Raw genomic sequence first — 72,089 nt, 5'->3', positions numbered from 1 at the left:
TTCAAATTCCAGCTGCCACTTTAGGGCTGTCGGGTAGGACAGGTAATAGGATGGCTGAGCAATGTGGGGATCTCCCTAGAATCCGGTGTGCACCCTCTTTCTTTTTGTATGGCCTTTTCCCTTGAAGAGTTATTCTGCTCTTACTACTATGTGGTAAATCTCTATTTTCAGAACTGAATTCATTCCAGATCACATCCAGGTTCTAACCACCTTCCTGACTCTTCCATTGAACTTTACTAAAGTGACTACAGCCAAACTCAAGATTAATCTCCAGAACCCAAGTCTCACCCTATAATTCCCCATTTATCAATGGCACCATCTTCAGAAGCCTCAAAACCCCTAAATGATGTTCCCTTTCTACATCCAGTTACTCACCATTGCTCTAACAGTCCTTCCTCTGTACACACTGAAAATATGTGCACAATGAACAAAGCAAAGAAAGATGCCACGGACAGGTGTGGGCACGCCGTCCTGTCTCTGCCTGCATCTTGAGGACACCTGGAGCTCATGGAGATGAGGAGGAACTCTAAAGTCTGAGGCTGCTGATCACAGGCATCTCAGAGCCTGAGCCTCCAGATGAGTGTCACTCTTAAGATAGTCAGTACCCACTTCATTCAATAGACTAAACTCCAAATAACTTTTAATTATTTACAAAAACTAAACTCAATTTCCAATACAAAGACTTTCTATTCTTTAGAAGAAACAGAAGATGTACTCAGAGTCCTAAAAGCAGTTTCAAAAAATAGCTCCAAAATATTTTGACTAATTTTTTAGAGTAAGTGTACTGATCCCCAATAGGACAATTGTCAATAGCTTATATTCTTCCTTAGTGGTTTATGATTTAAGATTTGGTGCATTTGTAGCTCCTGTCAAAGGTCAGTGTTTTCTCCAAACCAAAATATAATGTGAATGATATTACAAAGCATTAGACTGACCTAGAGATAGAAAATGTTACTCAGGAAACCGCTAGTATCCAAGACTAACTGACTTCTATGCATATTTTTGAATTCTATTGTTATACCTCTGAATGGTTTAATCTCAACTATGCTTTTTTAAGTGCGTGATTGGATATATTTGGGTAATTGAATACAGCTGTATAACCACCACCACAGTCAAGATCTAGAACAGTCCCATTGTTCCAAATGTTTCCTGTTTCCTTTTGTGGCTGATTCCCTCCCCCAACCCCTGCCCCAGACCAACAATGACCTGCTTCCTGTCACTGTCACTTTGCTGTTCATGGAGTTTCGTATGAACGAAACAATACAGTCTGTAGTGTTTTCCGTTTGATTTTTCATCCATGTTGTGGTGTGTATTACTATATTGCTCCTTTCTGTGGCCAAACAGTATTCTGTGGTAGGATGGATATTACAGTGTGCTTATCCATTCATCAGCCCAAGGGTATTTGGGTTGCTTCCAGTATGTGGCTATTAGGAGTAACGCTTTATGTAGACATGTGTTCCATTTCTCGTGGGGAGAGACCTAGGAGTGAGATTGCTGGGTCATAAGTAAGTAAGTGCATATTTATCTTTACAATATTCTGCCTCACTTCTTTCCAAATAGCCGCACCATTTTGCATTTCCACCATCAATGAGTGGGTGTTACATTTATTCCACATCTTCACCGGCACTTGGATTTGCCATTCTTTTCATGTTTAGCCGTTTCAGTGGGCACAACAGCATCTCCTTAGGGGTTTCATTTGCATTTCTCTGATAACCAGTGATGCCAAGCATCTTCCATGTGTTTGTTAGCCATTCATAGATCTTCTGTTGTGAAATGTCTACAGTCTTTTGACCATTTTGATCTAGGTCTTTTTTTCTTATTGCTAAGAAATTACTAATTATATTTATATATTATTTTTAATTTATTATATTTATTATTAATTGATTATATTTGTATGTATACTTAATTTTTATTTGCAAGTTTATATTCTTATTTTAAAGAAGAACCTTTCAAATGATCTATTCAAGCTCTCCAAAGAATGGAGGGGCAAGTTGACTTGTTATTTGTATGATTTAGGAGCTCATTTGCAAAGAAAACCTCCTCTGAATTATGAGAGTGAGTATGTGTATAGGGTGGGTGCATGTGTGTATGTGTAAGGGTGTGTGTGTGAGTGTGTAAGGGTGTGTGTGGGTGTGTCAGCATGGAGAATGGTGAAGAGGCAGGATAACCACAGGTTCGTAGACTGTCTCAGGAAATATCCTATAACTTATTCATCTGTTTTCTCTGCTTCATTTAAAAGAACATCAAGCAAAAACTGTGTTGTTTTTGTAACCCAGACTTCCGGGAACAGAAAGTCAGCCCCAAGGTCTGAAAGGAGGAAAGGCAAGGCCTCGTTTCTCAGATCAGCAGGGCCTGGTTGCAGACACAGTCCTTGCTCGGGTGTCAGGTCCAGCAGCGGGCGGCTCCCACCTTCTCACTGGAAACTGACATGTACAGTCTGTTAATGCCTGAGTGAGCACAGAGAGCCTGGGAGAGGGAGCCACTGTCAGTATCCTGGCAGCAATAGAGAGCTGGAGGGAAAATGCAGTATTAGAAACAGATAAATGCAGTAGGAATGAGCCAAAAACATATGGCTGAGCAAAAGCAGAGGCTCCGTTTACAGACAGCTGAATTCACTATAACATGACACTTAACTGACCTGAGCAGGCTATTTTTCTTTAACCCCCGTCACCTATGGCATGTACCAAAGAATTAATTCATAAGGAGTTTGGAGAGAAACCTAACATATCCCGGGAGCAGGCGTGTTATCTCTCATCTTTCTCAATACCTGTGCCAAACCTTATTTTGGTCCAAGCCTATTTAAATAACACTGCCCAAATGGTGGTCATTACCTACCCGCAGGTAGGTACTATGTCTACTCAAAGCATTCAACCACTGAAATGTGATTGAATGCAGCAGCAGATCCTTCACTTTCTAAGGGATATCTTGACATGCCCCCACGCCGCTGGGCCTCTAGAAATTTTACTGAAATACAAGGCTGCTGGATTTTTGTTGGATTTATTTCCCATCCTCTGACATGCAAATGTCTTACCAAAAAGTCTAGACCATTTGCCACTTCTCACTAACTAGGTCCAGTTGCTCCTGGCCAAAAAAAAGCGAAGAATTAGATTATGTAACTTCCAAATCAGTGTGAATTAAACAGGAAAATGAAGAATATTTCATCAATCCATAAAAAGGCAGAAAAGCAGAAAAAAAGAAAATCGCCATGAATAGATCATTGTAAATGATAGGTAGGCAACCTCAAATAGATGTTAGATATGAAGAGAACCGTATAGTTATAATAGATGTATCACATTCATTCTCAGGGTACATTAAAAAAATCTGCCTATGTACGTGTTTTGTTGGGGACCTCCTAAAAGCATGTGGTGAGACAGGGTTAGCCACAAAGAGATTCATCAGGGGCCACGACTATGAAGGGGAAGGAGGAAGGAGCTGGGCGGGGGCGGGGGGGGGCGCTGGCAGAGCTGCTCTGGGGGCAGGTCTGAGGGCAGGTGAGGGAAGCAGGAGGGAGGTTGGGGGAATGCATCTTAGACCGCAGCTCTGGGGGAGTCTGGTTGTGGGCGTTCCTCCGTCCCAACCACCCCCCAGCACCCAGCATGGACCTGCCCTGGTGCACCTGCCCCGCAGGGAGCAGGGAGTAGCAGATGGGTCTCAGAGCCACCGCTCAGAGACCAGAGTAGAGCATGCTCCTAGAGGCAGCCCGCAGCCCTGCCGTCCACCAGGCACATACCGCAGGCGTGACACAAAAGGTTATACAGTAAGAGGGTTGAAAGAATATGCTGAGAAAGCAAACATTTTAAGAGCTTTACTGAAATGTAATTCACATACCATTCAGCTTACCGGTTGAAAGTGCACAATGTTTTTAAACTTATATTCACAGGGTTGAGCAACCATCACTACAATCTAAATTTAGAATATTTTTATTTCTCCCAAAAGAAAGCCTGTTCCTATGAGCAGTCACTCCCCATTCCACCTCCTGCAGCCCTAGGTTACTACTTACCTTCCTGCTGTCTCTATAAATTTGCCTGTCCTGGACATTTCACATACATGGGATTACATAACAACACATGATCTTTTGTGTCTGGCTCTTTACACATAGCATGTGTTCAGAGTTCATTTGTGTTGTAGTGTGTATCAGTACTTCATTCCTTTTTTTTTTTTTCATTTATTTATCTTTGGGTGCGTTGGGTCTTCATTGCTGCACGTGGGCTTTCTCTAGTTGCGGCGAGTGGAGGCTACTCTTCCTTGTCGTGCGCGGGCTTCCCATTGCGGTGGCTTCTCTTGGTGCAAAGCATGGGCTCTAGGCTCACGGGCTACAGTAGTTGTGGCTCACGGGCTCTGTTGCTCAGCAGCATATGGGATCTTCCCGGGCCAGGAATCGAACCCGTGTTCCCTGCATTGGCAGGCAGATTCTTAACCACTGCGCCACCAGGGAAGCCCTCATTCCTTTTTATTGACAAATTACATTCCACTATATGGATATACCATATTTTATTTACCCATTCATAGATTGATGGGCATTTGTATTGTTTCCACTTTGGGGACCATTACAAGTAATTCTGCTAAAGCATTTGTCTACAAGTTTTTCTGTGGACGTATGTTCTTATTTCTCTTGGGTAAACACCTAGGAGCATGACTGCTGACTCATAGCATAACTCTTAACATTTTGGGGAAATGAAAACTTCTCCAAAGCACCTCCACCATTTTATATTCCACCGAAAACGTATGAGTGCTTTAATTTTCTGTACCCTTAAACCTTCTCCATGCACACTTGACTTAATAATATCTAACCTTAATCAGTTTACCTACATTTTTATAAGACAATGCAAGAGTCTTAAAATAGACGGACTTCAGAAGATTACCTCCTCCTTTCTTACATGTTATGATTGGGTCATATTTTGCTTCCACCTTGATTTCAGAGCTCCCCGAAACAGAACTTACTGTTTTTACAAGAGTCAAAGTATATTTATTTCAATTCTAGTCACATATTTGCAGTATCTTTGATCACCATTTTTTTTTTTCCTTTCATTCCTATTCTTTCTCCTGGAATCAATTGCTTTCCCTTTGGTAGTTCTTTCAGCAAAGGTCTATGAGTTGTAGAACATCTTCTGTCTGTCTTTCCTTCTTTCCTGCCTTGTCTTTCTTTTCTTTTCTCTTTTTTGGTCTAAAAATGTCTTTACTCATTTGAAACAATATATAGGGAAACACAGAATTGTGAGATCAGAGCTGAGTTACCCTCAGACTGTCTGCAGGATCCTTTGGGCACGAGGAGCCCAGTCACTTACCCAGGCAGCAGCCAGTCACACGGGTCCCTCCCAATCCTTGTCACCTGTGGCTCCCCTGTCTCTCCCGGCTTTTCCCATCTGTTAACAGCTGGTGCTCACTGGATTCTCAAACCTGCTCTCAGGGGCTTCCCTGGTGGTGCAGTGGTTGAGAATCTGCCTGCCAATGCAGGGCACACAGGTTCGAGGCCTGGTCTGGGAGGATCCCATGTCACAGAGCAACTAGGCCCGTGAGCCACAATTACTGAGCCTGCGTATCTGGAGCCTATGCTCCGCAACAAGAGAGGCCGCGATAGTGAGAGGCCCGTGCACCGCAATGAAGAGTGGCCCCCGCTTGCCACAACTAGAGAAAGCCCTCACACAGAAACGAAGACCCAACACAACCATAAATAAATAAAGCAAACTGTCAACAAGTAAAAATAAATAAACACTAAAAAAACAAACAAACAAAAAAACCTGCTCTCAGTCTTCCCATCTCACTGTCCAGGTGGCCCAGGGCTATTTCTCTCCAGGGTCCTTCTGTGTGGTCAGGTCAGGTCTCGCCAGGGGATGGGCTCGGATATTCATTCCCACAGGGCAGTCCAGCACTTCTGGGGTTTTATGAACTTTCCTAACAGAATTCTGTATATTCTCTGGCATGTATCTCCCAGCAAAACTTTAGGTCTTTTCCCTGGGAGAGTACTAGTTATCAGGCTCACCAACAAGACTGCATAATTTTTGAGAAAAAAGACACATTTACCATAATCTTTTCTAAGCTTAAAATTAGCACCCTAGTCAGTGCTTTATTTAAACAATGATATCAAGGTTCTGAGGACGAGGAGTTGGAGAATGGCAATGCCTAAAATATTCTCTAAAAACACTTTCTCATAGAAAATGATGCTTCTGTTTGGCACCCGTAACCATAACTCAATCTGTTAGGCAAACATAATTTAAAGGTTTGAGGTTTTTTTTCTTTTTCTAAGAGAATTTAAACTTAAAAAGAACTATTTTAGAGCCAAGTGATTAAACTGAAAAGCAGACTCCCACCCAAAAAAACTGTGGTTACTTAAATCTTAATAATTAACAAGTCATTGAAGGTCCCATTTCTTGATGCTTATCCTCAAATTCTGTTTAAAAAAAAATACAGTCAAGTTTATCTATTTTCCCAGATGTTTCTATTAAAAAAGAAAAAAGAAAACTGGTATGCTTTATGGTCATTTGAAAAATATTAATAGAAGACTCAGGCATCTGCTTTGTTAGAGATTTGGGTTTGCTCTCACAGGGAGACCCCTCTTGAGGGGGAGGATGTGGGAAGGGTGCAGGCCATGGCTTGCTTTCAGAAGGCTGTGAGGTTGCCCTCCAGCTGAGAACAGGCCCCAGCATCCCCCATCTCTCTCTTCTGTCCCTGCTGGACCGTCACCCGGATGCCAGCACGTCCCTGCTTCCCTGCTTCTGTCTCAGAGGCAGCTTCTTCTGGCGACAAGCAGGAGCTTTGGAACCACTGTCTTCTGTGCTCACCTCCCGGGAGCCCTGCCCAGGGTCAGCGCCACCCACCACGCACGCGCAGCATAGCCAGCTGCTGCGGGGCCAGCAGACTGGTCCACACAACCACTGGGGGGAGCAGGGTGGGGCAAACCCTTCCTCATGCTGGACACCTTCTTCCATCCCCGCAGGTCACTGTAGGTGAGTCCTGGCTGTGTAACAAGCAAACTTCTCCCAGCCGCAAAGGCCTAAAGCACAGGCATTGCATTTCTGATTGTGCTGTACCTATGAGAGGCAGGCCACACCTTCCACCTCACTGGCCTCCTCAAGACCAGAGACCTGAGGCCCAGGCAGCTCTGTGACCCCAGGAGCCTCTTTCCAGCCTCCCAGCATACACTTTCTTGTCATTCTCTTGTGAGACACCACAGGGACCAGAGTCTCCAGGGGTCGGAATTCCCTTCACTGACTCTGGGAATCTTGGGCACTGCTGTCCAGGAAGGTCCAAGTCCCATGGCCAAAAGTTGGGAGTCACCTGATAAGATCTCCTTTTTCATATTCTCAGTGTGGTGGGCTGCCACCATGCTGCTTCCTTTAACTGGTGAGCCTGTTAAGCCAGGACCAGCTACAGATCTTGTGGGGCCCAGTGTAAAATTAAGATGGAGAGCCTTTGTTCAAGAATCATAAAGAATCTGAAGACAGCAACAGCAGAGAGAGCATTGGCCAGGTGCAGGGGCAGCACTGGGTTAACCGTACACCATCTCCTGAGACAGATGGCCCAAAGCCATGGGAATGGAAATATGTCCTGGGTTGGGAAGATACATTTTCCTGGAGTCAAGATGCCTCATCATTGTAAGGCATTTGATACCTTTATGGCTCTACCTGTGGAATTGTTCTATAATAATAGTGGCTGAAGAATGGCAAAACTGTTGTTGAACCCAAGTTCTTATGCCCCTCACACAGTGAGGACAAACAAACTGAAACCTCAGAGTTTGGAGCAGAGAAAAGTTTTATTGCAAGGGTCAAGCAAGGAGTATAGGCAGCTTGTGCTGTAAGGACCCAAACTCCCTGATGGTTTTCAGGGAAGAGTTTTTAATGTAAGTTTTAGGTGGAGGGCTGCAGGATGCATGCTTTCTTCTGATTGGTGGTGAGGTAACAGGGTGATGTTTCAGGAATCTTGCGCTCAGCCTGAAGTTACCACCCTCCACCGGGTGGGGGCCTTAGTTCCTGTAGAAGAACTCAGAGACCTGTATCAGATTAATATGTATATGCACTGGGGAGGAACTAGGATTCTGCTTTATTGCTGCATTACTGTTTCTTGACTGCTTTTCCTTTGTTTCAGCATTCCCTCACTTTCCTAATAAGTAACCTTTGGAACTCAGGGAAGGCCTACAAACAAGAAATGTGGGACATGGAAAGGCTTTTATACCTGGGAGGGCCGCACAGAGTCCTGCTCATTTTCAAAACCAGGAAGCCATAGGTCATGTAAACACAGTAGTTTTATTTTACTGGGTTCACACAGCATTTTAAAAGCATACATTTTCATGTGAAAATCTACATTTTCAGCTCCTTCTGAAACATCAAAAGTAAGGACCTTGAACCAGCTTGGAGAGCACTGCCCCTGCATAGCTCTGACCACTCTTGAAGTAACCTGTGCTCCCAGGGCCCAGCAGTTTCCATCCTCTCTGCCCAGCTGGCTCAGTCCTTTTGCACCTTCACAAGACAGTACCGTAGACAGTGCAGCTTATGAACAGCAAGTATCTCTCACAGTTCTGGAGGCTGGAAGTCCAAGATTAAGGTGCTGGCAGATGGGGTGTCTGGTGAGGGCTCCTCCTGGTTCCTAGAAGGCATCTTCTCCCTGTGTCCCCACGTGGAGGAAGGGGCAAGGGAGCTCTCTGGAATCTCTTCTATAAGGACACTGATCCCATCGTGGGGGCTCCACCCTCATGACCTCATCACCTCCCAAAGGCCCCACCTCCTGACACCATCCCCTTGGGGGTTAGGACTCAACATAGGAATCTGGCGGGGCACACAGACATTCAGTCCATAGCACCTCCTCAGTCATCCATGCTTTCTTCCTGCCCTCTGGAGGCCATGATGCCTCTCCTGCTTCAACAGCTTTGCCCTGAAACAGGAAGATGAGCTGTCTCATCAGGGGGAAAATTTGGGCAAAGTAGGAAAGTATATTTCCTAGTTACTGGGTAAAAATTTGAGATTGAAGAAGAGTGATATTCACCCAAAATATAATCAGGACTATTTTTCTTTCTCCCTTTTCCCTCCCCTCAGTCCCTGCTGCAAGGATCATATCCATGTGATCCTCAACTGCACCTTCTCTCTCACTGGAGCGGGGGCGTGGAGCCCTGAACTGGGGAGCTGAGTCCACGTCCCCACCTTTGTCTGCCTTTGCAAAGTGTCGGAGAAGAAGGCGTTTATCTCTGCCTTCCGGGTTCTTCTGGCTGGTCTAAGAATTGCACTGACATGAGACAGATGAACAGGAGAAAAGCAAACAAAAGTTTAATAACACATATACATGGGAGTGGCCCAGGAAAACTGAGTAAATCACCAAAATGCATGAAGCCCTCACCTTACCTACCACCTTCTGCTAAAGACAGAAGAGGATGCTGAGGGTGGGGAGAGTCAGTTTTGGGAGGCGACTGGGTGAGGTTCTTATGCAGATTGAAGTCCTGCCTTCTCCAGTGATGAGAGTTTCTAGAGGCTTTGTCATCCTCTTCTTCCTGCTGCGGAGAGGGAGATATCCTTACAAACAGAGTCTTCCCTTCTAAATGCAAATGTTTCTTACAAAAGAGTAATTCCTACTTGGTTTTCAGAGTTTTTCCCATGTATGCTGTTTCTTAGAAAATAGGCAGCTTAAAATAATTAATATGCCCAAGAGACACACTTTCAGGTGGCAAAATTGGCTCCCCTACAAAAGCCTCCCGGAGACGCAGTGCAGCCCACACCCCTCATTTGTCCAGTCGGACACTTAGCTTAATTGAGTGCAAGTCGAATTATTAGTTCACAGCTACAAAAGCCTCCATCCCCACCACTGTAGTTGGCCTCATTAGGGGGGATAATCTGTCTTAAAAGAGATTTGTTTTAAAACTCCTAAGACTCAAATTGCTCCTGTCTAGTGAGGGCATAATTTAATATGACCACCAGAATGCACATGTCCGATTCTAGGGGACCTATTGGTATTGGTTTTATCAGTTGGAAGACATTGGTGTTCAACTGAATAATGACATCTTCAGGAAAAGCGGGCCCTGCTTATTTTTATGAAATATTATCTACTGGGAGCAAGTGCTGGTCTCACAGTTTCTGTCCAAGCTCCTCAAGAACAGGATGTGATCAACAAAGTGAATGATTTTCTCTTTAACACAGAGTCTGTCTGCTCTCGTGTAAACAGCATTCAATTTTTCTTGGCATAATGGCTTCCTCTGTAGATGAAATGAGCCTTTTGTACTTGAGAAAAATGTGTATAATTTTGGCCATTGGCTGAGATAACTTAACAGCTTTCTGAAGTCAGATATTTTTAGAGCGCATGTAAAACAGCGACTGGTAATTAATAGAATATCGACTGGTTCAGCCTCGTCTAATCATAGACTGCATATAAATCATAAGGTGTTTTGCAATTAGGAAAATCCATATTAAATAACAAAGTACTGTTATCTCAGTAAACTTAACAAGTGTGGACTAATGCAGTATGGAATAATTGCTGCAATACAGATGTACCTGTATAGAACAGGTCTCCATTTATCGCACGTAAAATAGACTTCTTGTTTTTGTGGACACGGCTGTACTGACTAAAGTTCACTGGTAAAATACTTCGCCAATATCCCCAAAATGCTTGTTTCTCCTCCAGGGATTTTCCATACTGTCTGTCTATCCCAAACACCAGCAGAGCCTTCTCTTGGCATCTCTACACAGGTAGTGATTAAAGGCTCCTTGATTTCAGCAGTGCCAACCAGGATCACAGCATTTATGGAGCTTTCAGCATCCCCATTACAAATGCCTCATAAGTGATCAGCTGTAAAGCAGATTTGAACCAGCTGAGGACAACATCAGCATAAAAAGATCTCAAAAGATCTTGGCCTGAGAGAGGATATTCTTTTTATGATGAGATTTTCCCATTTATTTTTAAAATATATAGAACACTTTTATTTACATTTGCCATCTATTTCATAGAAAAAAATATAGAAGAGTATTGTGTTACTCTTTTTACTTGGGCATATATCACTTCTAAAAAAATAAGACACTGGAAACAATTTTTATATTGGATGGCTACTTAGTTATTAGAGTTTTTTCGTTCCATGACATGCTCCCATTTGTATCTATGGAGAGTTAAAAGGCTATGAACTTACTCTCATTATTTGGTTGAATGGTGCCTTTAAAATGTTTATTTTAGAGCAGGAAGGGATCTTCAGGTCATTTAATCTAATAGTCATTTGTGAGATGAGGCAAGTAAGGAGGAGATAAGTAAATGAAGGGGTTCAGGACCTGCCAACCCCAAATGTGCCACTTTGTTGTGTAACCGAAAGTGGGTTCTGGCTGCTCACCACTCAAAAGCCAATAAAGAGGCAAGGTTCGTGGAAGCAAAAGTGTTTTTTATTTTGGGTGCTGGCAACCGATGCTTTGCAAAGGCAGACAAAGGTGGGGACGTGGACTCAGCTCCCCAGTTCAGGGCTCCACGCCCCCGCTCCAGTGAGAGAGAAGGTGCAGTTGAGGATCACATGGATATGATCCTTGCAGCAGGGACTGAGCGGAGGGAAAAGGGAAAAAGAAAAATAGTCCTGATTATATTTTGGGTGAATATCACTCTTCTTCTATCTCAAACTTTTACCCAGTAACTAGGAAATATACTTTCCTACTTTGCCCAAATTTTCCAATGAGGCTTAAGCTGTGCCTGCTTTCCGAGGATTGGGGAGGGACTGGGGAGGGTAGTGTTGACTGGAAACAGGCATCCCCCTGATGAGACAGCTCATCTTCCTGTTTCAGGGCAAAGCTGTTGAAGCAGGAGAGGCATCATGGCCTCCAGAGGGCAGGAAGAAAGCATGGATGACTGAGGAGGTGCTTTGGACTGAATGTCTGTGTGCCCCCCCAGATTCCTGTGTTGAGTCCTAACCCCCAAGGGGATGGTGTCAGGAGGTGGGGCCTTTGGGAGGTGATGAGGTCATGAGGGTAGAGCCCCCACGATGGGATCAGTGTCCTTATAGAAGAGATTCCAGAGAGCTCCCTTGCCCCTTCCTCCACGTGGGGACACAGGGAGAAGATGCCTTCTAGGAACCAGGAGGAGCCCTCACCAGACACCCAATCTGCCAGCACCTTAATCTTGGACTTCCAGCCTCCAGAACTGTGAGAGATACTTGCTGTTCATAAGCTGCACTGTCTACGGTATTTTCTTGTGAAGGTGCAAAAGGACTGAGCCAGCTGGGCAGAGAGGATGGAAATTGCCGCACCCTGGGAGCACAGGCTACTTGGAGAGTGGTCAGAGCTACTGCAGGGCCAGTCAGCTCTGACAGTCATCTTGATGTTGGTCATGCAGTGGTCTGATCAGCGTCGTCCTGATTGTTTTAAGTGTAGTTCATCTTCAGTTCCAGGGTCAGTTTGTTGCCATTTTTCTTGAAGCCAATTCTCAGAATTGTGGCAGCTTATGTCATGGCTACAATCTGGTCATCATGTAGTTAACTGCTTCCACCTGGTGGGGGTTTCAGTATCTATAAGACAGCTCACAGGATATGGCTCAGAACATTATCTATAGCCCTTGAGAAGGAACTAAAGGTCCTTGACTTTGCTTACTGACTAAACTATTATTGTTTTGTCCTGTTTGACTGCTTTTCTCTGCTTCTGCATTTTCTCACTTCTTGATTAAACTTATTCTTTGGCTAAAGTTTTTCCACAGGTAAAAGGCTGGCAGAGGACATGGCTGGGGCGGGGGTGGGGACCATAGGGTCCTGTTCCATTTCAGATGTACTGATTACTTTGAGCTGAAGGCATTTAAAGGGCAGCAGATGCAGGGGGAGCTTCCCCTCAACCCCCTCAACTGCCTGAACACAGAGCCTCCACAGGAACTCGGGGTCTTAGGTCCCCTCCTGGGAGCTTCACCACCAGGAAGACTGACTCTTGTCCCAGGAGAGGAGCCGAGAAGTGGACCCCACCCCCAGACAGATGGTCACCAACTGCCACCCTCCCATTCATCCTCTAAGGGCCACTCATCTTCCCTGGAAAACATGTACTATCCCCAGAGAGGCCTGAACCCCCTCCCCTTCCCCTGTTAAGATGGTATATAAGCTCTCAAATTTTACCACCACTTGGATATTTACTTGTTTTTTCCTGTGATGCCCCCAAGCACATAATACTAAAAATGAATAACTGCATATAACATTTCTCCTGTTAATTACCTGTTGTCAGTTTATTTCATAGACACATAGGAGGGTAGAGGGAACTCTTTCCCCCTCTACAAAACTTCCCAAGGTCATGGGCGTCAAGTTTCAGTTTCGTGAGAGCTGAAACTCAAATGCAGGACCCAGGATCTAAACCCAACACATGGCCACTCCCCACCAAGTCTAACCCTCAGCACCAGGCACAAGGTTACACAGCCAAAGTGAGACCTCAGATCTAAGCTTCCGTCACCCTTTCCACCGCTCTGTGCCTGGTGCTGTCCTTCTGACTCAGGTGATGTTACCCAGACCCATGCAGGTGTACGTGATTCTTAAAGGTACAGGGCAGCCTTGGTGACTGATCACCACTGTGGTCTCCATCATCCATATGACTCGTGCACTCAGTGCTATGTGCACACTTGTCCTGGTGGCATCCCTGTGAGGTGAGTGCCCCAGACAGGAGAATGGAGCCTGAGTAACCGTGGCTTGTCCCTCTAGCCCATGCCTGGACCAGGCCATGAGGCCTCCGGCCCACGGCTCCACCCCTGATGGCTGCACCAACCCAGGCCAGCAGCAGCCATGTCAATATTTAAATAAGCAAAAAATACAATATTAAAACCTGTCTGTATATATCAGATGGAAGCATTTTGTTTGGAATAGCATGCATTTTCTTCAGTAGTTCAATAGTTGTTTCTTTTCATTAAATGACAGTTCCCACCTTTGATACTAGGGCCAGTGTGGAAACATGAAGCACCCAAATTTTTCCTTTATTCAAGACATAAATATATATTTTTACAACTTTAACATAGAATATAGTAACTGACTTAAGCCTGTCTATTGAAAAATTCCGTGAACCAATTGAAGCTAAAGAGAGCTATTGAAATGTACAGGGTCAGTGATGAGAACTTTTTGGATGAGCGTTTCCAACGGGCCAATAAAATACACACTAAGTATGTGTCTTCATTATGTCTCAATATTCATAGAAATAGATTTTATTGGAAAATGTGGTCACATCTGTTTTCTGCTAAGTAAAAATCTGTGTGAATTTAAGGACCTGATAGAAAACAAATAAATGTATAAAAACAGTTTAAATGATCTAAATCACTTTTAGTGTGGAGGGTTTATAGAAAAAAAATAAATATAAAAATATACTTTTTTATGTGCACTCTGGCACTGTCCATTTTATTTTTTAAAGAGGAAGATTAAGCAAAAATTTTATTCTCAATTTATAAAGATTAAGAATTAGCAGGTTGATCTGTGAATAATGGTTAATAAACCATTTATCTTAGTCTGTTCAGGCTGCTGCAACAAAACACCACAGACGGGAGCTTAAACAACAGACATTTATTCCTCACAGTTCTGGAGGCTGCAGTATTCTGAGATCAAGGCACTGACACTGTCTGGTGAGGCCCCCTCCTGGTCCATACATGGCGTCTTCTCCTGTGTTCTCACCTGGTGGAGGGAGAGGGAGCTCTGGTCTCTCCCTCTTCTTATAAGTGTACTAATACCATCTAGGGGCCCCACCCTCATGACCATATCTAAACCTCATCACCTCCCAAAGACCCCACCTCCAAACATCATCCCACTGGAGGGTCAGTTCTTCAACACGTGGATTTTGGGGGGACACAAACATTCAGTCCATGGCTCCAATCAACATTTCAAAGGGCCGATACCCCCTGATGAACAGCTTTCACATTTCCACCTGCTCTCATTTCTAACCCCAAACCTCTGCTCTCTAGCCCCTCAGAAGTTTTGCTTTTTCTTTCTTTTTTTTTTTATGCTCTTTCTTCAGGAAAAGCTTTCCTGCCTGTACTCTCACTCTCCACACACTTCTGTCTCCTGGGGATGTTTACTTTCCCTCTCCCACCTCTCAGATTTCTGCTCCTTTTTCCACCAGCCATTGCTCCCCACCTGATAAGACCATTTAGCACATTTGTGTTTGTTGATTAAAGTGTGTTCCCCAATCCTGAAGTTAAGAAGAGCTGAGTTAAAAGTTTCATATTCTTCCCAGACACTTTTGTTCTCAAAGTGTGCTCCCTGGACCAGCCTCACATGAGAACTTACTAGAAACGCACATCCTCAGGCCCCACCCAGGCCTGCATCAGATACTGTGAACTGGAGCCCAGGAGCTAAATTTCAACAACCCCTCCAAGTGGTTCTAATGCTGTTGCATGTTCAAGAAGCATTGATGCAAGAAAAAAATTGGTTTTGAGGAACTTGAGTTTGATTTCGTTTTGATTTCCTCTCTTTTTCCCTACCTGCACTTCTCTGATTTTCACAGAAAGAAAAAAGGGAGTGTCCTATGCATTCCTAAGGTGGGAAGGGAGGAAGACTGCTCATTTCTGTCACCTCAAGTAGATCATTTGAACTTGATTTACATCAGAATCACCTGGAGAACTTGCTGAACAACGCTGATTCAGTAGATCTGGGCTGGACCAGGATCTGCATGTCTAGCAGGCCCCCCTGTGGTGCTGATGTTGCTCTGGGAGTACCACTGGTCTCAAAGAACACATTGGTTTTCCCCTCAGGTGATCCAGTTGATGGCTATAAGGGGAAAGAGTCCAAAATAACACACCATACATGATGAAAGCCAATTTGAGCATAAATATGGACTAAGAATAATGATCTCTGCATGGACAATGGTGATCATTATGTTTAGCTCTCTAGCAACCAGAGTTGAGATGACTTCACCCACAATCTTTTCGGGCATGTTGGCCACGGCTGCCATCCTCACAAGGTTTCCCTGCTTTCCTTGAATCTCCAGATTTCATGAGTGTACAATATGGCCCAAACTCAGATTACCTGTAGTTGATTCTGAATTGTGGCAGCCTGTAGCACATCTGAAACTTTTCTGAAAGGCACCTCTCAGTTATGGAGCAAGATGGACAAATAAGCTAATTATATCAACTAGGTACTCTCTGCTTAATCAAGAAGTACTCTATCAAATGCCATTTTAATATGCCACTTTCTGATGAATGAGAATGGGAATAAACAGTATATAACTCCAAATAATAGCTTGTACAATCCAGTGTGGTTTCCGTGATGGAGTGAGAGAATAAATGTAAGATTTATGTAAGATTCCAATATGGAATGTAATGATTCCAATAACTTACCCTGTACCATTTCATGATGATCTTCATTATCTTCGCACTAGAGATTAATTCACTTTACTGTCCCTGTGTTACTATACTGATGTGGCAGGTTATCATTTAGTGTATTAATATTATTTGCGAAGTTCTGTTTGTTTCTGGAAACAAATCTAGGAGAACTATTTGACTGTCATTTCCAACCTCTGTTATCTCAGATGCATTTCATATAATTTATGCATAATTCAGCAACAAGAAAATATTTCTTTATGCAAATAATAAAGATGTTACAAATGTGTGCAGTCTGCACTAAACTTTTGAAAATGGTTTTGTACCTATTGTCTTGTTTCATCTTCATGACACCCTCTGAGATAAGTATTTTCATCCCAAGATGAATAAAATGAACTGCAGTCGAGAACTTGAGATAATGCAGATATTTGGTGTCAGGAGTGGAACTAAAACCTGCTTTTCTGGCTCATTGTTCCTTATTCTTCCATCACGATGGTTTCTTTTTCCCACTGAGCCCAGCAACCCACTAAAGGCAGCCATCTGGAAACTCACATGTGGAAGACTTACATTGTCTCTAATCAAGCACTTAGGTAAACTTGCAGTTTCAATCCTTGAATATTTTGAATATGCCACTGGGAAGTGAAATCATAAACATTCTAACAGAATCAAGCAAAAGCTGGGTAATCTTCCACAGTTCATTTTAGTAAGCATGTATTGAGAGTCTGCTCCCTGCTGTGCCAAGCCGTGGAGGACACAGAAATGACTGAAACATGGTTTCTAATTGCTAGACACTTGCATTCTGGGTGGATGGGATGGGTTTGGGGAGGAAGAAGCCCTAACTTATCATCAAGTCATAAATTTACATTCCTATTAATGAAGGTACCTACAAACTGCATTATTCACTTAGTAGAAACAAGTTTTGTTCTTTTTTCACAGGTTAAGAAATTAGAAGTTAAAGAATACTACTGACATGATACAGGAGGTTAGTACTATCGTTTTGTCTCTCTACTCTGGGATTCACGATTTGTGCACAGTGTACACAACTCCATATAATAGTAATGGGAGTCACTCTTGGATATTGGAAAGAGAATTTTTCCCTCTAGAATTTGCACAGGAAAATCCCTGAGAGAATAATAATTTCCACAGCCCAGTCATTGCCCTATCGGGACCCAACAAGTTACTCTGCACCATAATTAAGTAAGCACAACAGGCAACTTCAGATTTCAAGACTCTGGGTTTTATGGTTACAGATGTTCTTCTCACTGTAGTCTGTTCAGCAGTTCCTTGGGTCATAAATGTTTAATTTTTAATCTATTTTTTATCGGTTTTATGTAATGCAGGCTGCTGGTATACCAAAAGAATTTTTACTAGTGCATTTTATGTGTGGGAAGTTTGTGATAAAAGCTTTAGTGAAATAAAATGAGGTGTGTTCCCTCAAGAAAACATTACTCTAGCTCAAAACACAGGTGAATGTTCTTTTCATAGGACATGGACTATTTGGATCTCATTTACAGTATTGTTTGCAGACTTAATATGATCCTGGGAAATCACATGACTTGCAGGTGTATTACTGAGGGCACGTGGAGTTACATCATCTATTTGCACTGGAAATGTCCTTTGAAATGATTCAGGGGCTGGAAACAATAGTCATTTCAGGATATATTTATCTTTTCTGACTCAAACAGCTGTCCCACTTTTCAGGAGACCTTGTGTTATAGACCATATGTGCCAATGAAAGGTAAATTGTTAAAATACCACAAACAAGAGCTGACAAAATCACCAGTGACATCACGTGTTTACATACCTATTATAGCCAAACCTAAATTTTAGTTGCTCTGGAAACATAACAATCATTTCGACATGTTCTGGGTGTGAAACTTTGAGGTGAAATCTTCTGTTGGGTATTTAACACACAGCATAGCACAGGGTCTGACAATTTTAAAATGATTCTTACACTTTCCATTTAGCTTGACATTTCTGAAACCTTTCCTCACTCTCTCCTTTTGGAAGGACTGTCTGATGCACCAGTAGACAGGGTGGGTTAATCATTACCCTTTGGCAAAGCAGACTTATTGAAAGGGAGAGGAAGAAGCCAGCTCCTAAGCCAAAGAGAGTTGTAGCAAAGGAGTCAAAGAGCATGAACTGTGACCCAGGGAGAGGTGTGCCCGCCCAATGGGCTATGGCTGAGCTGCGCTCATGCTGCCCCACGGCACCTGACTATGCAGTGACTTCACGCAGAAGCTCCCTGGAACAGCCATGACCTGCACCTTGGCTACCATTTCTCCTGATTTGGTCTCTGTGTTGATTCCAGAGTTGGCTTTGGAATAATAAACTGAATAATCTTGCTTCAAACCAACAAAATTTCACATTCTTCAATTTTACTAAAACCAAAACATCATGCTTTCTACTTCCATGGCCAGAGCCGGTTTTCTACCATGCTTTGCCCTCTCCAGCAGCCGGACCATCGCCGTGTCTCTCCCTGCAGTGCTGGTTCAGGTATAGGCATGGGTTCTCTTTGCTCCAGGCACGTACCCAGGGTCTTATGTGCCCCCAGCGAATTAAAACACAATCCTTCTCCATCGAGTTCTTGCAGGGCTGTGCCTTTCTTTCTGCTCAGCCCTTCACAGTGGAGTCTGTCATTTTAAACTGACTAGCTGGTAAGAATTTTTAAGACACTATACATAGCAATACTTGGCAGTTATGTTAAAGCACTTTATCAACTTAAGAGTTTACAAATAATCCCTATAACTCTACGAGGTAGGACTGAGATTCAGAGAATCTGTCTTTGAACTCCAGCTTTTCACCAGTTGGACAAATCAACTGAATTTGCTGAGTGTCTTCTAGTCTGTCTCCCAGAGTAATGGAGGGGAAGGTACCCGGTTAGAGGTGGGACTCAGAGAGATGGAATCTGTGTTGAGTCTACTGTTCAATGACTTGCTGGTCAGTTTGGGACTTGGACTGGAGCAGTGGGGACCCCTGGGTATCCCTCAGACATGTTCACGAGGCCTGTCAGGTTAAAATTATTTTTAAAATGATCCCAAGACTCCTTTTGTCTTTTCACTCTCACTGTCGTGAATGTATGGAGGAGTATCTCAGAGGCTATGGGATGTGTGCTGTCATGACAGACTGAACGTGGAGTCCGCCGAGTGGGTCGTGTTAGAGGTGGTCTGGTGACCCAGACAGTGTCTGTAGCTCCAGGTGATGCTGAGTTGGTGGAGGAAATGGGGGTTTTTCACGGCAAGGAAAGCAAGGGGCAAGAGCTGGAGGAGGGTTGCTGGACTCACATTACTCTCCCGTGACCAGCCACATGGTGACGTCCCTGTGCGCAGGATGTTCTGGGTCAGCCATTAGTCCCAAATCAGGATTCAGGAGAAAAGGGGGAGGAACTGGTCTAGCTGGTTAGTTCACTGACATGCAGGAGACGATGACACTGGACAGCCTTCCCAAGCAAATGCAGCCGAAAGTAAATGAGCGGAGGGGAACTGCCACTTCAGTGGGAGTTCACCTGGTGTAAAATACTCTGTTCCTCGTGGGTAAGTCTCTGTGGCAAGAGCCTTGGCATCGCTCCCCGTTGCTGCTAACAAGACAAAAGGCTGCATTTGCTGTGCTCCAATTGTAAGTGTTCCTTTCGTGTGCTTCTAAAAAGGCTTGTTTTAAACAAGACCTATATTTGGAGAAAGTGAAATCCTTGGAGTAAGTTTTTTATTTCATTGATCTGAGTTTCGTAGTGTGGAGTGTACATTCTATTGGGACAAGACATCCATCAGAACAAGCCCCGTATGCACGGATCTGTAGGTGAATATGCTTTGGACGTCACATTGTAATGCAGAGGTTTCCACACTAAATTGGGCGTTCGCCTCTTACAGCAAACCTGCAGTAGATGGAAACATGCATTTCTGTGTGACTAGTAAACCCAATACTCCCTCTTAATTTCTAGTAACTTTTTAATATCAGGCTTTTTAAAGGCAGATGTCAAAGCACCAAGTTTACAAATGCTAGACACACGGTTAATACAACGGCATTGACACTCGGCTGTTAGGGAGTACAGAGAAAGGAACAAGGCAAGATGACTGTATGAACATAACTAGTCCACCTTTAGTAGGTCTGAGTATCAGGGAACTGCTGAAATAGCAGAGAGCCGCCTCCACTGGAAAGACGGCCCGGAGCCTGCTACCATGCGCCAGCCTGTCCTCTCTTGGCCCTGTGTAAAGAAGCCGGTCTGCAAAGCTGGAGGATGCCAGCAAATGACCAAAACAGACCCTGATTGTGAGTGAAATTAAATGTAACTACAACACTGAGCCTATAACCATGGTAGTGAAATAAAATGAAGTGGAGGAAGCCCTGCTGTAATAACAACTTAACATCCACCAGATTGTAAAGCGAATCTAGGAGGAACCATTGAATGTGCAAGAAGAAAATTATCACCCAATATAAGCTGCACTGAGATATATTCATGGTCACCTAGAGAACCCCAAAATCTGAACAGTGATTTTTTTGTAAATGATGGCTAGGCGCTGGTGGTGCTTAATTCATTTCCCCACATCACGCAGAGCCGATGGTGCCTGGTTCAAGCGTGCTTCATGTGGAGGGAACATGGCGTGAGCTGACCGATCACAGGAGGAGACAGGCTTCTTGACCCCACTGGCGGGCCACCGGGCGGTGGCACAGTGGAAAGGCAATGGCTAAGAGTCATGGCCTGGATTTCCAGTGGCCTGGATTTTAACAGGAGCTCTGCCCATAGATAGCTCTTTGATCCTGAGCAAGAAACAACCCTCTTTTCATCTGTCAGAATAGTGGGGATTTTCCATCTTGCGGAGGGGTGGATAGGATTAAAGGATTTTTAAACTTTCTTCCCTGTCAAACATTACATTTCTCTACGATGGTCATGACTGGGTGTAGGATGCTGATGCTGTCATTTCCTGGGCCATCACTGCTTCTCCTTGGTTCGTTGGCCAGGAATGCCCCAAATCACTCCATTGTATCTTAGAACTTACTCAAAACATCCGTAAGCACCTGGGAAGGTATGTAAGCACCTCCTTTTCCAGCAGAAAAATCTTGTTACTGGACCATCATGAGCACACAGAGCGTTCAGATCATGACGCACAGATGTTCTCCACTTTTCTCCGTTGAGCACCCACTGGTCCATTCAGAATTCACTCCATGTGGACGTCAAGGGGTCTCTCCTCTCTCACCCCAGGGTCCCTTGAAGTTCATCTCTACATCTCTGATCTTGATCCTGGCTCCATGCTACAGGAGCAGCACAGATATTGTAAACACCAACCTAACACTTCCCTGGAGACTTCTGGTTGTTTAGAATTCCACCCTACTAAATATTTCCACCCTGGAGGAGGCTGAAGGGAAGGAAGAGAGGATGTTGGGGAGGAAGCAAGCCCCATCCCGTTGGTTAGCGAGACAGTTTTCAGGGAAACCGTGATTCTGTTTGAATGTGAGCTCATCCTAGCATTTGGGTTTTCATAACTCAGATCTGGAGTCAGCGCAGTAGCTCCGTCAACTGTGTGTAAATGTAATCTGCTCCATGGCCCAGTGCCTGAGACATTTGGCTGCAGTCCTAGTTTACTAGAGAATATTACTGGTAATATTAGTAGAGAATTTTTTAGCGAGTTGGCAGTACTCTCGTCTTGAACTTTTGTCTTTCTCCCCACAGGTGGGGCCACGTCCCTTGTGCCCACCCCTGCCTCAATCTCCACCTTCATCAGGTCTTGGCGGGTCTTCCTGCCTCAAGATTCCCCTCTGTTCTCACTCCAACCACCTGTCGCTGCAGACCATGGCCTTCTTCAACAGTTAGCCCAGGTGGTTTGAGTTCTCTGCCGTTTTCCTCCCAGCAGCCTCCCAGGCGCCCCTGTTGCCATGTGCGCCAGGGCCCGCTGAGCCCACTCCACTCCATACTCCCAAGCCTTTACGAACTCACATACGGTTTTCCTTCCCCTGCTGTGAGTATGTATGCAGTTAGATCTATATTTCATTAACATTTATATTCTCCAGAATACCTAGTGCTTAGTTCTTTCTAAATAAACATCATATTCATTCGGGTTTCATCTGGAGACCATTTCAGCATCACCAGCTGTGTAGATCCTGTTCTCAAAATACGGACAATGTAGCAATCCCTCTCTCTCCGCCAACTCTTTTCGCCCTGGGTGCTGACAGCTGAGGGAATTTGGGAGGTGGATTCTGGTCCTCCCTCTGTCACTAACGGGCCATGTCACCTTAGCCTAGGATGGTGCGCATCTGTAAAGGTAGTTCAGCGGTGTGGTTTCCAGCAGTGCGGTTCCCTGATGGAGACCCTGGAGCTCATCCTGGGGCCCCGGTGGCCGGCAGGCAGGGAGCAAACCAGCCCCAGCCTCACCACGGCAGAGCTGTCCCATCCCTGCTCCACCCAGCACAGTCCCGCCACCATCCCATTTAGAAAGATGCTTGCACAGAAGATTGGAAGGTCCGCAAACCATGGTCTAGGTGACCCCAGTCCCTCAGCTCCTGGCGTGCATGTTACAGTTATGATGGCACATTGCTGCCGCAGCACAGGGATCCTAATCAGAGTCCTCAGAGGACTGGGGTTCTGACCCACTTCCTGCATGGGCAGAGCACGTCAGAGAGGTCACCGGTAAACAGTGTGAGCACAGCTGTAAGAGGCCTTAACTCAGGGGGATGAACCCTGCCCCGCAGCTGAGACAGGGCTCCTCGGGCCGGGTGTGGTTGCAGCTCCATATCGGGATGTCAGCCCACCCTCAACTGTCCAGGAAAAGGCAACTTTCAAACCAGAGACTCAGAGTTAAAAATCCTGACACACATAATTGCTCACTGGGGAAATGCAAATCAAAACTGCAGTGAGATACCACCTCATACCCATTAGGATGGCTAGTATCAAAAACATAGAAAATAATAAGTTTTGGTGAGGATGTAGAAAATTGGAACCCCTGTGTGCTGTTGGTGAGAATGTAAAATGGTGCAGCTGCTGTGGGAAACCGTACAGAGGTTCCTCAAAAACTAAACAGAACTACCATATGATCCAGCAACTCCACTCCTGGGTAGATGCCCAAAAGAACTGAAAGCAGCATCTCAAGATGGTATTTATACCCCCATTTCATAGCAGCATGATTCACAACAGCCAAAAGATGGAAACAACCCAGGTATCCACAGGTGGATGAATGGATAAACAGAATGTGGTCCATCCATACAGTGGCATGTTATTCAGCCTTAAAGAAGAAAGAGATTCTGACACAGGCTACAGTGTGGATGAATCTTGAGGACATTATGCTGAGTGAAGTAAGCCAGTCACAAAAGGACAAATGCCATATGATTCCACTTACGTGAGGTACCCAGAGTATTCTAATCTATAGAGACAGAAAGTAGAAGGGGGGTTACCGGGGGCTGGGAGAGGGGGTGGGGAGGTGTTGTTTAATGAGTGTGGAGTTTCACTTGGGAAATGAAAAAGTTCTGGAGATGGATGGTGGTGATGCTACACAACACCGTGAATGTGTGCAACTGGAGTTTATACTTAAAATGGTAAATTGTTAGGCACATTTTCACAGAATTAAAAAAAAGCCCTTTGTACACCCTCTGTGGGGAAAGATAACCTGATAGAAAGCAATAGAGAAAATGCCCGTGGAAAGGCGCTGAGACCCTCCAGCTGGGGGTGGGTGTCTGTGCAGATGTGGCGCCCATCTCCCAGTTTCGGCAGCGGAAATGACACCACAGTGGCCAGAATGTGAGGAATAAAAATAGAACCTCTGCTTTTAGCAGCATTTGCCATAAGTTGGAAGCACCAGTGCTTTTATGCAAAAGGCAACATTTTCTTCTTGCACCCTCTTAAGAAGAATCACTTGATAAAGAATAGCTCTTGATTTTGTATAACCCAACTGAGGGGCACAATTGAGGTGGAATAGTCACACTTGGAGCAGATTCTCTAAAATCTGGTTTGTACCGTTCGCTGCCTATGGCACCTCCTAAACCTCTAATCACATGGGCCTCAACCGTTTATTTTCCAAAATACATTTTAAGCAGAAATGTGCCCAAGGAGCAGACTCAATAAGTTGGGTGCTGCATCACGTCCCTACATGCACACAGCTTGGATGAGTTTGCTGAAGCCGGTGGGAGCTACACCCTCCCACTGGGATTGGTGGTTCAGCAGGGCTGCCTGAGCATCAGTCTACCTTTGCTTGTCAGGTGCCATGCCATTCCCCCGAAACAAATAACTCAAGAGTCTTCGAAGTTCTACAGTTACACCCTGCTCGTTCCAGAAGTTATGCATGTGTCTCGTGCTTTGCGCATTTACTCAGTAAATCACATAACATAGCTTCGTGTGTTCAGATATAAGTTCCTTAAAAGCAGGTGCCATAACTATGCTCTTTCAGCCCTGTATGGCCAGCACATAAACAGTTTACAAGAGGAGCTCAAGCAGTCAGGAGCTCGAGACATCAGATGCAGTGAAGTGTACATTGAAAAGCTGCCGGCTATGGTCTGAGTGTCTGTGTCCCCCTCAAATTCACATGTTGAGTCCTAACCCCCAAGGGAATGGTGTCAGGAGGTGGAGGCTTTGGAAGGTGATGGGGCCATGAGGGTGGAGACCCCATGATGGGATCAGTGCCCTTTTAAAGGAGACCCCAGAGAACTCCCTCACCCCTTCCTCCACATGAGGACACAGGGAGAAGATGCTGTCTGTGAACCAGGAAGCAGGTCCTCACCAGACACTGAATTTTCAGGTGCCTTGATCTTGACTTCCCAGCCTCCAGAACTGTGAGAAATAAATATCTATTGTTTATAAGCTGCCCGGTGTTGTGTTATGGCAGCCTGAACAGAGTCAGTCAGTGCTCTTCCCACCATATCAGGTCTTGTTTTCCTGAGACGAGCATCCCAGACCTTGTGCCCTCAGCCTACTGTTTGAGACTCACCCCCACCTCCCCAGTGCTCTAATAACCAAACCCCTGCCTTTCAGAACACTCCCATGTACGTAGAGCCAGCTTGTGTAGCAGCTCCAGGCACACCAGGCACTGAGGTGAGCATGAGGACACAGACTCAGACTTCAGGGAACTCCTTGTCTTTGCTTCAGTTCCATACTTGTATCCTCCCAGAATGTCCTTCTGGAATGTTCTTCAAGACTGTCTCTACCTTTTAACTCCTTTCTAAATGAACTCAAGTCCTGTCTTGTTTATGAGGGCTTTTCTGAGGCTGTCATAATTAGTCTTTCTCTTCTGTCATCTCCCAGATTAGTTATGATATTGTGGCCATTCTATTTTGTATTAGAGAAAATTGCAAAGAGTTTATCTTCCTTTTCATAATGCAAGTTCCTTGAGACAAGAACTGGATTTAATTAATTAATCAGAGTACCTAGGTACAGGCCTTACATTCATTCACTTATCCATCCATTCATTTTTTTTTCTTTTCTAATGAAGTATTTATTAAGGGTCTAACATATTTTTTGTGCTCAGGAAACAGAAAAAAAATCTAATTGCTTTTTCAACTTTAGCACGTGACTTCCGCAGTTCATAGACCAACAGCTAAACCTAGAGGAGCGAATGAGACGGCCTTTTTCTTTGGAGTCATCGATCCCCTCATATTTCCACATACAATGCTAAATTGTGCATAAAATAAATACCAACAGTATGTAAGAGATGAGAGAGAGGTTTGGACTGGAGTTGTTGAAGATTTCAAGAAGATAGAATGTTTGCCCGGGGTGTGGGCTGATCCTTGAATAATGAGTTGGATTGAGAAGGTTATTCAAAGGGAGAAGGAGGAGATCAAAAGCTCCAGATGCTCAGATGTGCTGAGCAGAGGAAGCAGAAACAGGAAAACCAGAGGAGGGCTGCTGTCAGGAAGATGTACAAAACTTGCACGGATAGGATAAGAACCAGACTTAAGACTTTGAAAGACGAGACTTTTTTTTCTTAATGGAAGTATAGTTGATTCACAATATTATGTTAATTTCAGTATTCAGTTAGTGATTCAGTATTTTTGCAGATTATATTCCATTATAGGTTATTATAGGTACTGGTAATACATCCTGTGCTATACAGTGTACTTATCTATTTTTTTTTTTTTTTATTTTAACATCTTTATTGGGGTATAATTGCTTTACAATGGTGTGTTAGTTTCTGATTTATAACAAAGTGAATCAGCTATACATATACATGTGCTCCCATGTGTCTTCCCTCCTGCATCTCCCTCCCTCCCACTCTCCCCCTCCCACCCCTCCAGGCTGTCCCAAAGCCCCGAGCTAATATCCCTGTGCCTTGCGGCTGCTTCCCCCCAGCTATCCACCCCACCACGTTTGTTAGTGTGTATATGTCCATGACTCTCTCTCGCCCTGTCAAAACTCACCCTTCCTCCTCCCCATATCCCCAAGTCCGCTCTCCAGTAGGTCTGCGCCTCCATTCCTGTCTTATCCCTAGGTTCTTCATGACATTTTTTCCCCTCAAATTCCATATATATGTGTTAGCATACGGTATCTGTCTTTGTCTTTCTGACTTACTTCACTCTGTATGACAGACTCTAGGTCTATCCATCTCATTACAAATATCTCAATTTCATTTCTTTTTAAGGCTGAGTAATATTCCATTGTGTATATGTGCCACATCTTCTTTATCCATTCGTCCGATGATGGGCGCTTAGGTTCTTTCCATCTCCGGGCTATTGTAAATAGAGCTGCAATGAACATTTTGGTACATGACTCCTTTTGAATTTTGGTTTTCTCAGGGTATATGCCCAGTAGTGGGATTGCTGGGTCATATGGTAATTCTATTTGTAGTTTTTTAAGGAACCTCCATACTGTTCTCCATAGTGGCTGAACCAATTCACATTCCCACCAGCAGTGCAAGAGTGTCCCCTTTTCTCCACACCCTCTCCAGCATTTATTGTTTCTAGATTTTTTGATGATGGCCATTCTGACTGGTGTGAGATGATATCTCATTGTAGTTTTGATTTGCATTTCTCTAATGATTAATGAGGTTGAGCATTCTTTCATGTGTTTGTTGGCATTCTGTATATCTTCTTTGGAGAAATGTCTGTTTAGGTCTTCTGCCCATTTTTGGATGGGGTTGTTTGTTTTTTTGTTATTGAGCTGCATGAGCTGCTTGTAAATTTTGGAGATTAATCCTTTGTCAGTTGCTTCATTTGCAAATGTTTTCTCCCATTCTGAGGGTTGTCTTTTGGTCTTGATTATGGTTTCCTTTGCTGTGCAAAAGCTTTGAAGTTTCATTAGGTCCCATTTGTTTATTTTTGTTTTTATTTCCATTACTCTAGGAGGTGGGTCAGAAAGGATCTTGCTGTGATTTATGTCATAGAGTGTTCTTCCTATGTTTTCCTCTAGGAGTTTGATAGTTTCTGGCCTTACATTTAGGTCTTTAATCCATTTTGAGCTTATTTTTGTGTATGGTGTTAGGGAGTGATCTAATCTCATACTTTTACATGTACCTGTCCAGTTTTCCCAGCACCATTTATTGAAGAGGCTGTCCTTTCTCCACTGTACATTCCTGCCTCCTTTATCAAAGATAAGGTGTCCATATGTGCATGGGTTTATCTCTGGGCTTTCTATCCTGTTCCACTGATCTATCTTTCTGTTTTTGTGCCAGTACCATACTGTCTTGATTACTGTTGCTTTGTAGTATAGTCTGAAGTCAGGGAGCCTGATTCCTCCAGCTCCTTTTTTCGTTCTCAAAATTGCTTTGGCTATTCGGGGTCTTTTGTGTTTCCATACAAATTGCGAAATTTTTTGTTCTAGTTCTGTGAAAAATGCCAGTGGTAGTTTAATAGGGATTGCATTGAATCTGTAGATTGCTTTGGGTAGTAGAGTCATTTTCACAATGTTGATTCTTCCCATCCAAGAACATGGTATATCTCTCCATCTATTTGTATCATCTTTAATTTCTTTCATCAGTGTCTTATAATTTTCTGCATACAGGTCTTTCGTATCCTTAGGTAGGTTTATTCCTAGATATTTTATTCGTTTTGTTGCAATGGTAAATGGGAGTGTTTTCTTGATTTCACTTTCAGATTTTTCATCATTAGTATATAGGAATGCCAGAGATTTCTGTGCATTAATTTTGTATCCTGCTACTTTACCAAATTCATTGATTAGCTCTAGTAGTTTTCTGGTAGCATCTTTAGGATTCTCTATGTATAGTATCATGTCATCTGCAAACAGTGACAGCTTTACTTCTTCTTTTCCGATGTGGATTCCTTTTATTTCCTTTTCTTCTCTGATTGCTGTGGCTAAAACTTCCAAAACTATGTTGAATAAGAGTGGTGAGAGTGGGCAACCTTGTCTTGTTCCTGATCTTAGTGGAAATGCTTTCAGTTTTTCACCATTGAGGATGATGTTTGCTGTGGGCTTGTCATATATGGCCTTTATTATGTTGAGGAAAGTTCCCTCTATGCCCACTTTCTGGAGGGTTTTTATCATAAATGGGTGTTGAATTTTGTCAAAAGCTTTCTCTGCATCTATTGAGATGATCATATGGTTTTTCTCCTTCAATTTGTTAATATGGTTTATCACATTGATAGATTTGCGTATATTGAAGAATCCTTGCATTCCTGGAATAAACCCCACTTGATCATGGTGTATGATCCTTTTAATGTGCTGTTGGATTCTGTTTGCTAGTATTTTGTTGAGGATTTTTGCATCTATGTTCATCAGTGATATTGGCCTGTAGTTTTCTTTCTTTGTGACATCCTTGTCTGGTTTTGGTATCAAGGTGATGGTGGCCTCGTAGAAGGAATTTGGGAGTGTTCCTCCCTCTGCTATATTTTGGAAGAGTTCGAGAAGGATAGGTGTTAGCTCTTCTCTAAACGTTTGATAGAATTCACCTGTGAAGCCATCTGGTCCTGGGCTTTTGTTTGTTGGAAGATTTTTAATCACACTTTCAATTTCAGTGCTTGTGATTGGTCTGTTCATATTTTCTATTTCTTCCTGATTCAGTCTTGGCAGGTTGTGCATTTCTAAGAATTTGTCCATTTCTTCCAGGTTGTCCATTTTATTGGCATAGAGTTGCTTGTAGTAATCTCTCATGATTTTTTTTATTTCTGCAGTGTCAGTTGTTATTTCTCCTTTCTCATTTCTAATTCTATTGATTTGAGTCTTCTCCCTTTTTTTCTTGATGAGTCTAGCTAGTGGTTTATCTATTTTGTTTATCTTCTCAAAGAACCAGCTTTTAGTTTTATTGATCTTTGCTATCGTTTCCTTCATTTCTTTTTCATTTATTTCTGATCTGATTTTTATGATTTCTTTCCTTCTGCTAGCTTTGGGGCTTTTTTGTTCTTCTTTCTCTAATTGCTTGAGGTGCAAGGTTAGGTTGTTTATTCGAGATGTTTCCTGCTTCTTAAGGTGGGCTTGTATTGCTATAAACTTCCCCCTTAGAACTGCTTTTGCTGCATCCCATAGGTTTTGGGTCGTTGTGTCTCCATTGTCATTTGTTTCTAGGTATTTTTTTATTTCCTCTTTAATTTCTTCAGTGATCACTTCATTATTAAGTAGTGTATTGTTTAGCCTCCATGTGCTTGTATATTTTACAGATCTTTTCCTGTAATTGATATCTAGTCTCATGGCGTTGTGGTCAGAAAAGATACTTGATACAATTTCAATTTTCTTAAATTTACCAAGGCTTGATTTGTGACCCAAGATATGATCTATCCTGGAGAATGTTCCATGAGCACTTGAGAAAAATGTGTAATCTGTTGTTTTTGGATGGAGTGTCCTATAAATATCAATTAAGTCCATCTTGTTTAATGTATCATTTAAAGCTTGTGTTTCCTTATTTATTTTCATTTTGGATGATCTGTCCATGGGTGAAAGTGGGGTGTTAAAGTCCCCTACTATGAATGTGTTACTGTCTATTTCCCCTTTTATGGCTGTTAGTATTTGCCTTACGTATTGAGGTGCTCCTATGTTGGGTGCATAAATATTTACAATTGTTATATCTTCTTCTTGGATCGATCCCTTGATCATTATGTAGTGTCCTTCTTTATCCCTTTTAATAGTCCTTATTTTAAAGTCTATTTTGTCTGATATGAGAATTGCTACTCCAGCTTTCTTTTGGTTTCCATTTGCATGGAATATCTTTTTCCATCCCCTTACTTTCAGTCTGTATGTGTCTCTAGGTCTGAGGTGGGTCTCTTGTAGACAGCATATATAAGGGTCTTGTTTTTGTATCCATTCAGCCAATCTGTGTCTTTTGGTGGGAGCATTTAGTCCATTTACATTTAAGGTAATTATCGATATGTATGTTCCTATTCCCATTTTCTATATTGTTTTGGGTTCGTTATTATAGGTCGTTTCCTTCTTTTGCATTTCTTATCTAGAGGAGTTCCTTTAGCATTTGTTGTAAAGCTGGTTTGGTGGTGCTGAACTCTCTCAGCTTTTGCTTGTCTGTAAAGGTTTTAATTTCTCCATCAAATCTGAATGAGATCCTTGCTGGGTAGAGTAGTCTTGGTTGCAGGTTTTTCTCCTTCATCACTTTCAGTATGTCCTGCCACTCCCTTCTGGCTTGTAGGGTTTCTGCTGAGAGATCAGCTGTTAACCTTATGGGGATTCCCTTGTGTGTTATTTGTTGTTTTTCCCTTGCTGCTTTTAATATGCTTTCTTTGTATTTAATTTTTGATAGTTTGATTAATATGTGTCTTGGCGTATTTCTCCTTGTATTTATCCTGTATGGGACTCTCTGTGCTTCCTGGACTTGATTAACTATTTCCTTTCCCATATTAGGGAAGTTTTCAACTATAATCTCTTCAAATATTTTCTCAGTCCCTTTCTTTTTTTCTTCTTCTTCTGGAACCCCTATAATTCGAATGTTGGTGCGTTTAATGTTGTCCCAGAGCTCTCTGAGACTGTCCTCAGTTCTTTTCATTCTTTTTTCTTTATTCTGCTCTGCAGTAGTTATTTCCACTACTTTATCTTCCAGGTCACTTATCCGTTCTTCTGCCTCAGTTATTCTGCTATTGATCCTATCTAGAGTACTTTTAATTTCATTTATTGCGTTGTTCATCGTTGCTTGTTTCATCTTTATGTCTTCTAGGTCCTTGTTAACTGTTTCTTGCATTTTGTCTATTCTACTTCCAAGATTTCGGATCATCCTTACTATCATTATTCTGAATTCTTTTTCAGGTAGATTGCCTATTTCCTCTTCATTTGTTAGGTCTGGTGGGTTTTTATCTTGCTCCTTCATCTGCTGTGTGTTTTTCTGTCTTCTCATTTTGCTTATCTTACTGTGTTTGGGGTCTCCTTTTTGCAGGCTGCACGCTCGTAGTTCCCGTTGTTTTTGATGTCTGTCTCCAGTGGCTAAGGTTGTTTCAGCGGGTTGTGTAGGCTTCCTGGTGGAGGGGACTAGTGCCTGTGTTGTGCTGGATGAGGCTCGGTCTTGTCTCTCTAGTGGGCAGATTCACGTCTGGTGGTGTGTTTTGGGGTGTCTGTGGCCTTGTTATGATTTTAGGCAGCCTCTCTGCTAATGGGTGGGGTTGTGTTCCTGTTTTGCTAGTTGTTTGGCATAGGTTGTCCAGCACTGTGGCTTGCTGGTCGTTGAGTGAAGCTGGGTGCTGGTGTTAAGATGGAGGTCTCTGGGAGATGTCCACCGTTTAATATTATGTGGAGCTGGGAGGTCTCTTGTTGATCAGTTTCCTGAAGTTGGCTCTCCTACCTCAGAGGCAGAGCCCTGCCTCCTGGGCTGGAGCACCAAGAGCCTTTCATCCACACGGCTCAGAATAAAAGGGAGGAAAAGTAGAGAGAATTATTAGAAGTATGAGGAAAGAAAGAAGGAAAGGAGGAAAGGAAGGAAGGAAGAAAGAAGCAAAGAAGGAAAGAAAGGAGGGAGGGAGGGAGGAAGGAAGGAAGGAAGGAGGGAAAGAAGGGGAAAATGTAGAGAGAATTATTAGAAGTTTGAGGAAAGAAAGAGGGAAAGGAGGAAAGGAAGGAAGGAAGAAAGAAGCAAAGAAGGAAAGAAAGGAGGGAGGGAGGGAGGGAGGAAGGAAGGAAAGAAGGAGGGAAAGAAGGAGAAAATGTAGAGAGAATTAGTAGAAGTTTGAGGAAAGAGAGAAGGAAAGGAGGAAAGGAAGGAAGGAAGAAAGAAGCAAAGAAGGAAAGAAAGGAGGGAGGGAGGGAGGAAGGAAGGAAGGTAGGAGGGAAAGAAGGAGAAAATGTAGAGAGAATTAGTAGAAGTTTGAGGAAAGAAAGAAGGAAAGGAGGAAAGGAGGAAAGGAAGGAAGGAAGAAAGAAGCAAAGAAGGAAAGAAAGGAGGGAGGGAGGGAGGAAGGGAGGAAGGAAGGAAGGAAAGAAGGAAAAAAGACAGAAAGAAAGAAGATACAGTAAAAATAAAATAAAGTATAATATAGTTATTGTACTAAAAAATATTTAGAACAAAAAAAAAAAGAAAAAGAAAAAAAAAAAAAAAAAAAAAAAAAAAAGAACAGATAGAACCCTAGGACAAATGCTGGAAACAAAGCTATACAGAGAAAATCTTACACAGAAGCATACACATACGTGTTCACAAAGAGAGGCAAAGTGGGAAAAATCATAAATCCTGCTCCCAGAGACCACCTCCTCAACCTGGGGTGATTCGCTGTCTAAAGGAGGGAAGGAAGGAAGGAAAGAAAGAAAGAACGAAGGTAAAGTACAATAAAGTTATTACAATTAAAATTAATTATTAAGAAAAAAAAATTTTTTTTTTTTTTAAAAAAAAAAACATGGACGGATAGAGCCCTAGGACAAATGTTGGAAGCAAAGCTATACAGAGAAAATCTTACACAGAAGCATACACATACACGTTCACAAAGAGAGGCAAAGGGGGAAAAATCCTAAATCCTGCTCCCAGAGACCACCTCCTCAACCTGGGGTGATTTGCTGTCTAAAGGAGGGAAGGAAGGAAGGAAAGAAAGAAAGAAAGAACGAAGGTAAAGTACAATAAAGTTATTGCAATTAAAATTAATTATTAAGAAAGAAAAAAAAATTTTTTTTTTTTTTAAAAAAAAACCATGGACGGATAGAGCCCTAGGACAAATGTTGGAAGCAAAGCTATACAGAGAAAATCTTACACAGAAGCATACACATACACGTTCACAAAGAGAGGCAAAGGGGGAAAAATCCTAAATCCTGCTCCCAGAGACCACCTCCTCAACCTGGGGTGATTTGCTGTCTAAAGGAGGGAAGGAAGGAAGGAAAGAAAGAAAGAAAGAACGAAGGTAAAGTACAATAAAGTTATTGCAATTAAAATTAATTATTAAGAAAGAAAAAAAATTTTTTTTTTTTTTTAAAAAACCATGGAAGGATAGAGCCCTAGGACAACTATTGGGAGCAAAGCTATACAGAGAAAATCTTACACAGAAGCATACACCTACACGTTCACAAAGAGAGGCAAAGGGGGAAAAATCATAAATCCTGCTCCCAGAGACCACCTCCTCAATTTGGGGTGATTAGTTGTCTAAAGGAGGGAAGGAAGGAAGGAAAGAAAGAAAGAAAGAACGAAGGTAAAGTTCAATAAAGTTATTACAATTAAAATTAATTATTAAAAAAAAATTTTTTTTTTTTTTTTTTTAAAAAAAAAAAACCCATGGACGGATAGAGCCCTAGGACAAATGGTGGAAACAAGAGTATACAGACAAAATCTCACACAGAAGCATACATGCCCACATTCACAAAAAGAGGAAAAGGGAAAAAAATCACCGATCTCGCTCCTAAATTCCCCCTCTTCAATTTGGGCTCACTCCCTGTCTATTCAGGTATTCCACAATGCAGGGCACATCAAGTTGATTGTGGAGCTTCAATCCGCCGCCTCCGCGGCTGCCGGGAGAGACCTCCCCCTCTCCTCCCTGCTCTCACAGCTCACAGGAGCTCAGCTTTGTACCCGGCCCTGCCCCTGCGCGCTGATCGCTGGAGGGCGTCTGTTTTTTTTGCTCAGATAGGACGGGGTTAAAGGAGCCGCTGATTCGGGAGCTCCAGCTCACTCAGGCCGGGGGTTGGGGGATGGGGGAAGGCGGGGCACTGCGTGCGGGGCGGGCCTGCGGCGGCAGAGGCGGCGTGACGCTGCGGCAGAGGCCGGCGTGACGTTGCACCAGCCTGAGACCCGCCGTGCGGGAAGCTGTCCCCAGATCCCGGGAACCCGGCAGTGGCGGCCTGCACAGGCTCCGCGGAAGAGGGGCGCGGAGAGTGACCTGTGCTCGCACACAGCCCCCCTGGTGGCGGCAGCAGCAGCCCCAGCGTCTCCCGCCCGTCTCTGGGCTCCGCAGTTTCAGCCGCGGCTCGCGCCCGTCTCTGGGGCTCGCGCTTCCCGCCGCGGCTCGCGCCCGTCTCGGGGGCTCGCGCCCTCAGCCGAGGCTCGCGCCCGTCTCTGGGGTTTGCGCTTTTTAGCCGCGGCTCGCGCCCTTCTCTGGAGTTCCTTTAAGCAGCGCTCTTAAACCCCTCTCCTCGCGCGCCAGGAAACAAAGAGGGAAGAAAAAGTCTCTTGCCTCTTCGGCCGGTGCAGGCTTTTCCCCGAACTCCCTCCCGGCTAGTCGTGGCGCACCAACCCCTCCAGGCTATGCTCAAGCCGCCAACCCCAGTCCTCTCCCCGCGCTCCGTCCAAAACCGAAACCCGAGCCTCAGCTCGCAGCCCCGCCCGCCCCGGCGGGTAAGCAGACAAGCCTCTCGGGTTGGTGAGTGCCGGTCGGCACCGATCGTCTGTGCAGGAATCCCCCCGCTTTGCCCTCCGCACCCGTCGCTGTGCTCCACTCCGCGGTCCCGAAGCTCCCCCCTCCGCCTCCCGCAGTCTCCGCCCGCGGAGGGGCTTCCTAGTGTGTGGAAACTTTTCCTCCTTTACAGCTCCCTCCCACTGGTGCAGGTGCCGTCCTTATTCTTTTGTCTCTGTTTTTTCTTTTTTCTTTTGCCCTACCCAGGTACGTGGGGAGTTTCTTGCCTTTTGGGAGCTCTGAGGTCTTCTGCCAGCCTTCAGTAGGTGTTCGGTAGGAGTTGTTCCACGTGTATATGTATTTCTGGTGTATCCGTGAGGAGGAAGGCGATCTCCACGTCTTACTCTTCCGCCATCTTCCCGCCCAGCCCTCCTTATCTATTTTATACATAGTGGCTTGTATCTGTTAATCCCATACCCCTAATTTGTCCCTCCCCCATCCCTCTTCCTTTTGGTAACCGTAAGTTTGTTTTCTATATCTGTTGAGTCTGTTTCTGTTTTGCATATACATTCATTTGTATTATTTTTTAGATTCCACATATAAGAGAGAGCATACTGACTTATTTCACTAAGCATAATATTCTCTAGGTCCATCCACATTGCTGCAAATGACAGAATTTCTTTCTTCTTATGGCTGAGTAATATTCCATCGTGTATATATACAACATCTTCTTTATCCATTCGTCTATTGATGGACACTCGGGTTGCTTCCATGTCTTAGGTATTGTAAATAATACTGCTATGAACATTGGGATTGGGGTGCATATATTTTTTCAGATTAGTTTTTTGTTTTTTTTTTTTGGATGTAAACCCAGGAGTCGAATTGCTGGGTTGTAAGATGGTTCTAATTTTAGTATTTTAAGAAACTTCTGTATTGTTCTCCATAGTGGCTGAACCAATTTACATTCCCACCAGCAGTGCAGGAGGGCTTCCTTTTCTCCACGTCCTCCCCAACACTTGTTATTTATAGGCTTTTTGATGATGGCCATTCAGACAGGTGTGAGATAATACCTCATTGTAGCTTTGGTTTGCATTTCTCTAATAATTAATGACGTTGAGCATCTTTTCATGTGACTGTTGGCTATCCGTGTGTCCTCTTTGGAAAAATGTCTATTGAAGTCTTCTGCCCGTTTTTGATTGGATTGTTCAGGTTTTTTTTATTGATTTGTATAATCTGTTTGTATATTTTGGATACTAATCCCTTGTTGGTTGCATCATTTGCAAATATTTACTCCTATTCCATAGGTTGTCTTTTCATTTTATCGGTGGTTTTCTTTGCTGTCAAAAGCCTTTAAGTTTTATTAGGTCTCATTTGTTCCTTTTTGCTTTTATTTCTTTTGCCTTATGAGACAGATCCAATAAAATATTGCTACGATTTATGTCAAAGATTAAACTCTAAGCTAAGGTGTTGAGTCTCTAAAAGTGGAAATTCAGGCAATGACTGTTTATTCTCTTTCCTGGCTGGTTCAACCTAGCCCCAGAAAAATCCCTGTCCCACTGGACTCCTCTCATGTCTGAGCCTCCTTCCAGGGCTCTGCAAATTCCTGGGGTGACCGGTCGGCCCCACTCACTCCTCACTCCCTCGGCACCCTCCTAATTTCAGTATTTGAGACATGATATGGGGGTGTTTGAAGGATCAGAGAGGTAGAACAAGGATATTTTCAGTTGTTTAGTGGTTTTTTCTTCATTCTCTCTTTCCTAAGCTCACACAAACCTGTCTTCAGGTTTTCTCCTCCTTAGAAATCTGAGCGACCACAAATAGATACCATATGGCGTCTTGTCTCACCTGTCCTCTCATGCAGCCTCTGAGCAGGTCATGTTATGCTCATCATAGAGCTGGGGAAGTGAGCAGGCAGATGTAGCAATGTGCCCAACTCACATGGCACACACACAGCTCACGTCCACAGGGAGGTGTAGCTCCCGCCGGGCGGAACCACCCTGGGCCCCCACTTCTCTCGCCATTGCCTTTCCAAGGCCCACTTACCCTTTGCAGACACAGTTTGTTTAGGTCCATTGAAGGTGTTGGAATGGGTGCTCTCCAAAACCCCCACTGGATGCGGATTTCCTTCTTCCTCTCTTCCTCATCTTTGCCTTTCCAAAAAGACCAGCGAGGAAAGGGGATCAGTAGAAGAATTTGGAACAAAAAATGAGTTACGGTCTACCAACGTTAGAAGGAAGATTTTGGGTTTTTCCTCAAATTACTTGAAATAATAAAAGAATGTAAGAGTCATGGGATTTGGGGAGCAATGTTTTCTTTTTCTTCCAAAGCATTTACTTACAGTGGAAGTGCTGAGATTAAGCCCTAAAGAGAAATGAAGTTACAAGACATAAGGTTTAAAATGGCTGTGCCTTACAATATAACATCAGTATTTTTAAAGTAATTACATCAATTTCCTTCTGATTGAAAAAATGTTAAATCAGAATCTTTGTAGGTTGTGATATGCAAGTCCATTATCATTTGGATAATGCACAACAGTTGTTTTCATAATTTAAAAGATAACATTTCCTGGGCTTCCGTGGTAGCACAGTGGTTAAGAATCCACCTGCCAATGCAGGGGACATAGGTTCGAGCCCTGGTCCGGAAAGATCCCACATGCCGCAGAGCAACTAAGTCCTCGTGCCACAACTACTGAAGCCCGTACGCCTAGAGCTCATGCTCCACAAGAGAAGCCATCGCAATGAGAAATCCACGCACTGCAATGAAGAGTAGCCCACGCTCGCCACAATAGAAGAAAGCCTGCACGCAGCAACAAAGACCCAACACAGCCAAAAATAAATAAATAAAATAAAATAAATTAATTTTAAAAAATCTTTATAAAAAATAACATTTCCAAAACTTGCTTTAAAGCATTTACATAAATATTTGTGTGATTCTTTTACCATATCTATAAAGAATATATATATATATTTTTTTTTTCATTTAGATTAATTTTTGCTTAGATGTATTCTGATGATTTTCTTGCCTGATACTCTCTTGAGAAAGCATTTTCATTTTCATTTCATTTTTTTCTTAAGAAAAAAACTGTAATACACAGTGCATAATAACATTCACTTAGATTTTTCACCTTAACCCGATTTTTAAATTTGCATTACTAAAGCAGAACCTACCAGTAAAATGAAAGGAAAAGAATAGACTACTGCATTTACAGAATATATTTCTAATTTAAGAAACATTTTCTGCATTCTGAACTGTAAGTGTGGATTATGTATGAATTTCATAGGATTCAGATACTAAGAGTAGATTTTCTGATACCATGTGAATCTAGGTTCCCCACTTTAAAATATCAAGTGGTCTCCTTTAGACTTGGTATCCGCTGAGATGCTTTACAAGAGTGGCACTACAGGAACAAAATTTAACTGTAGCTATTATACATGAAAAGAAAAACCTTCTCATGTTTTGAGAGGAAACAGGAAAAACAGCATTGAGTTAGTGAGGAAAAAGCTGTAGGTCTCTGTTTTCCCTGCTTCTTATCTCACAGCTTCGTTTGTAACACCAGTTCCCTGGTAGTTTCAGGGTTTCCACTTAATGATGCTGACCGTAACAAACCTACATTCACTGTATCTCCAGGAATGACTCTCATAAAATAAACATCCAACCATATTAGAATAAATCGTGTGTCTTTGTTAATATAGATTCATAGGAACCTAAATATATTCCTGATACATAAAATGGACACGTTTCTTTTTCCATTTGCTGGATCCGAATTTGAACTTACCAGCTGAAGAACTTGAAGACTGTAAACCTGGAAGCCCATGATATTCCAGGCATTTTAGGAAGGAGAACAAATCAAAGTAGCCCAGTCGAGGGCCAGTTGTAGACATGTGTGAGGATTATAAGTACATATTCCAGTTAGCCTGCTGACATCAGGTATGAGGTTGGCCCCAGGTTTAATGAACTTTCTTATGTCAAATATGCCGAAATCCATGGGATTAGCCAAGTCTCTGTTGATCTAAAGCACCTGGGATTTCTACCGTCCATATGTTTTCATTTAAGGGCCAATTTACCCCAGGAAAGCTCAAAGGAGAGTTCCAAAATATATTGCTGTAACATTAAGTTTATACAGTTGGCTTGCATTTAAGCAGTGTGTAGATGTTGCACATGATATGTGTAAACCCTTTATTAGCAGTGTCAGCTGTTGACAAATTACATGTAATTCTGGCGTTGCAGGAAACTCTGCATGTGCTGCATGACTGCTTCTGTCAGTGGGGAAAGCACAGCCTTTCATGGGCTGGATCAATGGGCACTGCAGAAAGGACCTGATTTAAATGACACTGGCCACCTGTGAATATCTGTTAGGCTCCCAAACTGCCCAGGTTTGATTCCTAATCTGCAAAGAAACCTTCCTACGCAGTGGCTCCAAGCCACTCCTGACTCTGCACTTTCATGTCTTGGAGACCCAGATGAGGGAGAGGCCTTGCAGGGCCATTGCTGGCATCCGACCAGCGATCCATAGGCCTCTTTCTTGGTCTAAAGAAATGTAGCAACAGTGGCTCTATTATGGCAATCCCATGCTAACTGTCCTCACACTCCAAATGCTAGGTCGACAGGAGCATAAGGAACGGAGCCATCAAAGAAATCGGTTGAAAGTCTTGAGTTGAAAACACCCACAGATCGCACAGTCCCCATCAGGGCTTTTCCCAGGGAAAAAGGGCCTGGAAGGAGGCTGGGACACAGCCAAGAAGGCTACAGCCTGCTCCGTGCCAGGCGGCCCTCTCTGAGTTCATCCTGGGAGTCATGGGGACTCCCAGGGAGACAGGGAGGCTGGAGTGGCTGGGCCTCTCACAAATCCCAGTGAGCGCTGTGATGAGGATATCCCTGGGCTGTGTCCTTGGAGAGCGGAGAGGAGACACATGTTCGAACGCCTGTGGTGCCAAGATGAAGCGTGTAGGATGCGGCAGGCCGAACAGAGGAAGGGTGTGGGTCAAGGTCAGAAGACGTTCACATGCAAGTGAGGACCCAGCACACAATCCTGTCTGAGGAGCCAGATTCCCACCCCGTGCAAGCGCGTAACATCAGCTACCGAAGAATGGAGCTGTAACCATGTCATTTGTAGGAACTTTAAAAGTCTGGTCTGAGAAAACCAAGTCTGGGAAGTACTCTGAAAAGCATAGTGGTCCATTTACCCAGGTGGACGACCTAACAGAATCCCTTGTGAGTCTGAGCAAGAGGCAATAGTGTTAAAATCCAATTTTAACAAGAACCAACCAGGTCAGAATGGACCAAGAGAAACCAGTCACTTATGGACAAAAGGAAAACTACATTTTAAAAAAGGACATGATTTTATCACCTTGCTGCAACTTCTTACATATGACTCAAGTCTTGATAACAGATCAAACCATTAACAACTTTCTGGTTTCTTAGGTAGGTGCTGCTTGACTACAAACCTACTGCAATTAATTAAATCAAATGGATTTAACAGAGTCTTCTGCATGACATAAAAAAAGTAGATGACATCCATCTTACTAGATAATAATCCCACTTTGCTGTGGTGTCTCATTTGTTGTTTCCCCACATAGGAGTATAAGTATTTCAAGATGTGAAGTGGGAAAAGCTGATGTTGCATTCTCAGGTTTGTCTCATTATGTTTTCACTTTCTTTGCCACTCTTCAGATTACAGGGTGGGGGAGAGGGACCAAGATGCTGTCTTGAACCTTCTCTCTCCTTCCTCCTGAGAAAGAAAACCAGCTCCTGCTATCCTGGACCTGGTCTGGGACTCTTAGCCAGGGCTTGCTGTTCTCCCCATGAGTATAATAGCTGCACTGCATGTCAGCATCAGTCCAGGCCACCCCGAGACCAGGATGCGGCAAGACAAAAGCAAGACCTCCATGTGGTTATTTCTGAACACTGAAAAATACAAGTATCATACAAGCCATAAAAATGACCAATAATGCCATTTTCCTGGCAAATAGGAAAGACTGCTTCTTCTTTACTAATTATAGCTTTAGTCTTACTGTTGTCTGCTCTGCTTCCAGATAAGATTTGTGAATCTCCCCAGTAAAAATATTAGCCCCGCCTCCTGACAGCACCCAGTCCAGAGTAGACCCCACTCCCTTCAGGCGTCCGCAAAACCACCTAACGTAAGCCCAATCCTAGGAGTCATTCTAATACCCTCTTGCTGAGATACCCCCTTCCCCCAGGGTGGGTTGTCCCTTGCTGCAGCTCCTTTGACCACAGGGGTGTCTTGATGTTCTTTGACTGGAAGCCGTGGGCCCCGTGCTCCTCCACGGGCACACTCAGTCACTCACAGCACTTCAGCCCATCTCCAGGGGGACAGCTCTCCAATCTCTGTTTCTCGCCTTGACCTCTTCATTGGATTATACTCAGGTTTTCAAATGCCTGTCAAATATTCCCAGATGCCATGTTGCTAGAAATCCAAATAAAGTTTGTCCCAAACTAAACTCATCATCTTTTCCCCCTTAACGTCTTCTCTGTTTCCTGCAGCTCCCATCTCACATAAATCTCTGGTCTCTCGGGCCCTAAGTAGGAAAGGAAACCTATAGAAGGGCTAAAAGTTGCTAGATAACATATCAGGAACACCAAAGCCCTTAACCAAGTGTGAAATTCTACTTGAGTATTGTCCAAAAAATTACTCTGACACTTGTTAAATATGGTAAGAAAGTCTATTCAAGAAGGGACCACTGCAATGGGGTTTTGCAGTAGGGGAGAGAGATCGGACTCAACCCCAAATAAGGACATGTGGAGATTTACTGGCAAGGAGCAGAGTGGGGGTCAGTGGATGGAACACGACATCAGAGCTGGGGGACTCTTGCTAGCACAACTCGACCGGATTCTTGCAGAAGGCAGGTGATGGTTGGTGATGAGGGTGATAAGATATCAAGGGTGGAGAATGAGGAATTTGACCAAATATTGATGGTGGGAGATTTTCACTAAACTGACCCACCAGGATTCTTGCTAAAACTGAACTAAGCTGCCAAGGGTCAGAGCCCAAGTTTGGGGCCTGGTCCAGAAGACACCTCAGAGGAGCCCAACCCAGGTTTGGTCAAGGAGACAGTCTTTGTCAATATATGTGGCTTTATTATTCTTAATTTCATTTTCTTCCAATTTCAAACAAAAACAACAGAACAGCCAATGTTTAAAGTTCAAGGATATGGCAACACAAGATGATGATGTTCTTTGTATGTGAAGACTTAATTTTGGGGGAAAAATTGCCTAAAGCAGCTATTTTCTTCCCATATGTTTCTGTTTAAAACTCTGAGAAATCCTAGCTTTGTAAAATTCATACTGACCTGTCCTCGCTGTTGAATGATCCTTCCATCAATGTAAATGGAAGGAAGATGCCACTTACTGAAATGTTAGTCGCAGGCGGCAAGAATACTATGTTCTTCTCTCATGTGCACCTCTCTGCCCAGGTCTTCAGCTCAGCGTTGAAAAGATACTTTTCCTCCTGCTTTATCTTCAGCTAGGACATGGGTAATAGCAGTATTTGACAATAGTCTTATAATCTGAACAGATAGTTTCTGAGACTGGATTTCCATCAGAATCACTGGAGGAGTTCTTTTTCCTTCATCTCATGTTTTTCTTTTAAGAAACATAGATTCTCAGGTCCCCACAATGTGCACTATCCCTGAGATTCTAATTCAGAAGATTTGGGACTTGAGAAGCATGATCTGTGAATGAAAAACACAAAACAAGAAACTCTCCCAGGTGATACTGATGACCAGCAAGACTTAGAAATTACTTACTAAATAAAATGACTTATATTCTGGACATTGTCATTGGGTCAATACAATACATTCTACCTTACTACCCTTTAAAACATGAAAATAAAATATTACTTTTTATGTAAAAAGTTAAAGACTAGGGCTTCCCTGGTGGCACACTGATTGGGAGTCTGCCTGCCAATGCAGGGGATGCGGGTTCGTGCCCCGGTCCGGGAGGATCCCGCGTGCCGCGGAGCGGCTGGGCCCGTAAGCCATGGCCACTGGGCCTGCGTGTCCGGAGCCTGTGCTCTGCAACGGGAGAGGCCATGGCGGTGAGAGGCCGGCGTACTGCAAAAAAAAAAAAGTTAAAGACTTGATAAAGCAAAATATTTAGAATGCTCTCTGTAAATGTTTAAAAATAAATAAAATCCAGTGTGTGTTTTTTTCAAGTTTTATCAAGGTGTTTCATTCATAATATTAAACAAAATTTCTTTTAAATACAATTTTTCTTAAAGTATCTCTTAGAAGCCCTTCCTAAATCTTGCTTCTGTTCCTAAGCTTCAGGGCAGCCCTTATGAATAGTTCGTTTTTAAAAAACAAAGATGGGTGAGCTTTCTCTTGCCATTTCTGTTCTGCTTTTACTGATGGCGGCTGGTTTACCATCTCTTCCAGATCCTGTGCACACCTCCAGTAACCAATTAAAAAGGTAGAATTTATTTTCACCAGATGGTAAGGTTCTTGGGGGCAGAATTATGTCTGTCCTTTCATTACTGTGTCCCCACTGCATTTAATAGCATCTGACCCGGAGTGAATGTACAAATTTACAGTCAAGTAAGTGGACCTGATCTTCATGTGAGCAGCACAGATCATGACAGTCTTTTCTAACCAGAATGAAGTCATTTGTCCTCTCAGAAGTAAGAAATGTACCTAGCCCCTCATATAAAGGGAGTCTCTCTGACATCAACTGTGATTTGAAAAGTTTATGACAGTGCTATCTACACAAATATGAGATCATGTGATGTCAGTAAGTATTGGATCACTGGTCACAAATGTATGTCTGGCTGCCTTGGAAAAGTTAGTGTAATGTAAGAAACAGGCACTTCTGAAAAGCTAGATTCAAGACTCATATTTGTCACTAATTTAATTGCATGAAATTTTACTCTTCCTTTCAGCTTTACCGGCCTCAGTTTCTTCCTGTGCAAAATACTTCTAAGGAGTAGGTTAAATTAAAGTTAACATTCTTAGCAATTCAATGATCTTTTCTTAGGAGAAAAGTTTAAACCACATGGCAGAAAGAATAACATAAATCCAGTCTTTTTTTTTTTTTTTGGTAAAATCTAGAAAAAAATGAGATGCCTATAGTCATCTGTTGATTTTTATGTAAAATGTCTTTTTCTTTGTTACTTTTCTTATTCTCATCCCTGTAGTTCTCTTTTTACTATTTCAATATCTTACACATGCTTCTATGAATTGCCTTTGTCCCATGATCCTGTGCTTATCAATCCTACAGTTATCCTTTTCTTTCTAGATTTTAAGATTGGGGAGATCAGATACCAGGCTACTTTTATTTCTTTATCCACAGTATCTGATATAATATAGGAGCTCAATACAACTTTGATGATGAGATAAATGAATGAAGAAGTACAGGAATGAAGAAATGGATTGTCAATGAGAAAACAAAACAACAAAAGGAGCTTACCACTATCACAGCCTTTAAAACTTGGAAACATTTTATTATATTTTATATTTTTTAATTGTAGTAAAATACACATCACAAAATTTACCATCTTCACCCTTTTTAAGGGTACATCTCAGTGGCATGAAGTGCATTCACACTGTTGTGTGACCATCACCACTATCCATCTCCAGAACTTTTTCATCTTCCCCAAATGAAACTCTGTCCCCATTACATACTCCCCATCTCCCTGCCCCAAGCCCCTGGCAACCACTGGACCTTGGGTTGCTTCCACCTTTTGGCTGCTGTAAATAATGCTACTTTGAAGATAGTTGTTCAAATATCTGTTCAAAGCCCTGCCTTCAATTCTTTTGGTTAAACACCCAAAAGTGGAATTGCTGGATCATACAATAATTCTGTTTGATTTTTTGAAGAACCTCCATACGGTTTTCTGTAGTGGCTGCACCAAATTACATTCCCACCAACCGTGTACAGGGTTCCAATTTCTCCACATCCTCACTACACTTTTGTTTTCTGGGTTTTGATAGTAAGCATCCTAATGGGTGTGAGGTGGTGGCTCATTGTGGTTTTGATTTTCATTTCCCTGATGGTTAGTGATGTTGAGCATCGCCACATGTTCTTATTGGCCACCTGTAATACTTTATGTTTTTGATGAGGCGTTTATGGTAGTCAGCCCCATAGATGGTTATTTGAACTTCTTAGTCAAACAACTTAGTTGCTGTATTACTGCCCTGAATGGTTTGTTACTCTCACACGATTACATGTTGACCAGTTGTCAGTCTGGTGCCTGGAGCTTTGCACCTGTCATCTCATTTGATTCTCCCCCAAACTGGGAGTGGCACATGCTGGTGTCCCCATTTTATAGACGAGGATGACACAGGCTAAGTGACTTCTCCAAGGCAGCATGACTAGTTCCCAGCCCTGCTGGAAATCAAGCTCTGGGCCTCCGACACCAACATAGTTTATTTGGGTGAACAAGTTGTGCTCACTGTGTTGATAAGCCTCACAGGTACTCAACACTGTGAAAAAGCAAACCCCCCAACCATGTAACTGCTCTTTCCTACTTAGATCATCCCAAATAGGAGAGACCCCCGATGATGCCATGTGTGTCACAGGGAAGCCCTTTCGTGTCAGGGCATCCTAACCCTGACTGGTACCTGGGCACTTCACTTACGCTGACACACAGCCTAAAAAAGGTCTTTACATCTTAATTCAGATGGTCCTTCAGCTTGATTAATGCTGTTAAGTAAAATGCTGTTATGCATAAAGGAAAAAAATAAATAGGACCTAGCTAAGTGCTTTTTTATTAGCCTTAGGGCAAGTTCATTAACTATGCTGGAACTGTTTTGTGTAATTTATGCATTATATGCCTGTACGTGTAGTACCGGATAAAATAAATCATTGACTCAATTAATGATAGCAGTGTCACCTCCCCTACTGGGTTTAGGAATCTATCAGAGTTTCTGATAAATCTAGTCTTCAGTAGCTTATGCATGGGAGCGACCTTCCATCGAGAAACATATATTTGGGCTTGGAAAAGGTCAAAGTGCCCTTTTATAAGCAGAAAATGACTGAATCAGGATCATTAGCAGCTCTGAGTAATCCTATTATTTGGTCTTCCCCTCCCGCCCTTCCTGCCACCTTAGAATTGTATTTGAGACCAATTTCCTCAGCGTCTTCCTTTTCTGCTGGTTTAGCAGTCTCATTGTACTTCTTCTTTTGGGTCAAAGAGCATTTTTTAAATGTTTTGGCACCAGGGACCAGTTTCGTGGAAGGCAATTTTTCCACGGATGGGGTAAGAGGGTGGGTTCAGGCGGTAATGCAAGCGGTGGGGAGCGGCAGATGAAGCTTCGCTTGCTCCCTAACCCGCCACTCACCTCCTGCTGTGCAGCTCAGCTCCAAACAGGGTCTGTGGCCCGGGGGTTGGGGACACCTGTACTAAACAATCCATAGTCTTTAAGTAATAAATCATCAATACCCACATGTAAAACAACCAGAACAAACTTACTCAATTCACTAAAACCATCAGTCTAGTCTTTAAAATTTTCGTTTAATCATCTTAAAACACAGGAAAAGAATGTGTTAAATAGCAGATGAATTCCAAGAGTCATTATTAGAAACCCATAGTTCCACTGGTCTCACAAGTCCTAATACTTAAGTTAACCTTGAGGTAGGGGTTGCATTTGTACAGATGTTGGGGGGAGTTGGAGAGTGTATCTGGAAAAAGGCCGGGGATGAGACTGCGACTCGGGGAGGCTGCCCTGGAAGACCGGGGACAGTCACAGCACACTGCCAGGTAATGTGGTACCACAGCTTACATTCGCAGAGCTTCAGCAAAAAGATAGAGGAAAAGTGATGTATTAATTTCTTTAGGAGACTGACATAAATATTTTGCACCATAAAATATATAAGAAGAAATTTGTGTGAGATTTGCAGCAAAAGAAAAGCTCAGAACATTTATAGGAACAGAAATTGACAAACAATATTGAATATATGGATTACATTACCTTTCTTTTTAAATAAACATGGCTTTCAGCCTAAAAGTAAAAAAGCCATTGGCACAAAAGGCCTTGGATTTTCCTGAGCCTAAAATATTTGGAAAGCACTTGAAGGAATTTTCCTGAACCTTCTGCTACACTCACTAATCCCTACCTAAGCTACTCTTGAGTAAACTATTTTGAGAATGACTCATCCTGTACATACACTTGCCTCCTTTCAAAACACCAGCCCTCTGTTTGTATCATCTTTAATTTCTTTCATCAGTGTCTTATAGTTTTCTGCATACAGGTCTTTTGTCTCCTTAGGTAGGTTTATTCCTAGGTATTTTATTCTTTTTGTTGCAATGGTAAATGGGAGACTTTCCTTAATTTCTCTTTCAGATTTTTCATCATTAGTGTATAGGAATGCAAGAGATTTCTGTGCATTAATTTGGTATCCTGCTACTTTACCAAATTCATTGATTAGCTCTAGTAGTCTTCTGGTAGCATCTTTAGGATTCTCTGTGTATAGTATCATGTTATCTGCAAACAGTGACAGCTTTACTTTTTCTTTTTCCAATTTGGATTCCTTTTATTTCTGTTCTTGGATTGGAAGAATCAACATTGTGAAAATGACTATACTACCCAAAGCAATCTACAGATTCAATGCAATCCCTATAAAACTACCAATGGCATTTTTCACAGAACTAGAACAAAAATTGCACAATTTGTATGGAAACACAAAAGACCCCAAATAGCCAAAGCAATCTTGAGAAAGAAAAACGGAGCTGGAGGAATCAGGCTCCCAGGCTTCAGACTATACTACAAAGCTATAGTAATCAAGACAATATGGTACTGGCACAAAAACAGAAGTATAGATCAATGCCACAGGATAGAAAGCCCAGAGATAAACCCACATACATATGGTCACCTTATTTTTGATAAAGGAGGCAAGAATATACAATGGAAGAAAGACAGCCTCTTCAATAAGTGGTGCTGGGAAAACTGGACAGCTCCATGTAAAAGAATGAAATTAGAACACTCCCTAACACCATACACAAAAATAAACTCAAAATGGATTGAAGACCTAAATGTAAGGCCAGAAAATATAAAACTCTTAGAGGAAAACATAGGCAGAACACTCTATGACATAAATCACAGCAAGATCCTTTTTGACCCACTTCCTAGGGAAATGAAAACAAAAATAAACAAATGGGACCTAATGAAACTTAAAAGCTTTTGCACATCAAAGAAAACCATAAACAAGATGAAAAGACAACCCTCAGAATGGAAGACAGTATTTGCAAATGAAGCAACTGACAAAGGATTAATCTCCAAAATTTACAAGCAGCTCATGCAGCTAAATATCAAAAAAACAAACAACCCAGACCAAAAATGGGCAGAAGACCTAAATAGACATTTCTCCAAAGAAGATATACAGACTTCCAACAAACACATGAAAGGATGCTCAACATCACTAATCATTAGAGAAATGCAAATCAAAACTATAATGCAGTATCACCTCACACGGGTCAGAATGGCCATCATGAAAATATCTACAAACAATAAATGCTGGAGAGGGTGTGGAGAAAAGGGAACCCTCTTGCACTGTTGGTTGGAATGTAAATTGATACAGCCACTATGGAGAACAGTATGGAGGGTCCTTAAAAAACTAAAAATAGAATTACCATATGACCCAGCAATCCCACTACTGGGCATTATACCCAGAGAAAATCATAATTCAAAAAGAGTCATGTACCACAATGTTCATTGCAGCTCTGTTTACAATAGCCAGGACATGGAAGCAACCTAAGTGTCCATCGACAGATGAATGGATAAAAAAGATGTGGCACATATATACAATGGAATATTACTCAGCCATAAAAAGAAATGAAATTGAGTTATTTGTAGTGAGGTGGATGGATCTAGAGTCTGTCATACAGAGTGAAGTAAGTCAGAAAGAGAAAAACAAATACCATATGCTAACACATATATATGGAGTCTAAAAAAAAAAAATGGTTCTGAAGAACCTAGGGGCAGGACAGGAATAAAGATGCAGACGTTGAGAATGGACTTGAGGACACGCGAAGGGGGAAGGGTAAGCTGGGACAAAGTGTGAGAGTAGCATTGACATATATACACTACCAAATGTAAAATAGATAGCTAGTGGGAAGCAGCCACATAGCACAAGGAGATCAGCTTGGTGCTTTGTGACCACCTAGAGGGGTGGGATAGGGAGAGTGGGAGGGAGGGAGACGCATGAGGGAGGAGATATGGGGATATATGTATCTGTATAGCTGATTCACTTTGTTATAAAGCAGAAACTAACACACCATTGTAAAGCAATTATACTCCAATAAAGATATTAAAAACAAAAACACCAGCCCTTTTCACCAAGCCAGCTGCAGCCATGAGAACGGAAGATCTAATCTGCCCCTTTAACTCATTCAGGATCATGAAGTCCCATCCCAGCAGAGGCCAGGAATGGTGCTGAGTTGGCTGGGTTAGGTGGCTCCTGGGTCAGCTTCTATGCGTCTTTGCAAAGATCCTTATCAGCCACTGAGATGAAAGAGCTGGGCTTCGAGGCCAGACAGCTGTATGCGAAGCTGGCACCTTCTCTTACTTGCCATGAGATCCTCACCAAATTCGCAGGGCTCAAAGCAAAATGAAAATGTGGGTTCCTTTGTTCACAAAGTGTTAAGAATCTCCAGACAGCGAGGGCAGAGCACTGCACCAAGCCTGAACTATCTCTGAGGTTCCTGTGTCCTTCAGCACAGGGATTTTTCTACCTCAGCCCCATGTCTTCACCCACATAATTCCCCATGATCCGTCTGCATTACTGGGCTGTGGGAATTAGGACAATGAAGACAGCTCTCATTTACTAAGCTCGAACATGCCACAGTTTCTATGCTGAGCTTTCTACCTGCACTGTGTTTAATCTCTACTTGATGCCCCCCCTCACGTCTCATGTCAGATGCAGAAATTATCTGTGGTCCCTGAGCGATGGGCTCACCATCAGCAGCTCACTGCTCTTCAGTGACAGAGCAGGACCGGAACCCGGTTCTTTCTGTATCCAGCTCTGCTTTTCATCACCTGCCCTGCCCTCGAGAAAAGCTGATTCACAAGCAAAATCCTATCCTCAATTCCTTGCCCTAATTCTTATTTTGTTTTTTGTACATTGATTCACCTTGGAAAAATTTCTGTAAATGAGCAAATAAAGACTAGATACCGTGACCCTCTGAAAGCAAGGGTGCAGATGCAAGCGACTACATCTGCAGGGAGGGGAGGTGGAAGCAGGAGAGCATAGGTCTCATGAGCCCAGTTCCCTAGAATTTGGTCCGAGGAGTCCAGAGCCATCCTTCCAGCTGAGAGGTCCCCTGTTCCTCCTTCTCCTGCCCTTATTAAAAACAGGAAGCTTTGTTACATCTATAACACCTTTCATTTTCTAAGCTGGATTGATTCCTGATAAGCATTCCTTTTAATTATTCTTTAATGTCTATTGCCTTTTCTTATCAAAAAATGGTGGCATGTTTAAGAATTCTGTCTTTTTTTCTTTTTCTGAAGGAAATCATTGGTCCTTCTCTCTACCCGCTTCCTGCATTTCTGCCATTTGTGAAGTTGAGTTTCTGGGAGTGGGAGGGGACCTGACTCCCCAGGACAGTTATACTGGAGGTGAATCTGGAATCTGGCTGGGCTTCCAAAACCACTCTTCTACAAAGAGGTTTTATAGCCTTGTAAACAGCTGTGGCAGCAAAAATCTCCCTGTTCAAACGACCAAATAAAATAAGATAGGACTAATTTGATTTTTTTTAAGTGGGCTTTTAGAAAATAAAAAATCATTAACCCTAATTAGGTTTAAGTTGCCTATTTAACGGGCTAATTTATTTATAACATATTATTTGTATAGGAATGGCATTTCCACTATACACCTCTGTGTGCAAATAACCAATTTCAGTAAACTGGGTCTATGTCTGATGAGAGTGTATGTCTGTCCTTCATCCAGAGAGCAATTCCCTGTCCTCCTCCTTTCTTATGTCATTAACCTGTGCAATAAGGTCCTGTTCTTATCCACATTTCCACACACTACAGCCCAACCAGAGCCTGACTCAGTGCCTGAGTTGCAATGCATCGACTCCAGTAATAGGATCGCAGGTCTGATGCACAGACTTTCTCACTGAGTTTTTCTTTTCTTTTTTTTTTTTTTTTTGCCACACCATCCAGCTTGCGGGATCTCAGTTCCGTGGCTGGGGATCGAACCCCAGCCACGGCAGTGACAGCACCAAATCCTAACCAGTAGGCCACCAAGAAACTCCCTCATTGAGACTGACGGGTGCAGTATCTGCTTTTCCCTTGCAGACCAAAGTAAGGGTTTTTGTCTTTCATTTTTATCTCTGAGACTGTCAGCTAATAATGTAGTTGTTCCAGGTATGGGTACGACCTGAAACTATAACTGAGTCACTGAATACCTCAGAAAAAGGAAGGCAAAAATGTCCAGGACAGACTGGCCTCATCCTCATCCCTCATGAATTATCCGTCACAGCAGTCGCTACCCAACAGAGACTCTCCAGCTCCCTGTAGAGTACCACACAAACTCTCTTCCACCCTCACCTATAAAATTTTAATCCAGATGTTTCTTGTGTCTTAAACATAATCATAGCTGTGGGAATTCCTTGCCAAAATCTTGTGATAGTCTTTCCTACTACATTTTAACTCGATGTCCTCTTATTTTATGCTCAGACACGTGGAGAGGATTTGTTCACTGTCTCTTGCCCGTGATTTTTTTTTGGCTGCTTTGGGTCTTTGTTGCTGCGTGTGGGCTTTTCTCTGGTTGTGGTGAGCAGGGGCTACTCTTCCTTGTGGTGTGTGGGCGTCTCATTGCGGTGGCTTCTCTTGTTGCGGAGCATGGGCTCCAGGCACGTGGGCTTCAGTAGTTGTGGCACATGGGCTTCAGTAGTTGTGGTTTGCAGGCTCTAGAACGCAGGCTCAGTAGTTGTGGTGCATGGGCTTAGTTGCTTCGCGGCATGTGGGATCTTCCCAGACCAGGGCTCGAGCCCATGTCCCTTGCATTAGCAGGTGGATTCTTAACCACTGCGCCACCAGGGAAGCCCCCTTGCCCGTGATTTTGATCTTCAGCTGTGATTAAGTCTCCTAGTGTTCACATACATTATTTTATGACAAAGAAAAATATTCACAAAATGTGGTTAAATGAAAAAAAATAACCTCATATTTCAGGGGGAAAGCCAGCAAAAGGGGGGAAACAAGGCAGTTAAATAATTAAATATATGGAGAAAGTATAGTGGGAGGATGACACATGCCAACATTAATCGTCACTGCCCCAGGTCCCAGAAGTAAGAGGGTAGTCTGTTAGGTTTCTTGCCATGTTTTGAAAGCTCTGAACATATTTTGGAATTATAGCATTAATGTTGTAATCATTAAAATACTACAATAAATTGAATAAAGAGATTGATTAAAGTCAGACCAAGGGAGCATTCTGAACCTGAGTTCAGACCCTGGTGGGCTGATTCTGAATTGGTAGGTCTTTCCACGCTACACTTCTCTGTCTGGGCCATGTGCTCACAGGCTGGTGGGGGAGGAGAGGAGGGTGCAGTTCACTTCTCTCCATTTCCAAATGCCCTACTGGGATCAGAATTACTGCCTAAATGACCAAATAGCTTGATGTGTGTTAACATCAAAAGATCTAATTTTAGCTAACAGGATTGTATTCAGCAATCAGTAGGGCTGGGGTTAAGGTTTGATTTGAAGAGGGAGAGGATGCGTAATTATGGCCATACCTTTGCTAAGACCAGCTTGCCTTATTCTAATTATAAATGTTTTTAACAAATTGCCACTGTGAACACTAGTTTAGGTCAAGTCTTGGCCACTGAATTCAAGAATTCCCAACATAATACCAGCTACATGCTAGACAGACTGTTTGATTCAAATTAATTCAGTGTCTGAATCTCAAATGATTTTCCATCAAAGGGATACTCCTAAATTCAGTCTCTCACCCATCCCTTAACAATTCCCTCCAGAGAGAGAGACAGAGAGACAGAGAGAAGGAAGTGAGGAAGGAAAAGCCCATTTTGTAGCATTTGTCCACTCACCGTCCATGGCCAATTTCAAGCCGCCACAGTGACATCACTGACCTCAGAGCTGGAAAGGAACGTGCGCCGTGGGCCCTCCTGAGTTGGTGGGAACTGGTTCCAGCACATCACTGGACACAATCCAACGTTGTTGCTGAGGATTTCCTGAATTTCAACCTCTCTGTGAAAACAGAGGAGCTACGTGTAATCAAAAATTGTATTATAAATCAAAGAAGATCTAAATAAGAGGAAAACCATACTGTATACAAGGATTGGAAAATCCAACCTAGTAAAGGTACCATTTGGCCCCAAATTGATCTCTGCAATTCCTATCAAAATCACAGCACGTTGTTGTGTAAATATAGACAAGTTTACTCTAAAATTGATATGGAAAGAAAAAGAACCTAGAGCAGTTAAAACAATTTTGAAAAAGGAGAATAAAGTGAGAGTATGCACATTACTTGACTTTAGGACAGGACTTGTTAAAAAGCTACAGTAACCAAAACAGCATGATGTTGGCAGAGGGTTGGACACATAGACCAATGAAACGGAGTAGAGATCCCAGAAATAGGCCCACACAAACACACCAAACAGATTTTTGTTAAAGGAGCAAAAGCAATTTAATGGAGGAAAAGTAGTTTTTCAAAAAATGCTGCTGGACATTTGGGTTGGTTTCACCTCTTGGCAATTGTGAATAATGCTGCTATGAACATGGGTCTGCACATATCCCTTCCAGACCCTGCTTTCAATTTTTTTAGATAAGCAAAATATGGTATATACTCACAATGGAGTATTATTCAGCCTTAAAAGGGAAAGAAATTCTGACACAGGCTATAACATGGATAAACCTTGAGGGCATTATGCTCAGTGAAATAAGCCAGTCACAAAAGGACAAATACTGTGTGATTCCACTTACACGAGGTACCCAGAGTAGTAAAATTCTTAGAGACAGAAAATGGAATAGCGGCTGCCAGGAGCCAGGAGGTGGAGGAAATGGGGAATCCTTTTTAATGGGTACAAAGTCTCAGTTTGAGAAGATGAAAAAATTCTGGAGCTGGATGGTGGTGAGGGCGGCACATCAGTGCGAATGTACTTAATGCCACTGAACTGTCCACTTTAAAATGGTTAAGATGGTATATCTTATGTTACGTGGTGGAACTATAACATATATAGAGAGAAAAATAAAAAGCAAAAACCTTGACCTAAACCTCACGCTTTGTAAAAATTAAGCACAAAAGGAGTCATAGATTTAAATGTAAATATAAAACTGTAAGACTTTAGGGAGAAAAAATAGAAGACAGTTGTCTCAGGATCTAGGGCCAGGCAGAGTTCTGAGACCTACAACAGCATGAGCCATAAACAGAAAAATTTAATAAAGTGGATTTCATCAGAATTCAAAACTTTTGTGTTGTGAAAATCCCGGTTTATGAAGATGAAAAGACAAACCACAAGCTGGGAGATACTATTTACAAACCACATGTCTGAGAAAGGACTTGTATCTGGAAGATGGGAAGAACTCTCAAGTCTCAACAATGAAAAAAACAAATAACCCATTTGGGAAGTGAGCAAAGACATGAACAGACATTCACTGAAGAGAAGACATGGGTGGCAAATAAGCAACGTAGGACACTTACATTGAAATAGTCATAGCACCAAATGCTGGCTGGCAAGGATGCAGAGAAACTGAATTCCCATTCATTGCAGGTGGGGATGAATGTGGTGTGGCTGCCCTGGAACACAGCTTGGCTGTTTCTTGTAATACTAGCATGCACTCTCCCTAAAACCCAGCAGTTGTGCTCTTGGGCGTTTATCACAGAGAAATCAAAACTGACGTGCACAGAAATGCTGTACATGAATGCTCATAATGGCTTTCTCTGTAAGACCCAAAATACTGGAAACAACCCAAGTTTCCTTCAGTGGGTGAAAGGTTACCCATTGGGGTTCATCTATAGAATGGGACCCAATGCACCAATAAAAAGGAACAAACCCATGGTACATGCAGCAGCCTGGATGGACCCCAGGGGCATCTTGCTTGGTGGAAAATGTCAAACCTGAAAAGGCACTATTCCTGAAAGATTCCATTTTTGAAACCTGGAAATGGCCCTAGAGATGAAGAGCAGCTTAGTGGTTGCCAGGGGACCGTGATGGCGCAGATATAAAGGGGCAGCTGGAGGGGCTCCTCTGTGATTGTGATTGTGGTGTTGGTTACAGAGACTATTCACGGGAGAAGATGACCTGGGACACACACACACACACACACACACACACACACGCACACACACGCACAGCAACTGTGTGAAGTGAGGGATGTGCTGATTATCCTGACTGTAGTCACCACGTCACAATATATACTTCTATCAAAATATCACGGTTTACACCTTAAATTCATACAACTTGTATATGGTCAATGATATCTCAATAAAGCTGTAAAAATAAAACCAAAAAAAACTAAGAAAAACACAACTTAAATGTGTTATTTACAAAACACATCTAGGTAAGCTTTATTTTTAGGAGAGGTGGGGCTGATGCCCTGAAACCCACAGCAGCACAACCCGAAGCCCCAGGACACTTTCCGCAACCCGAAACCCCGGGACACATCCCACAGCACAATTCCTTGGCGTCAGATACTATTTACTAACGTGTCTAAAGTGACCCTCTTGAAAAAAATATTTTGGTCATTTATTCTGGTTTTCCACTTTTTGCTATTACTCAAAGACTTCTACAACAACAGCCCAAACCTCCCAAGCCTCTCTCGGGTGTGTCCTTTTCTAAGTCAGATGCTCCACCCGGGGCGGCTCTGGCAGGGAGGATGGGGTAGAGGACAGAGGATGGAGGCTCCACAGGACAGCTGAGCATGGGCTGGGGGCAGGGTCTCCAGGACCCTGAGATTAAGCTGGGACCCAACAGCAGTAGAGGAGCCCCTCCAGAGAACAGCAGAGGGGGTGCCCCTTCCCTTCTGCTGGGGCGGTTCCTCCCAGCCCCTTCCTCTGCTCTGCTCCTCCAGGGGGCATCCACTTGGCCTGGGGCCCCCCAGCTCCACATTAGCAGCTCTCACTCTCCCCTCCCTCTGCCCCTGGCAGTATCCCGCCATTGTGCTGGCAGCCACAGGCCACTAAATCAGATGAATAAATAACCTTCTGATTCAGAAATGTGACACACTTGGCAAGGGGCAAATGGTGCATGTTTCACTAAGTGTGAAAATATTGTCAGGGCTACTACAGAGTGGAGACAAGTTGCAGAAATGGCATACAAATGTCACCTAGAGAGCTTCCTGGGAAATGCATTCTGAAAACCAACTATTAGGTCTGCATGTGGCTCTTAAAAATGTCTTATTATTGATATTACTATTAAACTCATCTGAGAAGTAACCGGAGAAATGTCCCCACATCAGTTACTCTGCAAAGAGAGACCCAGGGATAGAAGCAGGAATGAAATCTCTGTCTCAAGGAGGGGGATTCCCTTTAATTTTGGAAGAAAAGGGGATACAGGAGAAATGTCTTAGATCTAAATTTTTGTGTACCAAACTGGTTTTCAGGAGATAAGTGTCTACGATCCTTCAGTGGATAATAAAGCAGATTGTCTCTGACCTGCACGGAGCCGCACCACCAGCTCACACAGATCCTGCATGAAACACAGCCCTGCACAACACGCGAGGGTATAATTACCGTCTGTGCAAGTCCGTCCTTGGAAATTCAGTTGACGCCGAGCAGAGAGCACCACCAGACAGCCATATGGCGTTCCCTCTCCCACAGCGATATTTTTATTCAGAAATTACCGTGCAGGCCCCGATTTTTGGCTGCCGGATTCCTAAATCTGCCTTGTGAGGCCTCCTTGCCGTGCTACATCTCAAGAGCTGCCTTTGGATACAGGGGAAAATGATTCATAATTGAACGAAAGAGATTCTTTTAATGAACTTGCCCCAGGGGATATCAAGCTCTTTTTATGAGCAAGTTTAATGAATCATAATGAATTTCATCATATGAAACAATGTGGATCCACCATAAAGAATTCAGGAAGTGAAGTGGTCTGCACTCGAATGGGAAGAAGCACAGGGAATTATTTGGAACCCACGGGCACAGAATGAGAAGAGAGAGTGTCATATATGGAGCTTAAATATTGGGAAGGGGGTATATAAATACAACATACATGACCTCTAAAGTAATTTCAGCAAAAAACAATTCTATGTACAAATTATTTATGGCACTCTTCTATAAGGGCTCTTATAGCTTGTTTTCAAACTTTGTTTTTAAGAGAAAAGGATTCCTTCCCTTTAAGACCCTGTTCAAATGTCTACTCTGTGGTGTAATCTTTTCCAGACCCCCCTTCCTGAGTCTTCAAGTATCTGGGCTCCCCCAGCCCTGAGGCCTTGGCTCTGCAGGCGCAGTGTGGGCACTGCCTCTGCCCTCAGTCTAGATCAGGAACTCCTAAGGTCAGGGGAACATGAAGCGCTACCCTCCCCTGGAGGAACTTAAACCCAGCGGGAGGCCGACAAGTGAGCAATTACATAACACATTTTTGTAGGTTGCAGTGATGGAAGGAGTGTAGGGAAAGCATTTTGCCACCTTGTCAAACAGAACAGGCATTATGGAAACTATATTAATGTGAAACGTGATGGGGTGCCTGCCCACCAGAAACACTCTGGATCCTTCTCTGTCCTGCTCTGTGCCCCAGGAAGCTTGTCCTGGGGCCTGCAATAACGGCCTCCCTGGCTCTGGGGGAGCCCCGAGTGAGAGACGGCGGAAGGAGATCTGTGGGTGGGGGGCGAGAGGTGGGGTTCCTCACGCCCCTGCCTCCGCAGTGTTGGCCTCGGGTACCTCCCACCCCTTTTCCTTTCCACACCTCAGCATGCAACCCCTCTGTTAAACATCCCTTAGTTACGCAGCTCTAGCGGCTCCCCGTTTCCACAGGATGGATAAGAATGAGCAGATGAGAGGCGGTGCCGGGCAGTGGGCACAGTTCAGGGGGAGAGTGCTCGGCCTCTGGTTAGGTGTCAAGCAATTCCATTGCCTGGGACACAGAGCAGATGAGGCCCAGGAAAACCAGGGAGCCAGCAAGATACATGTGGGGATCCTGGGTGCCCTGCTGAGGAGCTGGGAGCTTACCCTAAAGCCTAGAGGCGGATTACAGGGTGGACCAGCAAGCAGTTGCTCCGGGAACAATCTTTGGAATAAGCTGGAGAGACACTGTGCACTAATCCTAGTTTCCTCTGTTTTACTGCTTTACGCGACTGGGAAGCGACCTTCATGGCAAAATGGTTTAGCGAAATGTTATCAACCCCCGCTCAGCCAGCGCAAATCAAGACTTCGGAGGCATCTTTGTGATGCCTTGTTCTGGATTTTCAGTACAACCGCAGGACATGCCAAAAATAAAATTTAAAAAAAGGATACTAAAGTAATAAAAGATTTGTTTAAAATAGGGAAAGACAGTTCTATATAAGATGATTAGTTCGTTAATATTTAGAGCATCTAGTAAATCCCTTATTGTATACAGAACAGGCAATAATCTTTGTTAACAGGGTTTCTTTCTCCCTCATTAAATAAATGTTGAACAAGTTTTAAAGAAAGTGGATTTGAGGGTTGCCAGGTTACAGGCTTAAATGCGGCACTTGTATGTCTCATGCCGGTCCTGCTAAAAGATAAAGGGAACTCATCAGAATGTTCTAAGAAATGGGTTGACCAGATTCATTTCCATTTTAGAAGGACTGTGTGGCTCCTTGAGGAGAACAGTTTGAATTTGGACCGGCTGATGAGGACCTGGGACTGGGGCAGTTAGGAGACTATGGTCTTTATCCTCATGGTGAACAAACGCAGGTGGAAGCAATGGAGATGGTGACAAGGACTGTGGAGGGAAGGGCCGTGAGGGCTCCAGGATGGCCCCAAGTCCCAGTCTGAGCACCTGGGGGAATGTCAGTGCCAATTCCAAGGGTGTGTCAGGGCCCCTGACACCAAACATCTGGCAATTTGGAAACTCAAACATATGGGCAAAAAACAGGAAGGGGAAATATCTTTATTTAGATATCCCAACTACAAACATTTTGGTCCCTTGGACGTGTTATTTCTGTCTGGACATTTAAGAAGTGTGTGGGGCTTCCCTCGTGGCACAGTGGTTAAGAATCCGCCTGCCAATGCAGGGGACATGGGTTTGAGCCCTGGTCCGGGAAGATCCCACATGCCATGGAGCAACTAAGCCCGTGCGCCACACTACTGAGACTGCGCTCTAGAACCCGCGAGCCACAACTACTGAAGCCTGCGCACCTAGAGCCCGTGCTCCGCAACGAGAGAAGCCACAGCAATAAGAAGCCCGTGCACCACAACGAAGAGTAGCCCTGGCTCACCGCAACTAGAGAAAGCCCGTGCACAGCAACGAAGACCCAATGCAGCCATAAATAAATAAATTTATTTTTTTTAAAAAAGAAGTGTGTGGCTATTTTTAGGTTGTATCTGCTTTCCCGTGGTTTCGTACCTAGAAGAGATGAAAGCTGCTGGCATTCGGGTCACATACCTTCCTTGGAAAAGAAAGAAAATGCAGTTGAGTTTAGGACTCCTTGAATAATGGGATTAAAGATGGGAAGCTGAGTTAACCACAGTGAAATAAAGAGCGATGGCACGAAGATGAAAACAGGAACTGTCTGGTGGAGGTGTTAGGACCGCAGGAAGGGCAGGTGGGCTGGGTCGGTGTCCAGGAGGGGGGTGGGCTTTGAGCACAGCATGTGCAGCTGCAGAACCGAAGGCGAGGTCTGGGGTGCTGCTCTTGCTGTCTGGGATCCAGAGGCCTCCATGGGACTCCAGGCGGAGGGTATGTGGTTCTTCCTACCAGCAGCGTGCAAGAATTTGTCTCTGAGGTTTTTATATACAATATGCAGCTTTGGTGGGGGGCAGTGAGAAGCAAGAGGGCCTGAGATATTGCTTTTAAATTATGTTGTTTTCTTGGGAAGAGAGACTACTTTTTAAAAAACATTTTTGGTGGTAAAGAAACTTATAATGTAAAATCTGCCATCTTAACCATTCTAAGTGAATAGTGTGGCAGTGTTACCTAAATGCACATGTACAAAAGATCTCCAGAGCCTTTACATCTTGAAAAACTGAAACTCTGAGCCCATTAAACAACTCTCCATCTTCCTCCCCCTCCCCCGACCCCCAGAAACCACCACACTGCTTTCCGTGCCCATGAATTTGACTATTTTAGGTACCCCACATGAGTGGAATCATACAGCATTTGTCTTTTTGTGTCTGGCTTATTTCACTTAGTATTATGTCCTCAAGGTTCATCCATGCTGTAGCCTGTGTCAGAATTTCTTTCCTTTTTTAAATTAAAGTATAATTGATGTACAATATTATATAAGTGACAGGTGTACAATATAGTGATTTCACAATTTTTAAAGGTTATACTCCATTTATAGTTATTATAAAATACTGACTATATTCCCTGTGCTGTACAATATATCCTTGTAGCTTATGTATTTTATACATGGTAGTTGTGTCTCTTAATCCCCTACCCCTATCTTGCCCCTCCCCCTTCCCCTTCCTTCTCCCCACTGGTAACCACTAGTTTGTTCTCTATATCTAGAATTTCTTTCCTTTTTAAGGCTGAATAATATTCCATTGTATGGATAGAGTACATTTCCTCATAATGTTAGCATCTACATAACCATGGTCCATTTATCAAAGCTAAGAAATTAACATGCATACATTTCCCTAAACTGCAGACTCTGGGATTTCATCATTTTCCCACTCATGTCCTTTTGACGTTCACATGTCCCCTTCCATCTGTGACGAATTCTCTTCAGACTTCCCTTGTGTTTGATGACCTTGACAATGTGGAGGGTACTGTTCAGGGGACTTGTAGGACATCCCTCAGTCTGGGTTTGTCTGACTTGGCTCTGGTGCAGGTGGTGAAGTCGCCCTTTCCGTTTCATGCCCTCCTCTCTAGAGTCACAGCGTGCAGTTCACGCTCACAGGAAAGTGTCAGAAATTCACACTGACCTAGCGTCCAGAGTTTGGGGACATATGTTCGATCACCACCGTGTTAAATAAACGTCTGAAGGAGACCCTTGAGGCTGTGCACGTACCGTGTTTCTCCTTAAAGTTTTGCCCCTTGGTTCTAGCATTCTTCAGTTCATCTCCCTCGTGCAGTGATGACTGTGGTGTCTAATGGTGGTTTTCTATTTCCTTTGTTCCTCCCACATTTGCTCTTTGGAATTCTTCTGTAAGGAAAGCATCTCTTTTCACTATTTTTTATGCAGTCATCAATTTACATAGTTTTAAAATGCATTTTAACTTTTTCATAGTAAATGAAAAATACATATACTTGAGTTCCAAATTAGAATATGTTACACACCAAAGTTTACACATTGGAGAATATGTAGTAGTATTTACGCTGTCATACTGCCATGTTAACCTCATTTTGTTGAAGCACAGGCTAAAGTCAGTCTTTTCTTCCTGTTTCTATTTCAATTTTTGAACTCCTGAAATAAGACATTGGTTAGGAAATTTATAGTTTTTCTCCTGGGTATGTGTATATCTGTGTGCATGTGTGTAAATTTAAGATAAGCATGACCACCATACAATAGAGTAAGCATACAAGTAACTACAAGTAACCACCATACAATAGAGTAAGCATGTAAGTAACTACTTGCCCATGTGAATCACGACTGTTTTGATGTAGTGTGAACAGTACATTGCAGACAAAATTTGGAGGTTGAGGTTGATACAAGACTATATCCATCATCTGTAAATCCTGATATCCATAGGTGATAAATAACAAGGGAATAGTAGAAGCTCCAACATGTAAAACAACTTATTCTAGAAAGAAAGAAAAAAGAAAGCTAGAGAAGAAGGGAAGAAGGAAGGAAGGAGAGAGGGAGGGAAAAAAACAATTTTCTGACTTATTTATGCTTCATATATTGGGATACCAAGTAAGAGCTCATGAGAGGAGAGGGTTCCGTAGCAAACCCCTGTCTGGACCCCATTGTGCTAGGATCCCAGTCTTCCCAGTGGGAACTTACTTATTTCTCATCCCCTTGTTGAGATGCCAGTATCTCGCTTGACTTTAATTGCTTTCCGGTATGTTCCTCTTCAGAGCTGTCATTTCTCTAAGTTTTCTAACTATTGTTGTGCTTGTACCAACCGATTTCCAAGCTTTGCAGACCTCTTTAGTTCGCCAACCTGAACACTTCTGAGGAAAATCATTTAGGTTACACTTCAGCGAAGCATATTTGCCTTAGATGAGCAGCCTGGTGCGTGCGCCCAGTGCCCTTCCTCACTTGGCACTGCTGTAGAGGCAACCAGCGTTTTTAAGGGGTTTTTCCATAAGCACTAGATCTTGATAAAGTAGATAACCTAGACGATTTTAAACAATTTACAAGAGTCTAGGTTTGAACATAAATTGTCCTGGAAATTACAAAATGTAGAAATTATCCAAACAAACTTTATTTTTATATAATTTATTAGAAAATGCATTTTCCATACTTTTGGCATGAGCTTTTCAGAAGATGAACAATTACTAAAAATAAATCTATAGTAAACTATGTAGAAATCAATTTGACATTCAGTAATTTCCATAAAGGCAGAATCATTTTTAAAAAGATTTAAAATAGTGAATTATTTATGGATTTCCTAAATACAATTTGAATTTTTCTTTTGGACTTGACTTTTGGAAATGGGACTTCATATTTTCTTTGCTTGTTAGAAAGACCAGATAATACTATTCTGGAGAGCAGTTTGAATATTTTAATGATTTAAAGATTATCTGATTAAAATGAAATTCAAAAGGACTTTTGAATCTGAAATTTAGAAGTCATAATTCTAACGATTATAGAACTAAAAACTTATTCTAGACTCTGGATTTTCATTAGCTGTCAAAAACTTGCTTCATTTTTTTCTTTATATTTAAACTCAATAAAGTAGACACACACACTAAAAAAAAAAAACCTAAGTGTCCTGCTTAACTGATTTAGACAAAAACTTCACTCTTTGTAAATACAAAGATAAGGGTTAGCTCTGGGCCCCATCACTTTATAATTGTATGGTTAGGGGTAAATACGTAAATTATTTGAGTCTTTGTTTCCTAAACTGTAAAACAGAGCTCATAGAAACCATCCCACAGAGTTAATGTGTAGATTAAAATCTATTAAATTTACATACATCATATTTAAATTTATATATTCTATAGCATATATATAAATACATATTCAATAATATTTAAATTTTTGCTACTGGTACCCTTGGAGTAATATGGTGTAACATCATAATTGGATTTACTTTTTATCTTTTATTTATGCAACAGATATATTTATATCTTATATGTATATTTATAACAGATATATTTACATCATTGTATATGAACAAAGTTGTCTTATTAAACACACTTATAGATGCATTCATTTGTTCACCCATTCATTCAGCAGATATTGATGGGGTACCTACAGTGTTTCTACAGTGTTCCAGGCACTGTTCTAGATGCATGAGACACACCACTGGGCAAAAGAGAGAAAGTCCCTTGTTCCCAGAGCTTACATGCTACTAGGGGAGATGGGCAATGAATAGTAAATATGATAAGTAAGTTATGTCATATGGTAGAAAGTGTTAAAGTGGAACAGAAAAAACGACTCGATGGGTTCCGCCTACTTGAGATCCTCCCTTCCTGTCTGCCTGCACAGTGGACTTCAAACCCCAGCCTCAGAAATAGAGACACAGCTTTACAGAGACTGCTTCACCAGCCCCACCCTGGGTAAACCATTTCCCTGGAACAAATCCTACTGTTATGCTTATCTGGTTGAACCTTGATTGATGGACCCTACTGTGCCAAGTTCTAGGCTCTGGAGATACCAAGAGTTCTGTGACTTGTTCCTTGCTACAGACAGAATGTTTGTGTCCCCCCGAATTCCGTATGTTGAAATTTAACCCCCAAAGTGATGGTGTTAGGAGGTGGGGCCTTTGGGTGGTGATGAGGTCATGAGGGTGGAGCCCCCATGATGGGATTAGTCCTTATAGAAGAGACCCCACACAGCTCCCTCGCCCCTTCCGCCACATGAGGACACAGCAAGAAGACACCATTTATGAACCAGGAAGAGGGTTTTCACCAGACACAAAGTCTACCGGCATCTTGATCTTGAACTCCGAGACTCCAGAACCGTGAGAAATACGTGTTTGTGGTTTAAGCTGCCCAGAGCAGCTGGAACTAAGATAGTTCTTGGTCCAAAGATAATTAAAACCTGAATGGGAGGGGCTTGCAATCATATGTGTGTAATTAGTTTCATGTTCCTTGATGGTGAGCACCAATGGATCAGAGTCTCACTAAAGCTCCTCAGAGCCCCAGTGATCAGAGGGACTCATAAATACTGCTTGCTTGGCCCATGTGCTGTCTTCCCAAGTGAAAACCAGCCAGGCACTGGCCTCCTTCTGGAGGAAAGTTGTCACTAGTGGTGAGCTCCCTGGATGGGGCAGATGGGGGGTTTCTGCAGTGGCCTCTTCAGGTAATCGCTGGCTTCCTGTTTGCATAGGGCTTAAGCTGAGAGGCTAGGGGAGGCACCAGTCAGGCTACTTTACGTTTCCCTGAGATCAGCATAACCATCTCCAGGAGAAAAGCCAGGGAGAAGGAACAGAGCAGTTGTTGTGAGGCCTGGTGCCTTTTCTCTGCTCCCGGCACAGACAGTAAATGCAGCCTCCCTGCCTCTCTCTTAGGAAGCCCAGCGCCAGCTCTCTGCTCATCCTGCAGAAATAGACCCGCATGGCGGGGCTCAGGGATTCATTTCCAGGGTCTGGCTGTGCCTTTCTGGAGGCATAAATTGGGTTCTTCTCAGGCGTATTAAGAGGTACCTAATTGCATAATTCATTCCTGGCAGACTTTTCTCCCTCTAACAATAATGGCCTTGTTGAAAGCAAAAGCTATTTTTACCAGGATTGAGCTAGTACAGTGCTTTGTGCAAACACAACCCCTGTGTCAGAGGAGATCAAACTCATTCTTTCTCATACACTTTCACAACAACCTGAAAAGTAGGTGGGTGGAGGGTATTATTACTCAGGCACCTAGCAGAACACGTCGTTGTGCACGTAAGAATAGCACAGTTTCATTCTTCCCCACCTTCCCTCCTAATCACTCTCCCCCTCCCTCTCCCTGACTCACTATCCATGCAACAGAAATCCCGCAACAATGAGCACGTGCTTCTGCAGGCCACTAGCAAACCTGGTGTTCCCACCAGACATATACCCTGAGGATCGCAGGATCCTCCACCCTCTCAGAGACCTTATAGTACTTAAGAAACGCTGGGTTATTCATTAGAACTCTGCAGATGATGGTCCTGGAGAAGCTACTGGTTGTTCTCATTGCATTAGTCAGGGCAGGCTGCCAGAGCTAAATACTGTGTCTGAGATCAGGGTGCCAACAGGGATGGTATCTGGTAAGGACTCTCTTCTTGGCTTGCAGATGGCCGCCTTCTCACTGTGTCCACTCATGGGGAGAGAAAGAGAGCAAGCTCTGTGGTTTCTCTTCATAGAAGGGTACTAATCCATCACAGGGACCCCATCCTCACGAACTCAGTTACCCCAATTATCTCCCAAAGGCCTCATCTCCAAATACCAGCACATTGGGGGTTAGGGCTTCGACATTTGAATTTTGAGGGAACACAATTTAGTCCATAGCACTCGTACTTCAGGAAGAAAATATGGAGTTGGGTCCATTTCATTTCATTTTTCCACTCGCTCCTCTGCCCTCATGGGAACACCCTGCTCTTCTAGCAACATGGCTCACAGCCATGACAGTGCATGATCACCACTGTACACCTGCAGCCCTGTTACTGCTTCACCACTGCACACTTACAGCCATGTCCCACCTTCTCATTCATGAAAGGCTTGGACTTCTCTTCACAGGCACATTCTCTCCTCCAAGTTCAGCCATGCTTTTGCATGACCTGTATTTTCATGTGAAAACTCATCTGAGTGTTTGCCCTCCATCCTGGCCTCGTCTCTCCAGTTACCTGCTCTCGCCCAGGACTCATTCTTCTCCTCCCGTAGGCATGCACTGGGATGAAGTACTGCTTTGCTGAAACTGCTTGCTCTGCCCACAACGACCTGTCCTTCCAGCTTTTTCGAGGCCTTTGCAGCTCTTTTTCCTTCTTGGAGGCGCCAGTACACTTTCCTCTCCATCCCTTTCCATACATCCCTTTCCCTGTGTCAGCAGGGCTGTGTGGCATTGCAATGACAGCAGGCTCTTGGTAATGTTGTAAAGTGTCTTTTCATTGTGTCCATTTGAAATGCTTCACTTTTGAATGAACTCAACTGTCCACTTTGTTGTGCCTGCACGCATGCATACACACAGGCTGCTTGGAGCTGCTAGAGAGATTGGCGAGCCAGCCAGGTGAGCTGTGTGTCCTGTGACCGCTGGCCTCCACAGGGCTCCCTTCCCGCTCACCCTGTCCCATGTGCTGCTTTAGGAGAGAAGAAGCTCTGACTGCTGTCCACCCCCCATAAGCCAGTTGTTTGCAGGCACAGTCGCTCTTTTCCGTCCTCCTGTTCATCAGAGAAACCATCATAAAACACCGAAGTTTGTGCCTTGATCCCCATAACTCTGTCTCTTACCGGGCCTCCTACACTGGGGAAAATGGACATCACCAGATGGAAAATAGGTGCCTTCCCCACCTCCAATCCCTGACACCATCACTGGTACCTTTTTCTCAATTCCCATCTTGGGTCCTCATCCTGAATTTTAACTTCTTCTTTGTTACTGACTCCTTCCCATCAGCACTTAAATATACTCTGCCCCTCCCACTTCACTTCTCCCAGCCCTGTGTTCTCTGCAGCCACTCCCTTGCCCACATCTCCTGCCCATGTCCATGTGCATTCAAGAGCATCTCGCCCGCTTGCTCCTCCACTTCCTCACCACCTGTGTGTGGCAGCCAGTTGCTGTCCAGCCCGCACCTGCCACCGGCTCTCCCAAAGCCGACACCAAGACCCCTGAGTCACTAACCCTTCACTCTCCTCCAGGCCCAGCGTCCAGCATTGTGCCTGGTACTTAGCAAGTGTTCAATAAGTATTTGCTGAATGATTGTACACACATCCCTGAAGAGGTTCAAGTATTAAGAACAGGGTATCTTTCATGAACAATTTCCAGTATCTTCCCAGAGAAAAGTTAGGTGGACACATTCATTCGTGCCTGTGTTCATCTCTCCACTCACTCACCCAACACTGACTGGCTCTGTGTTATGTGTCAGCCTCTGCTTAGATGCTGGAAAAAGACAGTGAATCAACACAGCCCCTGCTTACAAGAAGCATACTCGCTGACCAAGTGAAACACTGTGCTTAAATACAGGAACACATTACTCCTAAAGTATTATCTGCCCCTGCCCCCGTATGCCAGAAGATGAATAGAGAGGAGACAGGTGACAGGAGGGGTCCCTAAAAGAGGAATTTCTAAGGAATCAGGTTCTGGGGTAGTTATCCTACCTCCCGAAAAAAGGTGGAGGCCTTGGGGGCCCCAGTCATGTATAAAATTCTTCAAGGGGTAGAAAAATATTCTCCATAGACATCTAACTCCATCAGCCTTGTGTGTTCTGAGCTACTCGAATATAATCCAATATTTGTTACTTGTGTTTTATTTGTTATTTATTTATTTATTTTTGGCTGCATTGGGTTTTCATTGCTGCATGTGGGCTTTCTCTAGTTGCAGCGAGCAGGGGCTACTCTTCATTGCAGTGTGCAGGCTTCTCATTGCCATGGCTTCTCATATTGCAAAGCACCGGCTCTAGGCACACGGGCTTCAGTAGTTGTGGCACGCAGGCTCAGTAGTTGCAGAGCATGGGCTTAGTTGTTCCACGGCATGTGGGATCCTCCCAGATCAGGGCTCGAACCCATGTCCCCTGCATTGGCAGGTGTATTCTTAACTACTGAGCCATCAGGGAAGTCCCTGTTACTTGTTCTTAAGGTAAAACACGGTAAACAGGAAGTTTCAGCATTTGCCACTGAAAATTGTGCCTCTTCCAACCCAAGCTCTACAATCCCTCTACAGTCTCTTTTTCTCTGTCAGTCACCTATAATCAAGCTACCATACTCTGTAGTGACTTTCTTTTCCTTAAAATAAAAAGTGGTGTCAAAATAAGAAAAATTATTTATCAAGGATGCCAACATTTGCCATGATTGGGTTTGGCAACTAGTATAAAGCTGAGAATCCATCAATTTAGCAATTTAACCATGTCTAAATAAAGCAGAACAAACACAAATCATTTTCTGACACCTCAAACTTTCTTTTTAGTTGTTCACACCTGGAATGGAATTGCAATATTTACCCTAGTTCTGCAATGAATCTTGACATCCAAAATTTCACAAGGGGCACAAAAGTTATAACAATCTCTACAGAAATTATATTTTAAATTAAAAAAAAAAGACATAAACTGCAAGTCTCATAAAGGAGGAGGTGCCATGGAATCAAATAGCACTGTGGTATCACCACTGTAAATGACTGGGCGTCAGTGATGTAAGAACAATGTTCTGACACTCATATTAGCAACTCCAGTTTTACCTTTTTTGTTCTATAATGAAGAGCCTCTCATTCCTTATTCCAAAGTGAAATGTTTAATGTCAAGCAAGTTGTTGACCCTTTTTTGGCCTCCAGTCATTGCTTGAGTGGGTAGCATAGTTTGAGTTGAAGTTAACCTATGGCTAGAATTCAGACGTGTCTGGGGAATTCATTGGCACGTTGGTTGGCCAGGCCATCCCAAAGCCCAGCTGTGCGAAGGGCTGTGAGGACTTCTAGGAGAGAACTCACCCTGTAGACCAGTGTCCTGAAAACAAGCAGCTGTGCTCGTAACCAAACCTCCAGTTGCTAGTAAGGTGGGGGCCTAGTGTACATCAACCGGGTCTGTATTCTTGCCCATTGCCCCTGTGTGCAGAAACTCAGAAAGCTGTTTCATCAAACACTGTTAACACTCAAGCTTATCCAGACCTCCTCAGCCTCTGAGCACTAGTGTGGGTGATGTAGCAGTCATAACTCAACTTCTACTGGCTAGACCTAAGTTTCCAGGCTGATTCGAGTTACTTCTAAGAGCCCCTGGGGAGATTCACCCAATATACCCACTTTCCTATCATTTTCCGCCTCCTTGGTCTCCCAGGGGCTGGGGAGACATGGCCAGGTCATGTCAGGACATGCAGGTGCCCACTTGTCTACAGGCCTCGCTGTGAAGGGATGCCCAGAGTGAGGCAGTTATGCTAGTAGGCAGGGCAGTTCCAAGTGAAAGAGCAAGTCAGCCAAAAAGATTAAAGAAACAGCAGATGCCACAAAGCATCTGACCTGACAGCTGGCCAGAACTGTTGACCGACACAGGTCTGACAAGCCAGGAATGCTTGGGGCCCACTTTGAAGGGTGTCAAGTTTCTGTGTCAGAATGTGGGTCCAGGAGCCAGTGAATTTGGATATGGAGACAATAAAACCTTGGAAAACATGGAAATACCAGCATTTCTGCACATTTCAAAGTCACTAACTCACTGTTGGAGAAGTGGGAAAGATGTTTATCAGATTTTCCTATTACAAAACCATCAGAGTCCGTGTCGTCTGAAACTGCTGCTGCTGTGGAGAGACTGGCAGCATCCCAGAGCCAGGTGACAGACTTGGCGAAGGAGCTCTTTGTTAAAGGCCACAAGGAGAGTTCAGTACATTATTTAATGGTTCATAGTACACATGAAGACACAGGTACTCAGGACTGGTTCAGCTGAAGAATGACATGTTATCCGACACTTTTAATTCAAGATTTGACTTCGTCCGCTTTTCTCTGTCTCCATTCTCTCTCCATCTCTTTTCTCCATCCATCCCTGTCTTTCTCCTTCTTTCTTGGTATGTCTGTCTATAACATTGTTCAATATTTTCTCCTGGATCATTTAAGAAATTAATAAAACTCTCATTTATTTATTCTCAGCCATTTATTGGTTGTTGAATAAAATAAACACATAGAAAAATGCCAATAGTAAGAATTGCACATGCTAAGGTTTTTGTTGGCTAAAAACAGATCAAATTCCAAAAAAAATTTAAAACTCCATAGGTTACTTAAGGGAAAATCGGACTAATTCTGTTATTGAAATGCAAGTCTGTGTGCCTGACACACAGTGAGGCCAAACAATACCAAAACACCAGAGTTTGGAACAGAGAAAGGTTTATTGCAGGGCCATGCAAGGAGATGGTTGGCTCATGCCTTAAAACCCCCAGAACTTCCCTGGTGGTGCAGTGGTTAAGAATCCGCCTGCCAGTGCAGGGGACACGGGTTCGAGCTCTGGTCTGGGAAGATCCCACATGCCAGAGCAACTAAGCCCGTGAGCCACAACTACTGAGCCCATGCACCACAGCTACTGAAGCCTGTGTGCCTAGAGCCTGTGTTCTGCAACAAGAGAAGCCACCTCAATGAGAAGCCCATGCACCACAGTGAAGAGTAGACCCCGCTCGCCACAACTAGAGAAAGCCCATTCGCAGCAACGAAGACCCAATGCAGCCAAAAAACAAAAAAAAACCCCAAATTCCCTGAAAGCTTTCAGCAAAGCCCTTTTATAGGAAAGGTGAGGGAGGGTTGTGATTAGTTGTTGCAAATGTCTTAGTGTCAGATCCTTTGTTCTTGAGGTCAGGTCAAAGTCAGGTGATGATATTCCTGTAAATCTCCACCAAACAAATGTTACTCTCTGTTCTGACAAAAAAGGGGAAGGTCCCAAGGCACAACTTTCACCCTTCGAGGTCCGGGCCTGGCTAAGAGAAGGGGGTCCCTGTGGCGGGGCAAGGGGCTGTTACCCTGCCCCGGAGCATTCACCAAGCACCCAGTCTGGGTCCTCCTGCCAGTGCCCAGGCCTGGCTGAAGAGGCAGATCTCAGTTGGTCGCTCCCTCAGGGCCAGGTCCCCAGACCCTGCCCGGCTGTCATCGCTGAGGGAGCCAGACGCCCAGGACCCAACTGGCCTTCAGGCTCCTCAGGCCACCCAAACGGTGGGAGCCAGGTCCCCCAGACTGTGTCTTATGCAGACTGCTGCTGCCATTAGGTCACAGAGGCAGGGATGAGAGAGAGGTTCACTGCCACCTCAGGGCCTGGGCCCGGCCAGTGGGCCGTCTTGGCGAGGGCTCTGGAGCCCTGCAGGATGCACCCCCAGCCTGTTTCCTGGCGGGCTCACCCGCCAGCCCTAGGCTGGGTGAAGTGGAGGGCCCTGGACAGAAGGCCAGGATCTGCCTCTTACTTCAGTCTCCACCTGAGGACCACCACTCCACAGACCGTTGGCTCAATGCCCCTCCTACGGTCGTTCATTGACAGTTGCTTGCTTGTGGGCAGGGCCCACTGCGGCACCAACCAATGCTGAATGGGGCCCGCTGTGGCACCGACCAGTGCCTGAGCAGGACCTCTACGTGACTCTAACCAGCTGGCATTAATGGTCTCCGAGTAACCGTTGCCTGGTAATGAGGTAGGGGGGTGGGGGTAGTAATGGCTTGCAGCAATGGCCGATTGCTAAGGACTACGCACTGCAGCACTCTATTTCAATTCCTCAGAAATGATGCTTACACAGACATTGAAAATGCAGAGGCTCTAACCAGTAAAACATGATATGGGCAAAACATTGCTCAATGAATCAACTTTTAATAAACATTTACATAGAAAAAAGATAATAGCAAATAGAATAATTTCATGAAAAATAAATATTTTTTATTTAAATGCTATACAATGTTTAGAAATGAATTAGATTGCCTTAATGGAATTCATTTTCTCTATGCAAATTTGTCAATCTTGCCAAAAATTTAATTGAAATATGTTTTTACATAGATGGAATGTGTATGGATACAGAAAATCTGAGAGTTTATATACACAAAGATTACAATAATTTTTTCTTTAAATACTATTTTTAGCTTTTGCATACACACACACATATACAAACACAAGTTGTTTTATTAAAATGGAATTAAATCACTTAGGGTGATAAGGTGAATAGTTCCTTTGCATTTCAAGTAAGAAATTTCTCCCTCCAGTAATGGCAGACTAGTGTTATGGACTGAATTGTGACCCTCCCACCAAACTTATGTGTTGAAACCCTAACCCCCTGTACCTCAGAATGTGACTGTATTTGGAGATAGGGTGTTTAAAGAGGAGATTAAGTTAAAATGAGGCCATTAGGGTGGCCCTAATCCAATATGGTGTCTTATAAGTACAGGAAATTTGGACACAGAGAAACCCCAGGAATACATACACACAGAGGAAAGGCCATGTGAAGACACAGTGAGAAGGTGGCCATTTGCAAGCTGAGGAGAGAGACCTCAGGAGAAACAGCAGTGTGCATTCTTTTTAGAGAAATAAAATATCCTG

This window comes from Phocoena phocoena, chromosome 2, assembly GCF_963924675.1.
Source record: "Phocoena phocoena chromosome 2, mPhoPho1.1, whole genome shotgun sequence".
Taxonomy (NCBI): domain Eukaryota; kingdom Metazoa; phylum Chordata; class Mammalia; order Artiodactyla; family Phocoenidae; genus Phocoena; species Phocoena phocoena.
This window is presented reverse-complemented; position numbering follows the sequence as displayed.